This window comes from Lactuca serriola, chromosome 4 (assembly GCF_051521515.1).
Source record: "Lactuca serriola cultivar US96UC23 chromosome 4, Lser_US96UC23_V15, whole genome shotgun sequence".
NCBI classification, from domain to species: Eukaryota; Viridiplantae; Streptophyta; class Magnoliopsida; order Asterales; family Asteraceae; genus Lactuca; species Lactuca serriola.
The window spans coordinates 66,696,936-66,768,079 of record NC_136411.1 but is presented as its reverse complement, the minus strand read 5'-3'; the positions used below and the strand labels follow the sequence as shown (position 1 = coordinate 66,768,079).

The 71,144-nt window shown below is 35.4% G+C and overlaps 7 protein-coding genes, 2 long non-coding RNA genes and 2 pseudogenes across 11 annotated transcripts; 6 read left to right on the top strand and 5 right to left on the bottom strand.

Annotated features, from left to right (window-relative positions):
* The first annotated feature begins 613 nt into the window (after positions 1 to 613).
* LOC145101776 (Mitochondrial transcription termination factor family protein) lies at positions 614 to 2,597 on the top strand. Its single transcript, XM_079039051.1, has one exon. The coding sequence runs from the start codon at positions 918 to 920 to the stop codon at positions 2,445 to 2,447; it is 1,530 nt and encodes a 509-aa protein (XP_078895177.1). The 5' UTR covers positions 614 to 917; the 3' UTR covers positions 2,448 to 2,597.
* Positions 2,598 to 9,424: 6,827 nt separating this feature from the next.
* On the top strand, positions 9,425 to 10,351 carry LOC145098468 (uncharacterized). The gene has a single exon (XM_079036101.1). It carries the CDS (start codon positions 9,425 to 9,427, stop codon positions 10,349 to 10,351), a length of 927 nt encoding a protein of 308 aa, XP_078892227.1.
* A 7,136-nt stretch (positions 10,352 to 17,487) lies between these two features.
* LOC145049177 (5S ribosomal RNA) lies at positions 17,488 to 17,605 on the top strand (annotated as a pseudogene).
* A 207-nt stretch (positions 17,606 to 17,812) lies between these two features.
* Positions 17,813 to 17,930, top strand: LOC145049169 (5S ribosomal RNA; annotated as a pseudogene).
* Positions 17,931 to 24,554: 6,624 nt separating this feature from the next.
* Positions 24,555 to 25,791, top strand: LOC145098467 (uncharacterized). The gene is made up of 3 exons (XM_079036100.1): positions 24,555 to 24,703; positions 24,816 to 24,970; positions 25,145 to 25,791. Exons 1-3 carry the CDS (start codon positions 24,555 to 24,557, stop codon positions 25,789 to 25,791), a joined length of 951 nt encoding a protein of 316 aa, XP_078892226.1.
* Positions 25,792 to 29,246: 3,455 nt separating this feature from the next.
* LOC145101775 (pyrophosphate--fructose 6-phosphate 1-phosphotransferase subunit alpha-like) lies at positions 29,247 to 31,109 on the bottom strand. 2 transcript variants are annotated; one of them, XR_013705811.1, is made up of 4 exons: positions 30,905 to 31,109; positions 30,552 to 30,631; positions 30,196 to 30,319; positions 29,247 to 29,555 (listed from the first exon to the last, which is right to left on the bottom strand). XR_013705811.1 is itself a non-coding variant. In XM_079039050.1 (4 exons), exons 1-4 carry the CDS (start codon positions 30,970 to 30,972, stop codon positions 29,436 to 29,438), a joined length of 381 nt encoding a protein of 126 aa, XP_078895176.1. In that variant the 5' UTR covers positions 30,973 to 31,109; the 3' UTR covers positions 29,247 to 29,435. The 2 variants fall into 2 exon arrangements, 1 of the variants encoding a protein (XP_078895176.1); XM_079039050.1 differs by having other exon boundaries at positions 30,916 to 31,109.
* Positions 31,110 to 33,692: 2,583 nt separating this feature from the next.
* On the bottom strand, positions 33,693 to 37,599 carry CDC48C (cell division cycle 48C). Its single transcript, XM_079039049.1, has 9 exons — positions 36,565 to 37,599; positions 35,600 to 36,363; positions 35,385 to 35,501; positions 35,206 to 35,310; positions 35,024 to 35,089; positions 34,733 to 34,797; positions 34,430 to 34,631; positions 34,121 to 34,285; positions 33,693 to 34,014 (listed from the first exon to the last, which is right to left on the bottom strand). Exons 1-9 carry the CDS (start codon positions 37,538 to 37,540, stop codon positions 33,967 to 33,969), a joined length of 2,508 nt encoding a protein of 835 aa, XP_078895175.1. The 5' UTR covers positions 37,541 to 37,599; the 3' UTR covers positions 33,693 to 33,966.
* A 17,046-nt stretch (positions 37,600 to 54,645) lies between these two features.
* Positions 54,646 to 55,530, bottom strand: LOC145101773 (uncharacterized). The gene is made up of 3 exons (XR_013705810.1): positions 55,344 to 55,530; positions 55,001 to 55,168; positions 54,646 to 54,894 (listed from the first exon to the last, which is right to left on the bottom strand). It is a non-coding gene; the product is annotated as an uncharacterized LOC145101773 (long non-coding RNA).
* Positions 55,531 to 55,589: 59 nt separating this feature from the next.
* LOC145098466 (cell division control protein 48 homolog C-like) lies at positions 55,590 to 57,967 on the bottom strand. The gene is made up of 5 exons (XM_079036099.1): positions 56,426 to 57,967; positions 56,219 to 56,335; positions 56,010 to 56,114; positions 55,829 to 55,897; positions 55,590 to 55,703 (listed from the first exon to the last, which is right to left on the bottom strand). Exons 1-5 carry the CDS (start codon positions 56,570 to 56,572, stop codon positions 55,590 to 55,592), a joined length of 552 nt encoding a protein of 183 aa, XP_078892225.1. The 5' UTR covers positions 56,573 to 57,967.
* A 4,666-nt stretch (positions 57,968 to 62,633) lies between these two features.
* Positions 62,634 to 66,877, top strand: LOC145101768 (conserved oligomeric Golgi complex subunit 4-like). The gene is made up of 2 exons (XM_079039046.1): positions 62,634 to 64,217; positions 66,156 to 66,877. The coding sequence occupies exons 1-2, from the start codon at positions 62,634 to 62,636 to the stop codon at positions 66,783 to 66,785; spliced, it is 2,214 nt and encodes a 737-aa protein (XP_078895172.1). The 3' UTR covers positions 66,786 to 66,877.
* A 1,175-nt stretch (positions 66,878 to 68,052) lies between these two features.
* LOC145101771 (uncharacterized) lies at positions 68,053 to 70,736 on the bottom strand. 2 transcript variants are annotated; one of them, XR_013705808.1, is made up of 4 exons: positions 70,321 to 70,736; positions 69,468 to 70,227; positions 68,523 to 68,924; positions 68,053 to 68,308 (listed from the first exon to the last, which is right to left on the bottom strand). It is a non-coding gene; the product is annotated as an uncharacterized LOC145101771 (long non-coding RNA). The 2 variants fall into 2 exon arrangements; XR_013705807.1 differs by having other exon boundaries at positions 68,523 to 70,227.
* Between the last annotated feature and the right edge of the window lie 408 nt (positions 70,737 to 71,144).

The window sequence follows — 71,144 nt, the reverse complement described above, 5'->3', positions numbered from 1 at the left end:
TAAAAAGAAAAAGAAAAAATAACTTAACGGAGTGATCAATAAGGACATTTTATTAAAAATTTTGAAATTACGGGGACCATCTATGAATGTTTGAACTGAAGGTTCATACTCCCAGACTTATTTGATCTTATCAATTGTTATAATTTTTCTCGAATAAATCATGAATTTTCTAGGATAGAGACTTATTTGATCTTATCAATTGTTATAATTTTTCTCGAATAAATCATGAATTTTCTAGGATAGTATTTTTTAAAACTTAAAAGTCTAAGGGGGTGTTTGGGATTGCTTTTGAGCATCAAAAGTTCTTTTTGTAGAAGGACTTTTAGTGAAAAGACTTTTTACAAAATATGTTATTTAAAAAATGTTTGGATTAAACAAAATAATTTTTGATTAATTTTTATATGTAAAGTCACAAAAAACCAGATTTTTGTGACTTTATAAAACCCCTTCTTTACTCTTTGCAAAAAGACATTTTAAAAAAACTTTTCAATTATCCAAAAATCTTTAGTTTTTTTTTAACTTTTTAAACAAGTTAAGAGCTAAAAGTGAATCTAAAAACAATGACGAACACCCTCTATAAGACTATAACCCTCTATAAGACATTGATGAAGCTAAACTATTTAAAAAAAAAAATGCTGCAACTGAAAATGTGAGGTATTGGCTGAAAATCTGAACTCTTATTTATTGTTCACTTTAGCTGCAGGTTCGCAAACACGATTCACATAACACAGAGTCCCTCTTGCCCGATCGCAGCCATGGCCGAAATCAATCACCCTTGAACCTTTTCTTACCGGTAAGCCTGTATTCATATTTCTGATTAGTCTATTTATAAACCCTAATTTTCACTACCTCGTTTCTACACAAATACTTCGGTTCTTCACCGCCTATAAACCCTAGTTACTCCTTCTCTAGCTGAAATGATCTTTCTTCTTCGAAGAAAACATGCCTTCAAATCATCCCTCACTAATCCAATACACTTCGTATCCAACGAATCAAAAGGTTATATCATTCCACCACTCATGTCCCCTAAACCCTCTCAAAAACCCCAAATTAACAATCCTAGGGTTTTATCATTCAAACCCTTTTCGACACAATCCTCCAAATTCCCCGAATATGAAATGCCAACAGTTACATGGGGCGTTGTGCAAGGCCGAAAGGAAAAACTCGTATCACGAGTAATAATCTCCGATTACTTAAAAAGCATAGGCATAATCCCTGATGAACTAGAGAATCTCGAACTACCTTCCACAATCGAAGTAATGCGTGAACGCGTTGAATTTCTGCAAAAGATAGGGCTAACAATCGACGACTTCAATGAATACCCATTAATGCTCGGTTGCAGTGTCAGAAAAAACATCATTCCAGTACTCGGATACTTAGAAAAAGTCGGAATTCAAAGATCAAGAATGGGTGAATTTGTGAAGAAATACCCACAAGTCTTACACGCTAGTGTAGTTGTGGAGCTTGTGCCTGTAATCAGGTTTCTTCGTGGATTAGATGTAGAAAGACAAGATATTGGGTATGTGTTAATGAAGTACCCTGAGCTTTTAGGGTTCAAATTAGAAGGCACAATGAGTACTTCAGTTGCATATTTAGTAAGTATTGGTGTCAATCCAAGAGACATCGGTCCCATGGTGACACAATATCCATACTTTTTAGGCATGAGAGTTGGAACCATGATCAAACCATTAGTCGAATACCTAATTTCATTAGGTTTACCAAAGAAAGTGTTAGCAAGAATGTTTGAAAAACGCGCGTATATAATCGGGTATGATCTTGAAGAAATGGTCAAACCGAATGTTGACTGTTTGATTAGTTTCGGGGTTCAAAAGGAAAAACTCGCATCAATCATCGCCCAATACCCACAAATTCTTGGCCTCCCTTTAAAAGCAAAGTTATCAACACAACAATATTTTTTCAATTTGAAGCTTAAAATAGACCCCGAAGGTTTTGCACGTGTAATTGAAAGAATGCCTCAAGTAATTAGCCTTGGTCAAAATGTGATGATGAAACCGATTGAGTTTCTTCTTGGACGTGGGATTTTAGCACAAGACGTGGCTAAGATGATTGTGAGATGCCCACAATTGGTTGGTTTGCAAGTTGGATTAATGAAGAATAGTTTTTACTTTTTCAAGAGTGAAATGGAGAGACCATTGAAGGAGTTGGTGGAGTTTCCTGAGTATTTTACTTATGGTTTGGAATCAAGAATTAAGCCGAGGTTTATGAGGTTGAAGCATAAGGGGATTAGGTGTTCTTTGAGTTGGTTTTTGAATTGTAGTGATCAAAGATTTGAAGAAAGATTGTATGGGGATTATGTTGAAATGGAAAGTGAAGGGCCCATGTTTGTTATGGGTGGAAAGTTGGAGTTGCCAGGGAATGAAGTGGTGTGTGATGAGGAAGATGAGAGTGATGATGAGATACTTTATAGACGTACGGTTTCTCTTTAGTACACAAATGACTTAAGGTTTCTTTTGTACGTTTTGATTAAAGTTATCAGTTTTGACAATCCAAGTTTTTAGAATTGCAAGAATTTTGTTTTTGGGTGTTGTACATTGATTGGTGGATCGTTTATCTATCTTGGTGAATCTTGAAACTAAGCTAGTTATTTGTCCATTTTATATTGTTATATATGATAGATGATATTGATAGTAAAAGATCGGTAGATGCTGTGATTTGGCTTTGTATCTTGCTTGAGTTTTGGTTTCGCTTTAGTTTTAGATTTGACTTATGTGATTTTGATTTTGAATTTGTTAGAATGAATTTTGAAGAAGGAAAATTAGGGTTCTTGAAAGAGGGTGAACGGGGTAAAATGATTATATTTGGCATGATTTTAACGGCTGCCCCGTTGTGTTAAACAGTTTAGTGACTAAAAGTGTTAATAAACTACGTTTAAGGGGCTACTATTATAAAAGTGCAAGCTATTGGGCTGAATATATAACGTTTTAGTAAGCACAAGGTCATTTTTTGCAACCTAGATTTGGTGGTGCTAAAAAAATCCCCTTTTTTTTTGCCTAATAAAATAATTCTCTTTTCAATTACTTAATTGACAAAACTGCACAAATGGTCCTGAGGTTAGCTCAAAATTGTCACTTTGGTCAAAAAATGTTTGGACTAGCACCAGAGGTCCAAACTTTTCATTTTATTGTGAGTTTGGTGAATTTGCTTTGAACTTTTTTCAAACGACAAATTTGCCCTTATTAATTTCTTTTTCTATTTCTTTTATAATTTTATTGTACTTGTGATATAAAATTATATCCAAAAAATATACAATCCCATGCTACCCTACCTACATACCTCTAGAAACACTAATATAATTTCTCTCTCTCTCTCTCTCTCTCTCTCTCTCTCTCTCTCTTCATTACCGTCGGACCATCACCTCTTGCCGACAACCGCCGCCGAACCACCACCACTTGACGGACTATTATCTGCCAGACCACCGCTGCTTGTCGTCCTATCCTAGTCACCTATGTTGACGTAGATCAGAATACCTGACGACATAGATCTGAACCATTACCCACTACCGGTCTCTTCCTAGAACGTCGTCGTCGTCGGATAAAGTCTGGATCTCCGGCAAAAACTTCCCAAATATTGAAACCATTTTCACCGGTCTCTTCCTGGAATATCACCGCCATCAGAAAACCATACCAGATATTGAAACCCTTTGTAGATCTTTCGATCTATCTCAATGTGACGATGAGGCTAAGTGATGACAACGCTACCGGAGAAGATGGACGGTGGCAACGACTCAATCTGCAAATCTTGGCGATGTAGACTGAGAAAAAGGGGGGGGGGGGGGGGTCATAGATCTGAAAAAAGGAGAAAGTCGAAGTTAGGGTAGCAAGCTACGTTGCTGCCAGAGACGATCTGCAAACGACCACCACTTTTTCGTCTTCTTCTTTATAGATCTGAGATGGTTTCCGGTGGCATTCCAATGGTGGTCCGATGACTACTCTATTGTTTCAATGGTTGTCGGAGAAGGAGCAACACGGGGTCATCAATATCGTCGGAGAAGGAGCAAGACGAAGCCGATGATGTTCCAAATCTCCGTCTGTGGTGACTCTGATGATGACAACTTGAGAGATGTTTTTGAGACTAGTGGTCAATGGTGGGTTTTCTGATGGTGGTTCCATGTCCGATGGTGGTGGATTGTGGTGGTTGGCGGTTATAGTGGTGATAGATACAGGTGGCCGACGGTGGTGGTGGTAGATAATGGTGGCAACAAGTTTTTGTTCTTAAATGTGTGTGAAAATGTTCTTGAGTGTTTATGAATGTGACAGGGGGGGGGGGTTGGGTATTTTTTTTTAATTCTCTTAAAAATAATTATAAAAATAAAATAGCAAGGGTATATTTTCTTTTTTCTTTTAATCATAAAAGCATTTAATTAAATAAAAAAAAGCTGAAAAAGAAAAAAGTAAGGGTAAAACCGTCCTTATAAAAAACTTCAAAGTAAATAAGACCAAACTCGCAACAAAATAAAAAGTTTCGACTTCTGGTGCTAGTCCAAATTTTTTTGGACCAAAGTAGCAATTTTGAGCTAACCACAGGGACCATTTGTGCAGTTTTGTCTACTTAATTTATAGGATTATTTATTATTAGTTTTATTTTAGTTATTAAATTAATTTAATAAAATTAGATTAATGATATATGTATTTCTCTTTTTAATAAATATCAAGATTTTAAACTTAGATACTAAATTTCTAAATTATGTCGTTTTATCTTAATAAATATATACCTCATTTGGTTTTCACTTGGTAAATATATCATTCCTCATAACATTTATTTACTCTACTATCATTTAATCATCCGTGTTTTCTTTCATCAATTATTATTTATTACTTCAGCCCAGTAAATATTATTGTTTTCCACTATCACGAATGTTCGAAGATAATCAATATTTTTACTTTCATATCAAAATTATTTCTTCAATCTTGAATAAGCAGCTTCAAGTGTTAATCGTGAATCATCTAATTCCAATTTTTAGCTAATAAAATGACATAGTTAATATATATTCAGTTTTCTCATATATATATATATATATATATATATATATATATATATATATATATATATATATATATATATAGGGAAAAGTGAATATATGGCTGTCATGTATGTAATATTAGATATAGAACCATCAAAATTGAATTCATTTTGATTAAAAAACATAATTTTTTTCTTTGTTAGCTTCTTCCTATTACTTTTAAGCTCATATTATTCCTAATTTCATAATTTATCTTCAATATCTATGTATTTCGAATGAGTTGTTTTTATTAGACCTCTAGTAGGCTTTATCGCTTTCTTTGACACCTACCATATATATACTTGCATGGTCCTTTTTAATGTGTTATGAGAAGAAGTTTATTGGGTTTTTAATGAACAATTTTAATTTTTCACTATAATTTTCTATATTAAATTTGAATATGAAGATTTATAGGTAGTTGATAATGTATTTTTATACATGGTTTGTGATGTAAAATAAAATATTTAAACCTCCATAAAAATATGTACAAAGTCTATCATCTACCCTAATAGTGAATATAAGAAAGATGGTAGAGAGATTTGATTGCATTTTGTTAAAACTATGTAGTTATTGATGGTTCTATAAGCCACATATTCCCTAAGCCCATATATATATATATATATATATATATATATATATATATATATATATATATATATATATATATATATATATATATATATATATATATATATATATATATATATATATATATATATATATCTTAAGGCGATATTTTGTTAAAACGTCACGTCACGTCAAATACAAGCTTTGAAACCAATACACATCATGACAAACTTTTTAAAACTTAGATAAATCACCAATTTATTAAAAAGCAATATATTAATAATATTTAAATTTATATTGTTTTTATTATTATTATCAGATTAATTTACATTCTAAATAAATAAATAAAACTTATATAAAATTATATATTTTTTATTTATTCAAGACACAGTTTTTAACAACTATATTTTTAGTGTTGATATATTTAAATGATTTCAACTCATAAGAATGATTTAAATGATTTTAACTTTTATATATATATATATATATATATATATATATATATATATATATAATTTTTTATTTTCAAATAAAAATTAAAATTTTTGTTGGATTCATTATTGAACTTTAAATAACATTATATTATTTTTTTTTAAATTTATATTATAGTCTAACCATAAACTACAATATATTATTGTTGAAGTTTTTAATAAATAAAAATTATAGTTTAAAGTCAACAAATTTATATTTACATCATTAAATATTGTAAACAAGTAGAATGTAAAAACAACATAATATTCAAGCCAGTTTTTATAGTATAACTCAAAATCCGTTTCAAATTAGTCTATAACCGTTTCAGATTAACCTATTTACAACTCAAAAGTGAACATTAATTTGTGTATTTGAAAAAGAAAAAAAAGACTAAACTGCACAAATGGTTCTTGTGGTTTGCTTAAAATCGTCACTTTGGTCCAAAAAGGTTTGGACTAGCACCACAGGTCCAAATTTTTCATTTTGTTGCTAGTTTGGTCCAATTTGCTTTGAACTTTTCCATAATGACCATTTTACCCTTAGTTTTTTATTTATTTAAATATTTTTCTGTTTAAAAGAAAAATAAAAAAAATGTATTTTCTATTTTACTTTTATAATTTTTTGTATAAAGGAATAATATATATATATATATATATATACAATCTCTCTCTCTCTCTCTCTCTCTCTCTCTCTCCCCCCCCCCCCTAAAATCTACAACCCCATCTTGTTTCATTCTCATATAAATACCGATGCATCTTCTTCCATTTTCGTTATCTGCAAAAATTTGAGTTGAAGCTTACATCAAAATACCCAGTTCAATGGCTTACACCCAAAATCAATTGTTCTTCACGACTTTTTTTTACACAAATCAGCACATGTGATCGATTCAGATTGAAAAAAATGAGAAATTGGCCCAAATCCTTTAACATAAAGATCTTTCACGCATACATGGATGATTGATCGAGTGAGTAACGATTGTACTGTAATTGTGCATCGTAGTCGTTTCAAAACAGGGAGGAAAGTTGAAATCATAATCAAAGAAGAAGGTATGGGGATTTTTAATAAGGGAATGGTGTTTTGGGTCTTTTTTATAGGGATTTCCAATGGGTTCAAGAGCCCTAGTTTCTTCCTCTTCCTCTATATGTTATATCAAAGATCATAGATTTGTAGAGGGTTTAATTGTGAGAGAGTATGTATGTTCATACGTTTGATTTTCTACAGGAAGAAGGAAGAAGATGGTTATGTTCGTATGTTCATATGGGATGAAAGAGAGAGGGGTAGGTGGGTGGTGAGGATGGATTTCATATTCAGGGAGAATTGGTGGATTTCAAGGTCCGGTGATGATGATCCTCGCAGAGGTTCAATAACCATCGATCGTGGGGAAGAAACAACCACTGGAGGCGTAGGGAGGAAATAGACGGGAGGTGATAATCGGTGGTGGTTATGGTATTGCCGGAAAAAATGGAGGCGTAGGAGTTCATTTCCACAAATCTTATTTAGGGTTGCTGATAGGAAGGGATGTCGGTGGATCTGTGGGTTTTGATCGGGTAGGGGCAGGAAACACTTACCTTGGTCAGTGGCATCCGATGGTGGTGGTGGCGGCGGAAGGTGGAGCTGGCAGCTTCCGGTTGTAATTTAGATGGGGTTCAAAGTTTTTGGAGGTCAGGGAGGAAGACAAAGGTGTGTCTTTGTTGTTTACGAGAAAGAGAGAGAGAGAGAGAGAGAGAGAGAGAGAGAGAGAGATCGTATATTTTATTTATTTATTTTTATTCCTTTATAAAAAAAATTATAAAAGTAAAATAGAAAATACATTTTTTTTATTTTTCTTTTAAACAAATAAATATTTAAATAAATAAATAACTAAGGGCAAAATGGTCATTATGTAAAAGTTCAAAACAAATTGGACGAAACTAGCAACAAAATGAAAACTTTGGACATGTGGTGCTAGTCCAAAACTTTTTGGACCAAAATGACAATTTTGAGCAAACCACAGGGACCATTTGTGCAATTTAGCCAAAAAAATTATATAATGTAAATGAACAAAACATCAAAAAACAACATTAAATAATATATTTAAACAAAACATCAAAACAAATTGATGCAGGGGCATCTGATCGCAGCCTCTTATTGGCTGATTTTTTTATGTTTTAGTCAATTATTTAATTGATTTGTTTCCTATTTGAATTATGTTAAAATAATAAGAGATTTAGTGGAAGATAATATCTGTTTAGAATATATCTTTAATCTAAATCTTAGGAGTTTTCTAGGAAAGTGGAGCTGTCTTTTTTTTCCATGATTATAAGTTTTTTTTCCTTGTTGCCGATCAGGGCAGTTTTTTTGGAATTGATAATAAAACATCAAAACTTTCATTGTTCTCGTTTTCTTCTACCTTGTGATTTTCTGGCCATTTGATTTGGCTAGCTTTTGGCATCATTTGGTATCAAAGCACAGGTTATCTCTCAAATGGTCGGACGTGGTAGACGTGATCCTCCTCCCCGTAGATACGCCGATAGAGGTAACGAAGGAGAACAACCATATCCACGAGATGTTGAGATTGAAAGGCTATAACAACGAGTTCGGGAATTAGAGATACAACAGGAGGCTCAAAACCAAGATTCTCAATCAGAACATAGCCTTCAAGATGACGAAGAGAGGGACATGAATCCGTTCGGTGGGGGTTTCCATGGAAGGAATGCATTTGAAACTTATCAACGGAATACCCAGAGGCAACGCTATGATGACCCTTTACGAAACTTGGGAATGAAGATAGAGATCCATGAGTTTGATGCGAAAGCACATCCTGACGATTTCATAGATTAGTTGAGCACCGTAGAACGAGTCTTTGATTTAAAGGATATTCCTGATGCCTTAAAAGTAAAACTTGTAGCCATTAAGCTAAGGAAGTTTGCTTCACTTTGGTGGGAACACGTGAAGAAACAACGCCAACAAGAGAAGAAATCAAAAATCGAAACTTGGTCGAAGATGAAGAAGCTATTACAGGGAAAGTTTCTCCCGGTAAATCATCGTCAAGAAGCCTTCTTAGATTATCATAGTTTAGCCCAGAAAACGTCTTTTGTTGAAGATTTCATCGCTGAGTTCAATCGACTCATGATGCGATGTTCTGTTGAGGAAGAAGAGGAACAAATTATTGCATCATTTTTGGGAGCCCTCAAACCTGATATTGATGATATTGTTCACCTTCAACAATAGTGGACGTATGCTGATGTATGTCGTTTGGCCTTAAAGGTTGAAAAACAGTTAAGAAACAGAAGAAAACTTGGAGCTATCAGGTTTGTGTCGTCCTCCCGTTCACCACCGACGCAACAAAGCAAGGCAACCGACTCTAAAATTGACACCCCAACAGGTATGGTAGCCAATCCACCTGCTACACGTGTTCTTCGATGCTTCAAATGTCAAGGTGTGGGTCATATGGCGAGGGAATGTCCAAACAAACAACTAGTCACTTTGGTGGGGGAATCGGATCCTGTTTATAATACTGAAGGGAAGGATGAAAGTGATGGGGAGGAGATCGAGGTGGTGTATGCTGATCATGGCAATGCTTTAGTTACTCAACGTGTCCTAAACGTTGATGTAGAAAAAACAGTAGATGATCATTCTTGGTTGCGCAACAACATTTTTCGCACCAAATGTACATCAAAAGGCAAGGTTTGTAGTGTCATAATCGATGGGGGCAGCTGTGACAACATGGTGGCAACAACAATGGTGGAAAAGTTAGGGCTCAAGGTGGAAAATCATCCAGAACCATACCAGTTAACGTGGCTCAAGAAGGGGAATGTTGTGAAGGTAAATAAACGTTGTTTAGTTCAGTTCTCGATCGGAAAAAAATATGAAGATGAAGTGTGGTGTGAGTTTATTCCCATGGATGTGTGTAACTTGTTATTGGGAAGACCTTGGCATTATGACCGAAAGACCAAACACGATGGTTTTTTGAACATGTATAGTTTCAAGAAGGATAGAGTTAATATAGTGTTGGCACCCCTAGACACCAGGGGTAGTAGTACTGGTAACAACTTGTTTCTCTCCAAAATAGAATTCATTGGGTTAACCAAACTCATCCCTCAACCTACCATTTATGCTTTAGTTGTGACAGAAGAAAATGGTTTTTCCTCACCTGTTTCAAATATGATCCAACCATTACTCGATGAATTTAGGGATGTCTTCCCTGAGGATATTCCACCTGGTCTACCTCTTATAAGGGAGATACAACACTGCATTGATTTCTTACCCAGTTCCACTATTCCAAACAAGCCCGCCTACCATATGAACCCATAAGAGTTTGAGGAGTTACATCGACAAGTCAGCGAGTTACTCGACAAAGGACTAATACGAGAGAGTATGAGTCTGTGTGTCGTACCAACCTTGCTAGTTCCAAAACAGGGGGTACCTTTTGCATGTGTATTGATAGTAGAGTTGTGAATAAAATCACGATTAAATATCGATTCCCTATTCCCCGTTTCGATGATTTAATTGATCAGTTGCATGGTTCGACGATTTTCTCCAAGATTGATTTACGGAGCGGGTACCATCAAATTCGTATGCGACCTGGGGACGAGTGGAAAACCGCCTTTAAGACAAGTGACGGACTGTACGAGTGGTTGGTGATGCCCTTTGGGTTGTCAAATGCACCAAGCACTTTTATGCGGCTGATGAACCATGTTTTTAAACCTTTCATAGGTCAATTTGTTGTTATTTACTTCGATGACATTTTAGTTTACAGCCAAAGTGTCGAGCAACATGTGTCACATCTTCGACAGGTGTTTGCAGTCTTGCGGGAGCAGAAACTATACGCTAACGGGAAGAAGTGACAATTCCAAACTAATGAAGTTATCTTTCTTGGCAACTTAATTTCAGGTGATGGGATTCGGATGGATAATTCAAAGGTTGAAGCTATTACGACCTGGCCCACACCCACTACGATCCATGATATCTGTAGCTTCCATGGGCTAGCCTCCTTCTATCGGCGTTTCATTCGAAATTTTAGTGCCATTATTGCCCTGATAACGGAATGTATGAAGGGCAGGAAGTTTTCTTGAACTAAAGAGGCTAGAAATGCATTTGAAGAATTAAAACAGAAGGTTACACAAGCTCCTGTTTTGGGTTTTCCTAATTTCAGCGAGGTGTTTCAAGTCGAGTGCGACGCTTCGAGTCTTGGTATAGGCGGTGTTCTAAGTCAAAATCAAAAGTCAATTGCTTTTTTCAGTGAGAAGTTCAATGAAACGCGCCGCAAATACTCTACCTATGATAAGGAGTTCTACGCCATTGTTCGTAGTTTGGAATATTGGCGACATTACTTACTCGCTAATGAATTTATTCTCTATTTTGACCATGAGGCCCTCAAATATGTCCAGGGACAGCAGAAACTCAACCCTCGCCATGCCAAATGGGTCGAATTCTTGCAAGCTTATTCCTTCGTTATTCGACATAGGGTTGGGTCTTCAAATACGGTTGCTGATGCTCTAAGTAGACGTCACGTGCTCCTTTCAGAAATGAAATTCCAGGTTTGTGGCTTTGATTCATTCAAGGACTTATACCAGGATGATCCATATTTTAGAACCATCTGGAATAGCTGCCAGGACAAGCCCCTTTGCGACTTCTCAAGACACGATGGTTACCTCTTTAAGGGTGCTCGGTTGTGCGTCCCCTTGAGCTCGTTACGAGACTCAATTATCAATGAAAGTCATGCTGGAGGTCTTGCGGATCACTTTGGCAAGGATAAAACCTTAGACTTAATCCACAGTCGTTTTTTTTGGCCCAAGATGGAGCGTGATGTTGCCCGTATTGTTGGAATAGTGTCTAAGCCCGTAACTATATTTGGTATGTACTTGACCCGGTTGTGCATGGTCCTTTTGGGTTGCCTTCTCCAAAGCAACTTGACAAGGTAATTTAAGAAGAAAGAGAGAGTATTATGATTTATTAATATATTATAAGAATAATATATTAAAGGAGAAATCATATTTATTTAATTAGTATTGGTCATAAATTAATTAGGAATTAATTTGGTGATCAAAAAAGATTAATTGAATAAAGGGGTATAAATTGTCAAATGTATGATAGTTGAGTTTTGGGTTAAGGAAACCTAATGGGCTTAAGGGGGAACGAAATTATGATGGGTAAACATCATATTTTCGTCCAAGGCCTTATTCCAGAAGGTTCCATGGGCTGCTTGGTGGCTAAGCTGTCCATTAGGGTTTAGACTGAAACCCTAGTAACCTGTAAGTATAAATATGACCCCTAGGGCATTGAATTCGGCTACCACTTGATTCTAAGAGATCCCTAGGCCGATTTCTAGCCTCTCTCTTCCTCTCTCATATTGCCTTCTTGCTTGTGGGGTTTGTGAACCATTAGAGGAGTTGCATTTGTGACTCTAAGCTCAAGAGAAGAAGAAAGAGAAGATCTAAGCCAACAATTGAAGAGGTAAACATCTAGATCTGATTATATATGTTATTTTTGTTGTTTATATGCTAGATTAGGGTTTGTAAGTCTTGGAATCAAAGCATGTTCAATAGTGAAACCTAGATCTAAGCATTAGGGTTTGTATGAGCACATAGGAATGTTTCTTATGCATAAAACCCATCAGTGGTATCAGAGATATGATTGGTTTCAGTTGTATGTGATGCTTAACTGCTTTATTTGCTGAAAATCGAGTTTTTGGCCTCTGCCCGACTCAACTCGGCGAGTCAGTATCTGGACTCGGCGAGTTGGCCCCTACTCGGCGAGTCTAGGTCTGACTCGGCGAGTCAGTTCGTCAGGCAGAGAGATTTTCGGGTTTTGGCTGCTGTTTTGACTTGGATTTGATGCTTAATTTGTTTTTAAGTTAAAATCCAAATTTTATCTCAATTAAGTGTTTATCCTTGCCAAAAGAATAGATAATTTCAAATCTTTTAAATATTAGTTGTTTATGTGATAAATATGGATTATTTAAGAATTATTTGGTAATTATCTAATGACTAAAATTAAGATTAGGTCAAATATAGATAATTATGAAATTAATTGGTTAATTTGAATTATTTGTTATTTGATCCCTTGTGTTTTGAAAAGTTCAATACTTGCCCTCAAGTTTTGAAATTTGAATTTATGATTAAAAGTTTAATTTTGAGCAATTTAAATTTCAAACCCTTAGAATTTTACAAGTTTAAAATTCAACCCTATACTATTATATTACAAGCTTAATTAATATATATATATATATATATATATATATATATATATATATATATATATATATATATATATATATATATATAAAACTTAAAATGCTAGTCTTACCGTTAGTAGGCCTCATTCACGAAGCCGGTCTATAAGGTGGGTATAAGGTTGTTGCCTATAAAATGGCGCTTAATGGGTGTACACTCACACCTACCGCTTGCTTGACTGGTGGAGGGTCGTTAGCCGAACGGGTAAGATAGGGCAACCCTCTCCTCATTAAAAGTATAATGTTAATTATAAAGTAACTACATGTTTTACAAATTCCCATTCCTAGTTACTTTAGGGTAAAATGTGAAAATGATGCTAATCCATGGAATTACACTTCGTACCCTTGTCAAACGTTGATCGAGCGCGTGTGGTTAACCGGCACATCAATTTGGGGATGACATTGGTAGCAAAGGGTGACTCGATGTTTGTCATAAATCAATGGAGCGTGTGTGGTTTACCGGCACATTGATTAGGTGATAAAGACATTGAGTGCACGACGTTGATTCGCATGGTTATTCACAAATTTGTTTGCGATCCTCGGCATCCCAGTCGCAAATTTGAAATGCATATTGAGATTTAAACATGTCATTGAAAAGTTCAATGAATCTCAAAGATCTAGGAGTTTTCAATACATTTAAAACCTAAATTGCTTTTTCGTTTTTCATGGTGAGAATTATTGAATCGTCATTCACTTACCTTCAAATTATTTACTTTTAGAGTACAGCATCCCTTTCTAAGTTGTAAATAATGTTGTTGGATCCTAGCCCTAATTTCTCATTTGGGTGTTTAATTAGGGATTCATTTATAATCAGACTTTGTTCCTTTTCTTTTTCAGATGTCTGCAAACAACAACAACAACAACGCTTCTGGGTCATTCTCATTGATGAACTTGTGTCAGAAAGTGACATTTGATGGTTCAAACTTCAACAAGTGGATGAGGTATATTCGCATGATCACACGCTACGAGGACAAAGAATATGTCCTCGATGAAAAGCTTGAGAAGATCATCCCAGATGTTGCTACTCCTGAAGAATTGGCCGCCTTTGAGGCCCATGAGCGTGATGCCACGAAAGTTCACTGCATCATGCTGGCCACCATAAACCTCGAACTCCAAAAGTCCTATGAGGACATGTATCCATATGAAATGCATCAGGATTTGCTGGACAGGTATCACCAGAGCGTGAGGCAAGAGCGCTATGAGATCATTACTAACATGATCACCGCTAGGATGGGGAGTGGAGAATCCCTAACCTCTCATTTGCAGAAAATGAAGACGTATGTTAATCGTCTTCTCAAACTTAATGTTAAGTTTGATGAGGATTTGGCTATCGATATAATCCTCCACTCCTTTCCCTCCTGCTACAATCAGTTTAGGATGACCTACCATATGAACAAAGAGGAGGTCTCCTTGAGCAAGCTCCAAGGACTCTTGAGGACCGCTGAGAGCAACCTCAAAGACAAATCTGTTGCACCGTCCCCTGCTGTGGCCGCTCCTGTGATGGCGATAGGTCAAGGAAAGGGCAAAAAGAGGAAGGCTCCATGTAAGAGTCACCATAAGGGGAAACCCCGTGATGGTTCGTCCTCAAGTGGGACCAAAGCTGGCCCTGCTAAACCCTCTTCCGATCCAAAAGAAGCAGAGTGCTTCTATTGCCACCAAAAGGGCCACTGGAAGCGAAGTTGCCCTCAATATCTGCAGGACATAAGAGATGGGAAGATGTGACATCCCCAAAATCACGGCCAGAAAAGACTGATTTTGTTTATGCTTTATAAAAATCAGAGTACTTCATTTTATAAAAAGGTTGCGGAATTTGTTCCCAGAAAAACATGGTAAATACGTTATTAAAACATTTTCGAAGAAACGTATTTATTTCATTTTAAAATGTTTGGGATGTCATCGTTAATACCGAAACATAAGCATAAACAGAACTTACAATGATTTACACTAGTGATCTACATCTCTTTTAAATCTCTCAGTGTAATGTCACTTCACTTCGTCACCTGTGATATACATAAACTGAGTGGGTCAGGTTGGGAAACCTGGTGAGTACATAGGGTTTTCAACCCACAATAATATAATTATTATGTTCAATCAAACAATCAACCCAATTACCCATCCCCATTATCTTCTTTACTCTTTAAGGATTTAACCTAAGAGTCATCTATCCTGCATTCGTTTATTCTAAAGTCCCTTACTTCCAGGGTTATAGGACTGGCACTAAATCCATAGCCGCCAATTTTCATTCATAAAGCACTAATTCCATAGCTGCTATAGTCTATTCATTGGGTACTAAATCCATAGCTACCAGTCTTTATCTAATAGGTACTAAGTCCATAGCTACCAATGTTCAACAGGTACTAAGTCCATAGCTACCAATTCCTACAGGTACTAAATCCTTAGCTACCAGCATCTAACTATTAGGTACTAAGTCCATAGATACCAATTCCCAACAGGTATTAAATCCATAACTACCAACGTCTAAAAGGTACTAAGTCTATAGCTATCGGTGTTTGTCCCATAGGCACTAAGTCTATAGCTGCCAATGCATACTCACGTCATCTTCTATCTCTCATCATTCATCTACCCATCTCATACCCAACATTTTTGTATATATAAGATACGTATACAATTTAAGTCCTTTAAAACATGTATAAAACGTTCAACCAGCATAGACAGCAAGTATTCAGATAATATGCACACATAGCACGTAGTTTATATAAAATACTTCATATCTATGTGTAAGATGAAAGGGACTATGCACTCACCTGGTAAGGTGGTGACTCGACACTCGGACAGCTCTTCGTTACTTTTTAAAACAATTTTTCCTTGACCAAAACCTACTATTAATACCACTAGAGTTTAGTTTTAACGTTAATCGCGACTAATTAATAGTCTAGCTATTTACTATTATATAAGCGTTAAATAACACTCAATACAACTCATAATAATAGCCCAAATAATTATTTTAAGGTCCTAATAATGTTACTATAATTAAATAAAATCTATATTAAATATAGTATAGGCGTAAATCACTTACAGCGGGTTTTTATTAAAAACCGGGCTTCGCTAGAGCAGCGTTTCCGAGCCGAAAGCTTTTCTTCTCGGAGTCGTCGGGCGCTCCGAGGCTTTCTTCTCGTGATAGGGAGGTTCCCTAGACTTGGGAGGGGTTTAGGGAGGTTAGAGAGAAGTTAGAGAGAGAAAGAAAGGCTTATGGTGTGAAGAAAATATGAGGAGTTCACCCTTGTATTTATAGGAAGTGTATAGTAAAGTAGTCTCCAAGCTTCGTCCGTAACTTTTGCATACGAGCTTCGTTTTTGTCTGTCTTTTTACTATTGAGTTCCTATTAATGAGATCTTCAACTTTCATTTAGACCTCGTTAGCTAATTCTCATTCTATCTCGGATTTACAAAACTGTATCGAATTCGCCATGCTCGAAAAGTAGAGACTAAGCTTCGTCCATAACTTTCGCATACGAGTTCCGTTTTTGTCTGTCTTTTTACCGTTGAGTTCCTATTAATGAGATCTTCAACTCTCATTTAGACCTCGTTGGCTAATTCTCATTCTATCTCAGATTTACAAAACTGTATCGAATTCGCCGCGCTCGAAAAGTAGGGACTAAGCTTCGTCCATATCTTTCGCATACGAGCTCTATTATCGACGTTCTTTATATCCACGCGTTGGTATTTACGAGTACTACAACTTTTATTTAGATCCCGTCGGCTAAAAATCGACCGATCTAAAATTCAGATTTCGGGTTGTGCACTGCTATGCTAAATCTTAGAAAAATCATAACTTCCTCATACGAAGTCAGATTTGGGTGTTCTTTTTATCGATGTTCTTAGTTTAACATATTCTATGACTTTCGTTTAGATCGCTAAGGCTAAATCTCGCTCTATCGTAAACTCACTATTTACGCTTCCCGGTATCGTGTCGGTTCCGTCGCGAAACTTCAACGGGTCATAACTTCTTCGTTATAACTCGGATTTCGGCGTTCTTTATATGTACGAAAACCTTGTAACATACTCTACAACTTGGTTAAGATTATTTATTCTAAATAATCTTTTGTCGAAAAGTCGTTTTCGACCCCTATTGCCTCTAATTTGACTAGCCCGGATTTGCGGACGTTACAATTGAAAGTGGGTTAGATCTGATCCCACATCGGCTGGGAAGGAGAACTAAGCATTCCTTATAAGGGGTGTGGATACCTTCCCTATCACAACGCGTTTTAAATCCGTGAGGGCAGCAGATCCCATAAGAACTCTGCAGTTAAGCGTGCTCGGGCGGGAGTAGTACCAGGATGGGTGACCCCCTGGGAAGTCCTCGTGCCGAGTGGCCCAAAGCGGACAATATTGTGATACGTGCCAGAGGGGGATGTTACAAATGGTATCAGAGCCAGGGCACAGGTCGATGTGTTCGACGGGGACGTCGAACCCTATAATGGGGGGGGGGGGGGGGGTGAAAGTGGATTAGATCTGATCCCACATCGGCTGGGAAAGAGAACTAAGCATTCCTTATAAGGGGTGTTGATACCTTCCCTATCACAACACGTTTTAAATCCGTGAGGGCAGCAGATCCCATAAGAACTCTGCAGTTAAGCGTGCTCGGGCGGGAGTAGTACCAGGATGGGTGACCCCCTGGGAAGTCCTCGTGCCGAGTGGCCCAAAGCGGACAATATTGTGATATGTGCCAGAGTTTATTTGAATGGTGTCTTTTATTTCAATGCATTACCTTGTAATGGGATTTATGAATCTGTGATTGTTGATAATTTAGGAAATAATGTTATGAATATTGATTCGTCTACTAGTCTAGACAAAGCATGCTTGTGGCATTGTCGCCTTGGCCATGTCAACAAGAAACGCATAGCCAAACTCCAAAAGGATGGAGTATTGGAGTCATTCGACCTTAGGGACGATGACACATGTGGGTCTTGTTTACTTGGAAAGATGACCAAGTCGCCCTTTACTGGCACTTGTGAAAGGGGTGAGGGTTTATTGGATCTCATACACACCGATGTATGCGAACCCTTTAGATCCACCATAAGAGATGCTTGTCGCTTCTACGTGACTTTTACAGATGATTATAGTAGATATGGATATATCTACTTAATCAAGCAAAAGTCGGAAACTTTTGAAAAGTTCAAAGAGTTTAAGAATGAAGTGGAGAATCAGCTGGGCAGGAAAATCAAGATGCTTCGGTCAGACCGAGGAGGAGAGTACCTAAGTCTTGAGTTTCACGACTATCTAAAAGAATGCGGAATCGTTTCGCAATTGACACCTCCGAGGACGCCACAATTGAATGGTGTGGCTTAGAGACGTAATCGGACCTTGTTGGACATGGTTCGTTCTATGATGAGTCGGACTTCGTTACCAATAGCTTTCTGGGGGGTATGCCTTAGAGACTGCCGCCCACATACTTAACTTAGTTCCCACCAAGAAGGTTTCCAAGACTCCTCACGAGATGTGGACATGGAAGGCTCCCTCGTTGGCACATATCAAGGTTTGGGGTTGCGAGGCTTTCGTAAGATGAGAGACTCACGACAAGCTAGAACCTCGTAGTGATAAGTGTTATTTCATCGGCTATCCGCAGAAGTCTTTTGGCTACCTTTTCTATAGACCGAGTGACAATGTTGTCTTCGTTGCTAGAAGAGGAGTTTTCCGAGAAAGGGAATTGATAAGCCAAGAAGACAGTGGGAGGCAAATTGAACTTGAAGAGATTCAAGATCAAAATGATGAAGGAACCTCTGACACTGGCATTCAACTTGAGGAGGAAACTCCTGTTGAACCTGTTGACGATTCCTTACCTCTTCGACTTTCCACTAGGGCTAGTGTTCCACCCCAGTTTTATGGCTTTCATATTACTACTGAAGGGGATACATTTATTAGTGATAGTACACTAGTAAATTTGGATGAACCTAGCAGCTATAAGGAAGCCATGGCAGGCCCAGAGTCTGCAAAATGGAAAGAGGCGATGGACAGCGAAATTCAGTCCATGTACGACAACCAAGTTTGGAATTTGGTTGATAATGTACCGGGTCGTAAGACAGTCGGGTGCAAGTGGATCTTCAAGAAGAAGACGGACATGGATGGGAAAGTGCATACTTATAAAGCGCGATTGGTCGCGAAGGGCTTTACTCAAACTCCCGGAGTTGACTATGATGAGACCTTCTCACCAGTTACGAAGATAAAGTCTATTAGGGTGATGCTTGCCATAGCTGCATTTCATGATTATGAAATATGGCAAATGGACGTGAAAACCGCTTTCCTTAATGGAAAGTTGGCTGAGGATGTCTACATGAATCAGCCAAAGGGTTTTGTCGATGCGAAGCATCCAAATAGAGTATGCAAGATTGAGAAATCCATTTATGGATTGAAACAAGCGTCTCGCAGATGGAATCTTTGTTTTGACGAGAAGGTTAAAGAGTTTGGCTTTCTACGAAGCGAAGATGAATCTTGTGTGTATGTCAAAGCCAGTGGGAGTATAGTGAGCTTCCTCGTATTGTATGTCGACGACATACTACTCATTGGAAACGATGTCCCAACCTTTTAGGAGGTCAAGTCCTGGCTTGGGAAATGTTTCGCTATGACGGACCTCGGAGAGGCTGCTTATATTCTGGGAATAAGAATAGTAAGAAACAGGGAAAAGAGACTGATAGGACTCAGTCAGGATACATACTTGGAAAAGGTACTAAAGCGTTTTAGTATGGAAAATTCCAAGAAAGGGGAGTTGCCAATCCAAAGCAATACCAAGCTGAGTAAGACTCAGAGCCCGAGTACAGAGATAGAGATAGCTGATATGAGTTGAGTACCTTATGCTTCCGCAGTAGGCTCTATCATGTACGCTATGACTTGTACTCACCCTGATGTGGCATTCGCTTTGAGCATGGTCAGCAGATATCAAGGGAATCCTAGTAGAGCTCATTGGATTGCAGTTAAGAATATTCTTAAGTACCTTCGGAGGACCAAGGAATGGTTTCTAGTCCTCGGTGGGAGTGATGACTGACTTAAGGGTACGAGGGTACAGTGACGCTAGTTTTCAGATGGATCGGGATAACTTCCGATCGCAGTCGGGCTGGGTCTTTACCCTAAATGGAGGAGCAGTGACTTGGAAAAGTTCCAAGCAAGAGGCTGTAGCTGATTCAACGTGCGAATCAGAGTATATTGCGGCGAGCGAAGCGTCAAAGGAGGCTATATGGTTGAAGAACTTCATTGGAGACCTTGGAGTTGTGCCATCCATAAAAGAGTCGATGGAAATTTTCTGTGATAATGAAGGAGCGGTTGCCTTGACCAAGGAACCGAGAGATCATGGCAGATCTCGACATATTGACAGAAAATACCATTTCATCAGACATCGGGTAGAAGAGGGACTCCACGTTGTGAAGAGGGTATCATTAGAAGAAAACCCAGCAGATCCCCTTACAAAGGGACTGAGTAGGGTCAAACACTTGCAGCACGCTAGGAGCATTGGGCTGAAGGATGATATAAGTTTGGATTAGATAGGAAATGTGTAATAGATAGTTTGTACTTGACATTCGATGAATAAATAAAGTGTGTTATTTATGAGTAAAGCTACTATCTTGTGTTGGTTATTTATCTATTGTTTCCATTTTGCATGTTTTGACTTCCTGAATGATATGATTATTTAAAAGGTCCGCAGTCAATCATATTTTGGAAGTAGATATGAATGAAGACTGTCATGAATTGTTTGTAGATTGTCTAAAAGGTTTTAGACATAGCAAAGGTTTGCTGCAAAGTTCATGAGTGCTTATGAATATGAGTTGAGCATTGGATTAAACCCGAGTTTGTTGTATCACTTAGTGGTGTTTTATCTTAAGTGATCGCAAAGCGATAACATCATGTAGTCTTAAAACTTAGAGATATGGTTGTTGTTTGCTGGTTGGTTGTGCATTGATAATGTGTAAACGCGTCAGTAACTTGATGTCATAAAACTCATTATTGTGTGTGATCTATTAGTAAATAATAGATGTATATGAGTCGAAGTTGATCTGTTCCTTTTATTCTATGAGAATAAAAGTGATATATTGGCCACTTGATGATTTGGTTTGACTTATGTGTCGGGCCCGGTCAGAATGAAGTTGATGTGTTCAACTAAATTCTATGTCAAACAAATCGGAAGTCAAGGAACTACTGCTGGACAATAAGCATTGTCAGCATGATATCCAGAACAGATGATTATACGATCCCTTATCTAAAAGACAAGTTGATCAGAGTTGACAACGAAGTATAAGAGCTACGATTGCTAATCGGATTCTGAAGTCATATGTGAGATATAGTTACTAGACTTATCCAAGTGGGAGACTGTTGGAATAGTGTCTAAGCCCGTAACTATATTTGATATGTACTTGACCCGGTTGTGCATGGTCCTTTTGGGTTGCCTTCTCCAAAGCAACTTGACAAGGTAATTTAAGGAGAAAGAGAGAGTATTATGATTTATTAATATATTATAAGAATAATATATTAAAGGAGAAATCATATTTATTTAATTAGTATTGGTCATAAATTAATTAGGAATTAATTTGGTGATCAAAAGAGATTAATTGAATAAAGGGGTATAAACTGTCAAATGTATGATAGTTGAGTTTTGGGTTAAGGAAACCTAATGGGCTTAAGGGGGAACGAAATTATGATGGGTAACCATCATATTTTCGTCCAAGGCCTTATTCCAGAAGGTTCCATGGGCTGCTTGGTGGCTAAGCTGTCCATTAGGGTTTAGACTGAAACCCTAGTAACCTGTAAGTATAAATATGACCCCTAGGGCATTGAATTCGGCTACCACTTGATTCTAAGAGATCCCTAGGCCGATTTCTAGCCTCTCTCTTCCTCTCTCATATTGCCTTCTTGCTTGTGGGGTTTGTGAACCATTAGAGGAGTTGCATTTGTGACTCTAAGCTCAAGAGAAGAAGAAAGAGAAGATCTAAGCCAACAATTGAAGAGGTAAACATCTAGATCTGATTCTATATGTTATTTTTGTTGTTTATATGCTAGATTAGGGTTTGTAAGTCTTGGAATCAAAGCATGTTCAATAGTGAAACCTAGATCCAAGCATTAGGGTTTGTATGAGCACATAGGAATGTTTCTTATGCATAAAACCCATCACGTATAATTGCTCGATGTCGTGTGTGTCATGTGGCCAAAACCCATCACACTAATGCGGGCCTTTATACACCATTGCATGTTCCCGTTGCCCCGTGGGAGGATGTTAGTTTGGATTTTGTCCTAGGTTTACCTCGAACTCAAAGACAAAAAGATTATGTGATGGTTGTTGTTGACAGATTTTCAAAAGTGACTCATTTTATACCATGTACTAAGACTTATGATGCGAGCCAAATTGCAAGATTGTATTTTTCTGAAATTGTCAAGCTTCATGGAGTTCCAAAGACCATCACCTCGGATCGGGATGTTAAATCCGTGAGTCATTTTTGGCGGACTTTTTGGATAAATATGGGTTCTAAGTTGTAATTCAGTAGCTCTCACCATCCGCAAACGGATGGCCAAACCGAAGTTACAAACCGGAGTTTGGGGAATCTTTTACGGAGTCTTATTGGTGATAACCCCAAGCAATGGAATTAACCCTTGCTCAGGCTGAGTTTGCCTATAACCGTTCCACGAACCGCACTACTAGGTTGAGTTTTGACACTCATTCCCCCAGTTCACCAAGTTAGTGTTGAGGCGGAAAATCAATCACAGCAGATCAAAACTCTCCATCAGAAGGTTCGTGATGAAATCATTAAACATAATACGGTGTATCAAAATCAAGCAAACAAGCATAGGAAACAAGTTGTCTACAAGGAGGGTGATTTGGTTTGGATTCATTTGAGAAAAGAACATTTTCCAGTTGGTCGTTTTGGGAAGTTGAAGCCCCGTGCTGATGGTCCTTTCCGGGTGCTCAAGAAGATTAATGATAATGCCTATAAAATTGAACTGTGGGGTCATTACAACGTGTCGGCTACTTTCAATGTTGCTGATTTATCGCCATTTCGGGAGGGAACAGATGAAGGAGCACACTCAAAGGCGGTTCATTTTCTAGGCAAGGAGGATGATGCAAGGGCATCTGATCGCAGTCTCTTATTGGCAGATTTTTTTATGTTTTCGTCAATTATTTAGTTGATTTGTTTCTTATTTGAATTATGTTAAAATAATAAGAGATTTAGTGGAAGATAATATATGTTTACAGAATATATTTTTAATCTAAATCTTAGGAGTTTTTTAGGAAAGTGGAGCTGTCTTTTTTTTTTCCAGGATTATAAGTTTTTTTCCTTGTTGCCGATCAGGGCAGTTTTTTTGGAATTGATAATAAAACATCGAGACTTTCATTGTTCTCGTTTTCTTCTACCTTGTGATTTTTTGGCCATTTGATTTTGCTAGCTTTTGGCATCACAAATTAAATAAATTTTAAATCAAAAATATAAAGATAAATATGGTTTTGTATAATTTGAATAATTGATTTAAGGAATAAAAATATATTTATGAATAATCTATATTAATTTTATGAATGTAAAGGAAAAATCGATAGTGGGATTAATGGAAGTGAAATAAGAGTAGATGTGAATGAAGTGAAAAGAATTTATGTGGTTTTTTGAAGATATCTCTTTAGATTAGATTCTTTTTGCACAAAGAGTGTTTGTTTTATGAAAATAAAGAAAAAATCGATAGTGGGATTGATGGGAGTGAAATAATAGTTGATGTGAATGAAGTGATTTGGTGGTTTTTTTTTTTAAAGAATTTATGTGGTTTAATTTAGGGGTGTCGTTATTCACACCTAAATTAGGTCAAAACCAGTTTTTAAAGTCAATACCACATTCAAAACCACTTTTACTTTTTCTACGCGTCATCATTAGAACCAAATTTAGAGTAGTTGGTATGGGTCCAAACGAGGTTCGACGTGGGTGATCTGGCATCTCTCGACGCCATCGTAACGGGGGGAACACTGCCCCCTGCTTGTTGCATCTCGTCAAGGTGATTCTCGTTGGCGTGGCGACGGGAAGAAACGGAAGAAAATGACCGTTTGAGTTTGCAACGGTTTGAAAAAAAAGGTTAATTATTAAAAAAAAAACATTTTATCCTATAAATACTCTCATTTTATTAAAATTTTCACACACTTTCTCTTCTCCTCTCTACATACTTTCAATTATCTTCAAAAAAATATATGGATCCTTTCGACTCGTCCGGTGATTCAGATGACGATATTTTCTTTAGGATGATGTATCATTATTACACTACCGACCTGCTACAACCAGACTCAGCCCCGCTACTAACAAGACGTGCGATGTTAAACAGAAATCACGAGGAAGGACACGAACATCTATATCGCGATTACTTTGCGGATAACTGTGTATACGGGGAGAAAGACTTCAAAAGAAGATTTCGTTTGAGTAGGGATGTGTTCTTACGAATCGCTAACGCCTTGGAAATCCGGTATCATTTGTTTACTATATTTTTATACCAAATAAATAAAAATGTACTACATGTTTCTTTAATTTTACAACATATGCAATATATTTTTAAATTGTAGTTAATTTATGTTTAGGTACGAATTTTTTCAATTAAGATATGATGCTAGAGGTAGACGGGGGTTTACAACGTTGCAGAAATGTGTTGCGGCCATTCATTTGATGGCTATGGGGGAGTCACCCGACACCATGGACGACTATATGAGAATGTCCGAAAGAACCGCAAGAGAGAGTTTGTATACATTGTCAAGGGGTGTTGTTTAAACTTTTGGAGACGTGTATTTGCGGAAACCTTCGTTGCATGATTTGCAAGAATTGTATGCGGCGCATGAAGAACGTCATGGGTTTCCCGGAATGATCGGAAGCATTGATTGCACACAATGAAAATGGAAAAATTGTCTGGTAGCTTGGAAAGGGCAATACGCAAGTGCTCATCACGGATCACCTTCATTGGTGTTAGAGGCTGTCGCTTCTCAAGATTTATGGATTTGGCATGTATTTTTTGGGGTTGCGGGTTCCAACAACGATGCCAACGTTCTTGATCAGTCGCCAATATTCGACGATCTTTTGAATGGAAAAGCCCCGGATGCTCCTTTCACGGTGAATGGAAACGAATACAAATATGAGTATTACCTTACAGATGGAATATATTCTCAGTATTCCACATTCGTGAAAGCATTCCGCCACTCGGTTGAAGAACGAGACAATTTTTTTAAGAGAAGACAAGAAGGAGCACGTAAGGATGTGGAACATGCTTTTGGAGTGCTGAAGGCGAAGTGGCATATAGTCGAACATGAAGCACAACCATTGGATTTAGAAACTTTACGATATATCATGTATGCATGTATTATAATGCATAACATGGTAATAGAAGATAAAGGGAGAAATATTGCACACTATATCCCAACAGAGCCCAGACACGTTCAGTTTCAACCGGGAACAACAGATTATTTGCATCGCGTTGTTAACATTCAGGACGCAAATAAACACAGACAACTTCGAGAGGATTTGGCGGATTATATCTTCTATGGTAACAATAACGATAACGAATAGCGTTGTCTTTTTTTTTGAATTTGGATGTTATTTCTTTTTTTATTTTTGGATATTATGTATAATTTAGTTTTTATGTTAATTTTAATCTTTAAAAATTTTAAATTTTTTTTTATAATTTTTAAACATTATGTTTTATTTATTATTTATATTTAAAAAATATTTGTATCAATTTAAAAAAAATCGAAATAAATAAAAAATAAATTATAAAATGGAAAAAAAAGTAACAAAAAAAAAACGAAATAGTAAAAAAAAAAAGAAAAAGAAAAATATTTATTTTCAAAAAGTTGATGTTGCATCTTGTTGCCCATTTATCCACTTGGTGTCATAACACCATTAGCTTAGGTGACATGTGAGGTGACACAACTTGGTGTTGCACCTTGTTGCCCACTCCCAATGCTCTTATAGTCTTTTTGTTTTTACAATTATAGTCCCTCGTGTTTTATATTATTTTCAATTTCAACCTTTTATATTTTTAAATTTAATTATCGTCGTTAACAAGTTTTATGTATTTACGATTCTCTATTTTTCATATTATTTATATTCTAATAAAGCATCGTTATATATATATATATATATATATATATATATATATATATATATATATATATATATATATATTCTAATAAATTTACATATTATTTTTATGTATTTTCATTTAAATTTTTTTAGGTCATGTTTTTTATAGAAAAAAAACCGAATATACCGTTGTTCACGATTTTTCGTCCTCTTTCTATAGAGATTTATATTGATATATAAAAAATGAAATTTTTTTTTTTCGAAAAAAACTCACTTCATTTTGTTAGTTTTTTTTTCAATATTTAATTTTATTTTTATAAAAAAACACTAATTATACCAAAAATATTAATTTTTTGTACTCTATTAATAAACATCAACACCGACTAAAAAGAAAAAAAAAATACCCTTGATCAGTGTAGATTGACACTGTGAAGCTAAATTGTAAATACTTTAATTTTTAACATTCACAATGTGAAAAAACTCGATCAGTTCAGATTCACATTGTGAATCTGACTTGTTATTATGCACACTGTGAATCTGAGAAAGTTCGGAAAAAAAAACCTCGATCATTGTAGCTTCACACTGTGAATCTACATTGTAAATATTTCAATTTTTAATATTCACAATGTGAAAAAGTTCGATCAGTTCATATTCACATTGTGAATCTGACTTACTATTATGCACACTATGAAATTAAAGGTGTGCTTATAAATTTATGATTGTTGAATGTTGATGTCTGAGTTAATTACGTATGTGGAGTAAATTCTAGCTATTTTTGCTTTGTAAAGGTAACAAAAATTATTTATAGATGTTTAAACATATACTACATTGGTGGATTTGTTTTGTAAAGAAGGGATGTGGTAGGTAGTAACTAGTAATGTTTGGTGATGGTGGTGGGTGGTGGTAGGTGTGGTGATTATAATGGGAGGCAAGTAGCGGTGGCAAGTGCGATGATGGGTGGTGGAGACGGGTGATGGTGATTTTAGGTGGTGGTGGTGTATGGTGGGGTGGGTGGTAGTGATGAGTGGTGGAGAAGGGTGGTGGTGATCAGTGGTTGTGACGAGTGGTGCTGATGATTGGTGGGTTGTAGTTGGTGGGTGGTGGTAGTGGCTGGTTTTGGTCATAATGGTGGGTAGTGGGTGAGTGGTAGTGATGGGCAGTTGTTGTGGTGGGTGGTGGTTTTAGTGAGTGGTGGGTGGGGGTGATGGTGGTCGGTGGTGGTTGGTGGTGATGGGTGGTGGTGGCGGGTAGCGGTAAGAGGTGGTGGGTGGTTGTTGGTAGTAGTGACAAGTGGTGGTCATAACGGTGAGTGGGTGGTAGAGGTGGATGGTAGTGGTGGTGATGGTGATGGGTGGGGTTGGTTGTGATGAATAGTGGTGGTGATGGTGGTGTGTGGGGTTTTTGGTGGCTGGTGGTGGTGATGGGTAGTGGTGATGGTGGATGGTGGTTATGGTTGGCGTTGGCGGGTGGTGGTGATGATGTTGGGTGGTGGTTGGGGGTGGTGGAGATGGGTGGCGGTGACGGGTGGTGGTAGTGGATGATATTGTTTGGGTGGTAAGTGATGTTGGTTAGTGAGTTTTTTAATTTTATTCACTTATTTTTATTTATATTAATATTATATGATGATTTTAATTTAAAAAAAATATGGTTCAATTTTGTTCTAAAATGTTCTCTCTCTCTCTCTCTCTCTCTCTCTCTCTCTCTCTCTATATATATATATATATATATATATATATATATATATATATATATATATATATATATAATTTAAAAAGTCGTAAACATATAATTTAAAAATATTTATATAAAACAAAAGTTTGGTGTAATTTGCAACATTTATATAAATGAAAGGACTGACAGATAATATATGCATGATAGCACGAAATCAAAATTAAATTGACTGAACGTCTTTCATTTTAATACGAATTAAAAAAATTAATGTCAAATAAGAATAGGCTATCATTAAATATCATAGGTGTGCCATTAGAATCCCCTAATTTTTAGATACCCCTTTAGATTAGATTCTCTTCTTTTTGCACAAAGAGTGTTTCCAATAGGCGAACATCGATATTTTTATAATTTTTTTCAATTAGTTATTTGAAAAAAAGTAATTATTATTTATACTTGTATAATTATAAAAAATATGATATTATATCTTTTTTTTGTAATTTAATCAAAACGCATAATATAAATCATCAGTGACGTTTGAGTTTATTGACATACTTTACGTCAACTGTTTTTTTTTTTTTTTTTTTTTTTTTTTTTTTTTGGAAAGGAATTTTCCTAACGAGGGTTTCTGGGCCAATTTTCGCGTACCGACTAATCCCTTGCTACAAACATGAAACTTTGCCTCATGTCATGGAGTCACTTCAGGCGAACCTCCATGGCCACAAAGGCTGAGTGTTGCCAGGATTTGAACATTGGTCAATAGGTTATCCACCATGTCTTCTAAATGTCTTACCAAGTCACCACAACCCAATGATCATTTAGCGTGAACAAGTTGATGAAATACCCCCTCTAATAAATGAAGATTTTTTTTTTAGCATTTGTCACTCTCATTCAATTTGCTATATGTTATTTTGAATTATTTTTTTTCCACATGTCATTTTATGAGTTTTTTAAATTTTATTAGATTTTACATAATATTTTAATATAAAAATTTCAATAAATATAATAATAAATAGATATCAATTTCATTAATGAACTTACCTTTTGATTTCAAAATTCATAAAATTAAAACTTATTAGTTTCTTTTATTTATTTAAATTTAAAAGATAAAAAACATTTCCATTATAATAGTTCATTATTTTTTTTTTATTTTCTTATAAATTCAAAGTTATTAAATATTTTGACATCTATATTTAGCTTCTTTTTTTCTAAATTACCCCATATAATACATGGGTCTCACAACTAGTATATAATAATATCCCTCCTTAAAATTATTTAACATTTATGTTTTACTTCTCTAAAGCTCAATATCTTTATCAATATTGTTATGAAAATAAACTACAAAATCAAAGGAATACAATCACGCCCTCTAAAGACACATTGCACTTTCTGTTGCAAAAGTAGTTTTACATTCAACATACAACATCCATTGAAAATTCTAAGAAGAAAAGCATCTTTGTTCAAAGTGACGCATGAAGTTTTTGTGGCATCTGGGACAGAATTCTGGCAAGTGATGACAAACTACACAAGGCTATGTTCAATACCTCATGAGAACAACCCGGTTTAACTATCTTCTTCACCTGTAAATAACAACCACCCTTAATTTCCTTTTATTTATTTATTTTTTGCAGATTGCAGACTTTTGGTCCACATCTTCTTTGTAGATGTCGAAAAAGACTACAAATGTTTTTCCTCTTAAAAATTAACCAGCACCCAAATCTCTTTAAGTTTTTTTGATTCTGTTTTCAATAATTGAACTATTTAACAAATGGTATAACAAGATAAAATGGATTTTCGAAAATTTAGGGAACTTCTTCGTGTGCCCCAAATAAACGCAATAGTTTCCTTTTAGGGATATACCAAATCAATGTAAACATTTCCATTTTTGGAAAAACTCAAATCCAAGATTACCTTTTGATCACTAGTAGTCCTTACAAAATATTTGGTCCACACGATTTATCTATTTTGACACTATCAAGTGATAATATTAGTCTTTGAATGATAATCATGTCATGAACTCTTTTTATCGAGGTAAAACCAATTTCAGTAAGATAATGTTATTAAATAGTAACCAAGTTTCACAGTTAACCCAGTGTAGGTTACTCAACTTTTTTAATAGGTTTAAGCACTCAAGTTTCAACTATAGTTGTGAAAAATTTCAACTTCTAATTCATATGCACTATCAACTTTAGTACATATGAATTGGGGCAATGACATTACCATATCAAGTCTCTCATGAAACTCCTTTATCTTCTCCATGTAGTCCATCTCTGCTACACTCAACAAATTAACCCCTTGATTTATATCATCTGTCAATAGTTTCTCCTTTTCTGCCTTCAGCATGCTGTTTTCAAACATAAATGCTAATGTTAAATGGCATCCATAAATATAAAATGAAGCAGAGTCAAACAAGTTTAATTCAACTTGACACCTTTCCATCAAAAGCAAAATATCATGAAGCAGAAGGCAGCTTAGCATACAAGTAGAGACTAATCAGCATAATTTTTGGTGACATATGAAAACAATCCGATTAAAATGATAAGCTATTAAGTAAAGAGGCATTACAATTTACAAACCTGAGTGCTGGATGATCGTTGACAAGGGATGGATCTAAGACATCACTTTGTTTCTCATCTACCCACAAATGATGAGCATGCTGTGCATATGACATAAATCCAACATCAAAAGTTGATCTTTAATTGCTAAAAGTGCGACAAATTAACCGAAATTTATCAGAAAGTTGTAGAACTATATCAATTTCAAACCCCACAAATCGAAGCATATGAACTAAAAACCTAGACGATAATGAAAACTATCTTGGGAATATAAACAAACAGCTGGTGGGTCTTTAGTAACAATCAAGGAGCAGAACCATTATATAGATTGTAAAGCATATGCAATCGAAATTAGAAACTGAAAGAATGTTTACAGCTATGATACCGGAGTTTCCATCGCCTTGACTTCCTCCAGTGACGACGATGAAATTAGTTTCTGCATCGAATCTTTTTAATCGAACAAAACAACTAGTCTAACAGTTAGGGGATATCGAGTGCGACACAATTTGCATTAGCCGCTTTCTGAATCTCTTTTTAAGTCCTCGCACCGTCATCGGCATGTCGGAATTCGGATTAGGACCTGTATGAGGTGGGGTTTGTCAACAAAGTCTAGAGTAAGTTACATTAGTAGTCCCTATAGTTTGAAAAAATGCAAAAACTCACATACAAAATAGTGAAAAATAAATGCTATAAACGAAAAAAAAAAAAAAAAAAAAAGCAAAACCACGAAAAAGTGATGGAAAAAATGCACATATAAAAAAATGATATATATATATATATATATATATATATATATATATATATATATATATATATAAACATCATAAATGGTCTTTGTGGTTTCCCCAAATCTAAAGTTTAGTCCCCATGGTTTAAAAACATCATAGATAGTCCTTGTGTTTTCAAAACTTTTCACGATTGATCCTTATTGCTGACTCCATTAAGTTTTGAATGTTAAATAAATGGTGTTTTCGTCATTTCACTACCACATGGACCATTTATGATATTTATGATATTTTCTTTTATTTTTTTAAATTAAATATTATTATTTAATATATATAATGTCCCACCTCTCTCTCTGTCAATCCACCTGCACGCCTCCATCTGCTCTAGATCGTCTTCTTTAATTCTTTTTCCAATTCGCTACCTTAAGAAGTAGAAAGAAAAAGGAAGATAGACGCATAGTAAATCGATTCTTTGATTAAGGAAGGTGTATTACCAATCATTTTTTTCTTTATCCACATCAACATCATGAAGTACCATCGATTTCATCTCTTTCATTACTTATGAAATCGAAATCCAACCCAAGCATTCAAGGAAACGAAACCCAACTTCAAGGAAGTGTTTTTTAAAATCGAATGTTACAGTTCTTTTGAAATCGAAACCTACAGGTTATGTGAATCAGAATTAAGGGGTGAGGGTGCTTCGTTTTTTTTCGTGAGGTTGCTGCAAGCTTGATGATTGGTTCAGAATGAATGGTTGATCGATTCAAGCATAAGGAGTATAGAGATGAGGGATTCTTGTTCCTCACTTGTTTTTTCAATTTAAGTTCATGGATAAATCGAGAATCGAGACCCACTAAAACGCACTTGGATCATATCATGTCATTCATCAAAGGTACTTCAAAATCCCCAAATTCTTCCATCCTTATATGTACCATGTACACGAATTCATAGAAAACTCAATCAGTTTTCATTAGCTCGTATAAAAATGCATCTCAGTTGTAGTAATTAGGGTTTTAATTTTGGTTTTGAGGGCATTGAATGAAGCATTCAAGAGAGTAGCGATCTATGGATTGTTGCCAAACATGATATTCTATCTGATGGAAGTTTATCACATAAAAGTTGTAATTTGAACAAGCATACTCTCCGTCTGGTTAGAACTTTCAAATGGTCTCTCTATTTTTGGAGCTTTCATCACTGATTCTTAATTGGGTTCGTTTTAGGTTTCTCTCCACCCTTGTCGTAATTCTTCCGCCTCCTATATTGATTCTGATTTTGGGGAAACATAGTAATGATCTGATTAAGTTGTGAATATGTAACTGGCGAAATTATTGTCTGCTTTGATGGTATTCTTTTCCATTTAGACAATGGAATGAGTGGAGGAAGAAGGAACGATGATGGGCTGATGGAGGGAGAGAGAGAGGGGGGGGGGGGGGGGGGGGGGCTTGCATGTTAAATTTCTTTTTTTTTTTTTTTTGCAGAAAAATAATAAAAAACATCATAAATGGTCCTTATGGTAGCGAAATGACGAAAATGCTCTTTAGTTAACGGACAAAACTTAACGAAGTCAGCAATAAGGACCAATCGTCAAAAGTTTTGAAAGCACATGGACCATAAATGTTGTTTTTAAACACAAATTCAAACACATGAAAAATAAATACAAAAAACATATAAAAAAATGATGTTTTATTTAAATATGCATATATGCATATATACACAAAAAATTATGTTTTATTTTTAATAATATTAAAAATAAAATTTATTAAAAATGATAATCCAATAAATTAAAAAGTAAATAGTTCTATTGATTTGAGGGTAAAATTGTCATTCTAACAAAATTTAACAACCTACTAGTTGTTCAAGTTAACCACATTATGACCAAAAGCAAATAACTATATTACTTTTTCTGAAAAGTGTAAGCATATATATATATATATATATATATACATTAATATCAAAACTGTATGGCCCCACTCCCATACCCCCCATTCCCCTATCCGACCCAACGCCTTAGACATTCCGGTATACATATCACGAGGCCACAAAAAGTTTTGCAGGAAACAAAAAGGAAAGAATATAAGAAAGGTCATTGGACATGCCTTCTCAAACCATACCATTCGGCCGTATGGAGGTGAAACATTATATCATCCTCTGTCTATTCTCTCATCTCTATTTTAGGAACAACCGCAAGCAACCACCATCAGGAATCACCTTGACTGCCGGCAACTACCCACCACCCTAGCTAACCCACAAACTTTCATCTTTCACACATCAATTTTAATCCATCCCTCATAATTTTCACCACCACCGTTGCAAAGAGATGATCGCAGTTAAAACAAATAATTTTTTGGTTAATAACCTTTAAAACATGAGAAAAACGCCACAAAAAATGGGTGTAATGTAGAATCAAGTGGTACATATGTTGTTAAACCCGTAAAAATAAAATAATACTTTAACAACTTATATAAAGAGTATGAATTGTAACATCCTCAAGTATATTTGTAAAGAGTCCAGAAGATATCTAACTCTTCTACACATAACTTACAAATCTAATCACCCACACTACACTGGTCATATCAATCACCGAAATTCAATGGAGTAAAATAAATAATAGATAAAAATTCTATATTTGAAAGAACAAAACTGGATGCCACCCTTTGTTGGCAATAACTCTGAGAAAAAAAAAATGCAACAAAACCATAAACAATCCACAATTAAGATGCGTTGAAGCTCTGTGATAGTAGATGGTAATACTGTTTTTGCTGCAACAAAAAACACAAATATCAGAAGTAGATCTCTCTTTATGTTACAGGCTTCCAAGAGCAAGGTACAACTTTCAATGCATGATTTACAAGCCAAATCATATACCTTATCTGAGACAGAAGGTGAGATTTTTCCCAATGCTTGCTCAAAATGTATGGCTTTAATAGTATGTGGCAAGCCACCTAATGAGCTTTGTGGTTCATCACTAGCTTTTGCAGCTTCGATTTTCTTGAATTTCTCTTCAACTGCAGCCATGGCAGCTTCGTTCATCTGAAATTTTTGACAAAATTTATTTGTTAAGTATTTTTTTTTTTTTTGATAAAAGCTATATGATCATTACTACCTGTTTGTTTCAAACTAAATCGTTAAATGAACCAAAAATATTATAAAATCCACAAGGAAATAGATACGAACCAATGAGGAAAGATCAGCTCCACTTAAATTTGCACAAGCCTCACTTCGACCAATAGCAATCAAGTCCACGTCAGCATCTAGTGGTTTCCTTCTAGAAACAGCTTTTAAGATCAACCCACGTTCATCTGCACTTGGCAGAGGCACATACATAAGTTTCCCAAATCTTCCTGGCCTTAACACTGCTCTATCCATCACCTCGGGCCTACAATCATTTTAAGAAAAAAAAAATCAATAATTATAATCATTTGTCATGAATAAAGTAATTTATTAAAAAAAAAAAAAAAAAAAGATGATGTGTTGCACCTGTTGGTGGCACCAATTACGTAAACGCCCTTGCGTTGGTCAGCACCATCTAGCTCTATCAATAGCTGCAAAAAGAAAAGAGCTTTTATCTCTTCAGGTTACAAAGGTGTTTCTTCTTTTTTACTTAAAGAATTTAATAGAGACAAGACTTCAGGGCAGTTTTTTTTTTCCATTAAGCCTTGTATGGGTAAAGTGACAAAAGGGTAAAATGGTCATTTACTCTCGTTAAGACCATTCTTTCAGTCCAAAAAAAAAGAATCATAATTCATACAATGGACAAAATTTGCTAACCTGATTCAGAAGTCGCTCAACAACCCATCCCCCTTCCTTTCCACGCTTTGTTGTCAGAGCATCTATCTGCAACAAACAAAGCATCAGCATTAATCCCAAAAACTTAGCTATCAAAGCTTAAATCATCCATCTCAGTTTTCAAATCCCAATTTAATCATTAAAAAAGTTTCAAAAAAGAAAACCTCATCAAAGAACAGTATGCATGGAGAACAAGTCCTTGCACGACTAAATATTGTCCTAACTGCCAATTCACTCTCCCCAACATATTTGTTCAAAAGCTCAGGACCCTTCACCATTAAAAAAAATCATTAATTTTAAATGAAATTGTCACGCGAGTAAATTATCATGTAAAAAAAAAAACCTTAATGTGTATGAAATTTGCTCCTGCTTCATTAGCAACAGCTTTGGCAATTAACGTTTTTCCACAACCAGGTGGTCCATATAGCAAAAACCCAGTCTCCAAATCAACTCCATATTCCTGAAAACATAAGTTGTTGTATCAAGTTATGAACAAAAACTATTACTTTTTTTGGAATGAATAAGAGTAATGACATAATTGGCAAAGATTTCATTTACCTCATACTCATCAGGATATTTAATACGTCTAACTATATAACGATCAAACTCCCTTCTCAAAATATCAAGACCTCCAACATCTTCCCATTTAACATTTGGAATGCTAGAAAACCCTTCTCTTCTAGAAGAAGGTTGAACCTGTTTAGCAGCTACCTCAAAATCCAACATTGTTATACAAAGTTTCTCCATTTCCTCATCAGTCCACTCCTTCCTCCACCAATCTTCATTTTCTTCTTCATTTTCTTTAGAAAGCTCCGATTTTCTTCCATCTATGATTCTCTTCATAGCAAGATTACCAGCTTTATTCACCAAAGCTGCCAGATCAGCACCAACAAAACCTGGAGTTGCCCTAGCAATTTTCACAAGATCAAAAGCATCTTCACGTTTCAAATCACGTGTAAGAACTTCAAGAATCTTGATTCTTGCATTTTCATCAGGGACACCTAGACTGATCTCACGGTCGAATCTTCCAGGCCTTCTTAACGCGGGGTCCACAGCGTCGGGTCTGTTGGTGGCACCGATTACTAAGACGTACCCTGGTTTGTTATTGGAAGGTTCTAGATTCTTTGAGGTGTCATCTGGTTTTGTGACTCTGTGGGATTCATCCATGCATGTCATTAATTGTGTCACTATCCTGCGTTCCATTTCTCTTTGGAGATTTTCTCTTTTTGAAGCGATTGCATCGATTTCATCGATGAAAACTATGGAAGGTGCTGTTCTGTATGCTTTTGAAAATAGCTCTCGTATGTTTTCCTCTGATGCACCTGAAATTCTTGCAATAGAATAAGAAATTAAGAAGTATGGATAGTTCTAGTTACCTAAGAAACAACAACGGACTTTCCATTCTCTTTAGCTACTATAATCTCCCAGCAAGAAACCCCTTTCCACAATTGTTTTAACATGATAACAAAACTTTGAAAGCAAGCTTAAAGGTTTAGAATTCAAGTAAAGAAAATAGAGGCTACCTGATATACCAGATACCAACTCAGTGGCTGAAATCTTATAGAATGGAACTCCAGTTTCATTAGCAATGGCGTGAGCTAGTTTAGTCTTTCCACACCCTGGTGGCCCATGTAACAAAATGCCAGCCATCGGCCTAACTCCAAGCCTTCGAGGTAACTCTGGATGGAATAAAGGAACAATCACCTCCATCTTCAATTCATCCAACACAACATCCATACCTCCAAGGTCCTTAAACCTTGGCCCATCTTCTTTCCCATTAGCATCAGCATCTTCGTTTGATGAGTTGTTCGGTTTTCGTGCCTTTGCTTTTAACTTACCACCTCGATCTTCCTTCATCAAATCAACCTTTCTAGTCTCCTTGTTGTTGCTATTCGTAACGACTTCTAACTCAATATTTTGAGGTTTCCCGTCGACTTTTCCATCAAGTTTTGACCCGCTGTACTTGTTTCGGAGCATAGACTTCGTTATATCAAACTCCGGGTCAAATTGCAGGCTATAGACATCATCTTCAGACGAGGAAACGGCACTTCTATCTTCTTCTCCGTCATCCGATTCCGATTCCGAGGATGATGACTCTGATTGCAGCTTAACTCGTCTTTGTGCAACGTGCTTCGTCTCAAGCATCTGAAGTCTCTGCTCTCTACTATCAATTTTCTTTGCTTTCTTGCTTACAGGGCTGCGTAACGATGGAGACGTGCTATCATCTTCATCGTCGTAATTGAATTTAGAATTGTAATCGTCATTCTTTCTGGTTGATTTCTGCTTTCCTTTGCTGTCGTTGGAATCTAGGGTTTGTGTCACCATTCTGGTGAAAGGTTGTATCTTGTGGCGGCCGTATTCGGGAAAATTGGCGCGGAGGCGGTCGACAAGTTCGCCAACAGATGGAGTGGCGTTACCGTAGGTTTCTTGTACCCGGCGGCGTAGGACTCTCTCGAACAGTGACGACTTCACCGGCGGCCTACTTCCTTTCCTCGTCATGGGTAATGCGGCGGCAGCTAACTCCCTGTGATTTCTGCAAATTTGGGCACCAATGTGGTTTTGTTTTTATATATTGGATTTTAATCATGTTATTTCGACCACATAAGTTTTAAAATTTACAATAGAGTCACAAAAACTTGGTATTTTTACTTATTATTATTATTATTTTTTATTTATTTATTTTTTAACAATGGGTTAGTAATTACAAGTTAGTATTACAAAATTATTTAAGAGTTAAAATTTGAGATCTCCAATCTAAGAAGTAAAGCTAGTATACCTTGCTTATTTATGGTTATTTAATTAAAAACCATACATATTAATGGTTAAAATAATAGAGTTACTTATTCAAATATGGTATCAAAGATAATGTTGTATAAAACACACTGTATTAAATGTTGACCGATTAAAAAAATAACATTTGAATGGTTTCATTTAGAAATTATCAAAGAACCCTTAAACAAAACTCATCTTAGGCTTCATTTTTTGCGTTTTTTGGAAAGTCGATGGAAAAGTGTGCAGTTGTACAGTGCTTAACTTTTTTTTGGCTCAATTTTTTTATTATATTATATATGAATCTATATTTATATAAAAATAAAAAACTTATAATAACAATAAAGATCATTTTTTTTCTGGCTCGCCTAAAGCATTTGATGATATTTATAACTAAAGAGGACGTGAAGCAATAGAAAGGTGGAAATTCCATTGCATGTGTTGGTAATTGCTTTATTTTAAACTTTTTTTTTTGTAGAGGAGCTCATATTATAATATAGGGTTTTTGTCATAAAAGTCTCCAATTTTACACAAAATGGTTGGTTATGTCCTAAGTGGGTTTTTTGGTGCGATAAAACCCCAACATACGGGAAAATTGGTTCATTTTTACCCTATAACCTGATTTTACCTTAGTTACCCGGTCACCCTTTAGCTGATTGGGCGAGATTGATGAGTCAAATATTACATGGCAAGCCACGTAAGCGTTGTTGACATTGTTAGGAAAAAAACACTCATGGAAGGAAAATTGGAGACCCTTTAGCTGATTGGGCGAGATTGCGGAGTCAGATATTACATGGCAAGCCACATAAGCGTTGTTGACATTGTTAGGAAAAAACACTTATGGAAGGAAAATTGGAGCGGGGGGTTTTCGAACCCAAGTCTCCTCCTTATAAAATAAAGATCTTCACCACCAAACCATATAGGTTTCTTGAAAAGTTATCCTGAAATATTGTACTTAATAGATGTCATGTAGGTTATTTATTATTTATTATTTATTATTATTATTATTTATTATTTATTATTATTATTATTATTATTATTATTATTATTATTATAAAATCATATTTATTTGTATATATACGTATTTATGTATATTAAAAAAATGTCCAAACCACCATAATCTTCATTCCTTAATTTCTTTTCATACACATAAATAGCTATATATACAAATAAATATGATTATATATATAATACACATAATAATAGTATACATATAAAAACTTTTTTCAAAACATATATAAACATATAAAAAAATATTTATCATATAAAAACATTTTTAATACACATAGATACGGTTTTAAATATATAAATACGTTTTTTAATACATATAATAATAATATAGATATAAAAACTTTTTTCATACATATAAAATCTATTCATACGTATAAAAACATATATAAACATATAAAGTTTTATTTATACATAAAAACATTTTTAATACACATAAATACGTATATATACATATAGTATAAATTCATAAAATAATAATAATACATATTTCTAAATGTACGAATACGATTTTAAATATATAAATACGTTTTTTATACGTTTGAAAATGTATTTTAATAATAATAATAATAATAATAATAATAATGTTAATAATACATATTATTAAATTGTTGCTATGTAATAGACATTAAATAATTTTTATTAGGATATAAAAACCAAAAGTCATCTCAGCCTAGTGGTAGGAGTGTTGCATTCAGAGTTGGAGGGTTGTGGGTTTTGAAACCCACTAGCTCCTTTCTTATGTTTATTTATATTTTTTCTCTTGAGGAAGGAAATCAGCAATGTTGACGTGCTCAAAGTCAACATCTCTTCCCAGTCAACAAATGGGTAACCGATTTTAGAAGGTAAAAACGGTTAGAGGGCAAAACTGAACATATTTTCCGGTAATTGAGGCATTAATGCACTAGCATATCTCTTTATTTTAAGGGCTTCCAAGACCAAGGTACAACTTTCATTGCATGATTTACAAGCCAAGCCAAATCATATCTTGAGACAGAATGAGAGATTTTTCCCAATACAGCAATACTTGCTCAAAATGTCTAGTTTTAATAGTATGTGGCAAGCTTTCTGTTTTATTACGTATAACAGCTAATTCAGTTTCAAAGTCGTTGAATCTCTCCTCAACAGCAACCAAAGCAGCTTCGTGCATCTAAATTTTTGCCAAAACATGACCCCAAGACTAAACGCAAAAAATAGCAATGTACTTTCCAACTTTTTTAGGACTAAATGAATGGAAAAAGCAATGTACTTTGTAAAAACTTTGGGGTAGAAATGTATTTTCATTTATTTGTGTACTATAGCATTGTAGTTTCAATTTTGTTCTAATTTGAATAATGTATTTTAAAAAATTTACCCAATCATAGCAATAAAAATTGCTTTGTATTTGGATGACTTTGCTATACATCAAATAGATCTTCCAAAGCACAACGTTGTAATAGAAATAAATAAATATAGGATGCTAAAATAAACAAATCAATGGAAGCATTGGACTTTCATTCTTCTTATTTCCCTATCATATCTTATGAAAGCATTGTAATATGAATATCTACCCAAATTTTGAAATAGGCAACCTGCTATGTTTTAAATCGCTTACCACATTGCTACAATGGGTTGAACTTTTAAACTACAATTCCCCAGTAAGAAATAACTGAAAAGCACAAATGCATGCTTTAATAACACAAAATAAACATAGAAGACTATAAAAAAAAAAAAAAAAAAAAAAAAAAAAAAAAAAAAAAAAAGAGCTATTCTAAATATTTATGTGAAAGAAAGAGTTACGAACCAATGCGGAAAGATCGGCTCCACTAAAATTCGCACAAGCCTAAATCCGACCAATAGCAATCAAGTCCACATCATCATCTATTGGCTTCTTTCTAGCAAGAGCTTTTAAGATCAACCCATGTTCATCTTGATTTGGCAGAGACACATACATAAGTTTCCCAAATTTTCCAGGTCTTAAGAGTGCTTCATCTATCGCCTTCGACCTAGAAACATATCAACAAGATCAATAGTGATGTACAACAATTTGTCATGAATAAAAGTAAACTATAAAAAGAAAAAAAATGATGTGTCGCATCTGTTGGTGAAACAAATTACATAAACGCCCTAGTCAACACCATCTAGCTCCACAAAAAGCTGCAAAAATAAGAGTTTTTTTTTTTTTTTTTTTTCATTAAGTCCTCTATGGGAGAATGCATGAATGAAACCAAATGACCATTTTACCCTTAAATTTCAACAAACAATTTTCAGAATGTTCATTAGTTTTAACATCCACTACAAGAAATAAAGGCAATAGCGGCGACGCCATTAGCTGCGACACATAATTTGCGTTTTCGTGTCACCGCTAATAGTGGGCGTCGTCGCTAAAGGTTGAAAACCACAATCCGCGTCAAAAATATCTGGTTAATCCTGTTCGTTGATTTGGACGTAATCGAACAATTGAAAACGAAGTTCGCATAACGTATTCGCGGTGACGGTAATGGTGGTTACACTGTCGCCGCTAATGCTTAAAAAAAAAGGTGTTATTTTTTCCCTCGTGAAGTCGTTGTTGCTAAAACCCTAGTGTCACCACTAATACCTCTTCGTCGCCACTAAAAGTCATCGCAGATATACCCTTTCTCTTCCACCCCTTTCTGTAATATGTTTCTTTCATCCTTCTATTGATGACGAGCGAACACCACCGATTACCACCGGCGACACAACCTCTGTCACCGGCGACGACAAGAACGCTATCACCGGCGACGGGTGATTCCCGATTTTTAGAGGTAACTCCTGATTTTTAGAGGTTAGAGGTTATTCCCGATTTTGTTTCTAATTTCTTTTCTATCCACTGACTTTCTAAGTGATTGTCTATTGACTTGGTTGTTTGATTTTGTGTATTAAGTTTTGTTGACCTCAAATTTCAGGTTGTCATAACCACCACCAAAGTTGTCGGATTTTCTTGCCACCACAACACCACCACCATTCTGATTTCGTTCGACCACATGTTCTATTTCATTTCACTAAGTATTCTAATCCAATTCTTCATATTATATGCATTGTGTATGTATGTAATGTGTATGATGTGAGTATATGAAATATAATGCATAAATGTATGCAATGTGTATATATTGGTATGTAATGTATGTATGTATGTATGTATGTATGGAGAAAATGAAAAGAAAAAGTAGGATGCTATAATGAATATGTAATATGTGTAGGATGTACGTTTAAGTGTATTTGTCTATATTATAATGTGTATGATATATGTAAAAAATGTGTGTATAATGAATATATGTATGGAAAAAATTTAAAAAATAGTAGGATGCAATAGTGGAAAAAATGAAAAAGAAAAGTATGATGATGTAATTAATATGCAATATGTATAGGAAGCATGTTTAAGTGTATTTGTATGTATAATGTGTATTTATGTATGTAATGTGTGTATATATGTATCAAGAGGATTTTTGGAAAGTACATTGTTATAATGAAAAAAATGAAAAACATAGTTATGCAATTTGGAAAGTACAATGCTATAGTGGAAAAATATGAATTTTTTGTGTATTTATATGCAACTTGGAAAGTACAATGCTATAATTGAAAAAAAATGAAAGAAAAAAAAGTTTGTGTATTTGTATGCAACTTGGAAAGTACAATGCTATAATGGAAAAAATGAAAAAAAGTTTGTACTTTACAAACTATTTTTTTCCATTATAGCATAGTACTTTCCAAATTACATACAAATACACAAACTTTTTTTTTCATTTTTTTCCATTATAGCATTGAAGTGTAGTAACTTTTATTCATATAGTTTGTCTAACTTTTATTCATGTTGCTTGTCTAACTTTTATTCACATTGTGTTTCTATATTATACATATTCTAATATTAGAGGCTACATATGAGGTTTCTTGGGCGACACTCTTTACCATGATGGCCGATGTTATGGGCTTTGGACATGGAGGTGATGGAGTCGGGGATCCACCTCCTTCGGTAGGCTTTGGTCACAGTCAGCACGAACAGGATGGTAAGGCTTATTATGATATATTTATTAGCTATTTGTATTAATTTATTATAAATTATCGTGACTAACATTTTTAATTGTATTTTTTCATTTGAGCTTCCAAAAAAAGGGGGTTATCTAAAAACATCGAGCTAGGAAAGTTGATACGGGCAAAAAGGGAAAGCCCGTGGATTTGGATTTCGACATGGAGTTCACATATTCCCCTGTCGGGAAACCTGCTAATTGGTTTATGTAACGCCCCATCTCTGGTATGTTGTTCCCGTGGCTTTTATTTAGAATTTTTATAGAGGGACTCGGCGAGTCTATGGCCTGACTCGTCGAGTAGGGTCGAGTTTTCGTGCACGTGTTAGTCAGCGACTCGGCGAGTCCATATTCGGGACTCGGCGAGTCTGCCTGCCAGGAAGAAACCCTAAATCCCCGGGTTGCTCACTATTTAAGCAATGTTATGTGCCCCAAACTCGCCTCCTTCACCCTCAGAGAGCTGTGAGAAATCCTAATCCATCCCTTGATTGATTTAAGTGTTTTGTGTGGATTCTTGAAGGCTTGGAGAAGAAGAAGAAGAAAGGAACAAGGAGAAGAGGTGTAGAGCAAAGATCCAAGGTCAAAATCAGAGTTCATTGAGGTATTTCTCGGAATCCTCCTGTTTTATACTTAAAACCTCCATTAGATCATTTCTAGGGCTAGTTTGGTGTATTTTTCCAACCTTATAGTTGTATGGATGCCATAATAGGTTTAGATATCCCTAGATCTGTTCATTTAGGAGTTGTAGAGCCCAGATCTATTGCCTTTTTGAAGTTGCTTTGCATGAGAACCCTAGATCTAGCCTTTATCATGCTTTTTGAGCCTTATAACCTTCTTGGATGCTTTTGGACACGTAAAGATAGAATCTTTACGTGTTAATCGAACTAAGGAAGCCCAGATCTATAAGTTTTAGACGTTGGATTCAAGCAGAATCGAGTTTAGAGTAGCTGCATGGGTGTGACTCGGCGAGTCGGAGGAACGACTCGGCGAGTCAAGTCGCGAGTCCCGACTTTTTCCCCCTTTTGATTGATGTCGAGTGGGAACCTGTGAGTAGTAGAGTGGACTCAGTGAGTTAGAGGGCAGACTCAGTGATGGAGGGACTCGACGAGTTGTTCATACAACTCGACGAGTCCAAGGCAATCTTCTTAGCTCATGAACAACTCGTCGAGTTGTTCATATGACTCGGCGAGTCGGATGCAGATTGTCTGAGTTCTTGAATCGAGAGGGCACTCGTCGAGTCGATGCCATACTCGACGAGTAGCCGCGAGTAGGGTTGAGAAGTAAGACTAGAGACTCGGCGAGTTGGCGGCCCAACTCGGCGAGTCAAGCCAACTGTAGGTTGACTTTGACCAAGGGTAAAAGAGTCATTTTACCCCAGTGCAGTGATTAGCATTTGATTGAGTGTGTTTATGGATTTGTAGCCGGGGAGATACCGGAGCAGCAACAGTTAGCTTCCACAGCCATACACACAGCAGCCAGTTCACGAGGTGAGTTTCCTTCCGGTAGGAGCGGGTCTACGGCCACAATGCCGGCCCATTTAGTTAGTAGTAGTTCCGGACTTCAATCCGAAGCAGTAGTTCAGTATGCTTGATGTCTATGTGATTCAAGCATGTTTGTGTGTTATATGTTCCAGACTTCAGTCCGATGCAGTATGCAGTATATGTGTCTATGTTAGTTGATATGTGTTATGCTATGCTATGATCAGTCAGTTCCGGACTTCGGTCCGATGCAGGGGACAAGTTCCCAGTCAGTTCCGGACTTCGGTCCGATGCAGTCAGTTCCGGACTCCGGTCCGATGCAGCTAGTTCCGGACTGCGGTCTGATGCAGTGGGCAAGGCCCATTATGTGCTTTATATGTATTGTATGGTATGTGGTAGTTTGGGGGATCTCACTAAGCTTCGTGCTTACAGTTTCAGTTTTGGTTTCAGGTACTTCCGCAAGCAAAGGGAAGAGCTTGGGATGATGGCATCGCACACACCACAACTTCAGTTTTTGTCCTGGGAGTTGATTCAGTTTCTTGTTATGTTTGGATATAGTTGTGATACAGTTTTTCTCACAGTATTTTATCATGGTTTTTGAAACACGCAACGTATGGTTTTATCATGTGATACTTGGTTTCTTAGTTTTGTTATAATAAAATTTGAATTTTTTTGGGTTGTATTTTTGGGGTGTTTCAGTTTACCCATGAAATTGGGAGGTATATGTGGATGAACATCCCTTTCAGCGTATCTGGTCGGGACAATGTTCCCCTGCTTTAAGGAATGCAACAGTTGTGCATCCAAATGTAAGTTGGATAATATTTAAAGTTTAGTTGTGATTGATATTTAATTAACTAACTTTTTTGTATTTATAGAATAAGTTTGATTTGGATAAGGTTAACTTGGATCCCGAACGTTCTTGGTTGTTGCGGAGCATTGATGCGAGTCGTGCAAAAATTTACAGAGGCCGGAAAAGTAAAGCCCATACTTATTTTAAGGATATCAGGGGCCTGTAGATATCCCAATGGCATTAGACAACCCCCCATGGGTATGTCATGTGAAAATTGGGCGCAGGCAGTCGAACATTTTCAAACGCCTGATTTTTTAATGCATTCGTCGTCAAACAAAGAAGTCCGTGCAAAACAATAAGTTGTAAACACAGGGGGTCGAGCTCGTATAACAATGCATGTTTCAAAGAAGTTATGACATATATATATATATATATATATATATATATATATATATATATATATATATATATATATATATATATATATATATATGGGAGGGTTCATGCAAAAATGCAAATAATTTGCGAAAACGCGAAAACAAAAAAAAAAACTCTATGATATTGTGTCACCTCATCATTATATTTTGGAAAATAATTCATCCAAACTTTGAAATACATGATGATATATGAGAAATTGTTTCATATTAGCAAAGTATGATTTTTAACAGTTTATTATGAAAATATGAATTTAAAAATGATTAAGGACGTGAAAAAAAAAATTATTATTAAAACCGTCTTTAAATCTATATTACCATAACAACATCCAATGTGAAATTACTATCTTTACTTTATTGCTAATAAATTTTTTTTTTATAGTATATGTGTTTGATTTTCATAAGATTAAATTTGTTTTCGTGTTTTCGCAAGATATTTATGTTTTCGTATGAACATACTTCTCTCTCTCTCTCTCTCTCTCTCTCTCTCTCTATATATATATATATATATATATATATATATATATATATAAAACTACTTATGTAAAGTATAATAATCTAATTTTTAATGTTAAATAAGGATATCACTCGAATCGAAGCATTTCGTAAGGCTAATACCAATTGTAAAGGGGTATTTAGTAGTCCTGCAGTCGAGCAACAATATGTAAGTGGTTAATTTGTATTTTCATATAAGTGTTTAAATTGCCAAGGGGTATTTTGTAATCAAATTTTTATGATGTTTATCGTTTTTTGAAAATACAGAATGTTTTACTCCAAGAGATCAATCGACAAACCCAAGGTTCTTCTGAAGCAAGCGGTCTAACACCAAGTGATATAAAAAAATGTTTTGAAAGAATATTGGGTGTTCGACGAGGACATATCAGAGCATTGGGCGTAAACCTTCTACGGTTGTGTCTATGTACGTACCATCAGGAACAACTGATGACACAACAACCACCACAATCATAGGTAATTGTTAGCTTAAGTTGAAAAGTATAATGCTATAATGGAAAAACGAACAAAGTAGGATGCTATAATGATATGTTGGTAATTGTTTGTTTAGTATATAGCACAATGCTATAATGGAAAGTAGAATGCTATAATGATATGTTAGTTATGATTTGATATGTTGATATTTTGTATTTTGATCATTTTTGGAAAGTACAATGCTATAATAGAAAAATGAAAAAAAATACAATGTTATAATGAATGTGCAATATTGTGTATCATGTAGTTTGGTTATAGTTTGATACGTTGGTATTGTGTATCATGTAGTTTGGTTATAGTTTGATACGTTGGTATTTTGTAGTTTGATAATTTTTTGGAAAGTACAATGCTATAATGGAAAAAAAAAAAGCACAATGCTATAATGTATATATTGTGTATGATGTATGTTTAAATGTATTTGGAAAGTAGAATTCTATAATGATATGTTGGTTATAGTTTGATATGTTGGTATTTTTTATTTTGGTAATTTTTGGAAAGTACAATGCTATTATGATATGCTGGTAATATATTTCGATTTCTTTATAGTTGGAAATGCTGCAAACAATAATAAAGGACCCGACATGTTCTGCGACACTGGAAGACTGGTTTCGTCACGAAATGATAACGTAAGAAAAGATGGGAGTTATGAGGACGAGTAGCTATTTTTTTAGGATTTTATGAAATGTTTTATTTGAGTTAATATTTTAGATATATTGCACTTAATTTGTTTGGATGAATATTTTGGACTGGTTGTGTATGGACTAATATTTTGGATTAATATTTCGGCAAAATTAAATTTTGTACCAGGTTTTATGTATGTTATAGCAGTTTTTATAATTTTAATGTTAAATTAAAAAAAGGAAATGTTTTAGTAGCGCCACTTAGGTATTAGTGGCGACGGAAAATATTAACGGTGACGATGCATTAGCGGGGACATGTAGTATTAGCAGCGACAGATTAAGTATTTGCGACGAGGCAACAGCGCCGACCCTTTTGTGGCGACAAGTCGTCGTTAATAGCTTTAGCGGCGACAACCGCACTCTTTAATGGCGACCCGTGTCGCCGCTAATGATCATGTTTCTTGTAGTGATCATTCACTTATTTAGATAAATGATTCATGTCTTAATACATTAAGACAAGTATTCAGGCTTAACCCGTTAAGTCATTCTATGATTCTGTCCAAATTAAGCAAAAAAAAAACATGTATAATCTTCCAAATTTAGTGCTTATGCCATCAAGGTCGTTAAGTCATTCTATGATACTCCCAACAACCCTCAACTGCTAACTTTATCCAAACCAACTGATTCGAGAGTCTCCTGACTTCCATCTACGCGCCAACACCGAAAGATTCAGCAGTTATGCTGATGTCTTGAGCTTAGAGAAATCAGACTAGGAACCAAACCTTTCCACAAGGTCTTCCTACTACAAGGTCCCACTATCCCCCACTTGAAATATGCTAGATTCTGACAACTTGATCCCAATGGTATCCAAATACACAGAGAATTTGAACCCACATGACATTCATAAACCCCAATACACATACAATCTGATGACAAAGATAATTAACCCATTCATACAAGAAATTTAATTAACCAAGACCAACTAAGATACTTCCATTTAACTGATCATCCTTGATTACAATTGACCTTTAAAACATAAACACAAAATTACAGATAAATACCAATACGACCCCGATTGCTAAAAAGAAGAACTGCCAACTTAGCTCTCAGTCCCTGGTACTTCGACCGTCCCATGAAGACCGTCGGGCAACAACCAAGCTAAGGGTGTAGGTTCCAGCACCTCATCGAACATAAGAAAAGTACAATTAGCTCTGAAATGGACCTCCTGGTTGCAATGGAAACAAACTCGCATACTCTTCTCGTAGTCTCTACCAAAATGTCCCTCCCCTCCACACCTGCGACATACAAGAGATCTGCACCTCCTTCCAACCAATCCCAAACTCCGACCGGCGGATTTGAACCGCTTCACTACAGACTAGGACTGATCTGAAGCCTGATGCTTCTCCCTTGTCCGGGTTTTTATCTCAATCTCTCGCCTCCTTACGACATCCTGAAGCTCAACGAGAGACTGTAGCGCTGGATGGACACGAATTGCCAAATAACCGTTTTGAGCATGCCTAAATACTGAGTCATCTGAGCTTTCTCAGAAGCAACAAACTCAGGGAAAAACATAGCTCTCTCTGTGAGCATCTTGGTGATCTCCATCATCGACTTAGTCCCCTGTCTTAGATCCAAATACTCTTTGGCCAGTCTCTCCCGCTCTACCAATAAGACATATCTTGAGCGGAACATCTCAGAGAACTGCTCCCATGATACTGCAGCTCATTGCCCTGGGGTGTATGAACTAGTAACCAACCTCCACCAATCCTTCGCTCCATACCGAAGAAGGTTCAGAGCGCACTTGACCTTCTGGTCAGCTGGGCAAGAGCAAGTAAAGAAGCATCCCTTAACATCTGACAGCCACCTCGTGGTGATGATCGAATCCTGAACCCCGTCAAACACCCGGGGCTTCGTATTATCAAAGTCCCGATACTAGAAAGCTCTCCCAACGCCAAACCCGGCCGCAACGACGGCCACGGTAGCCGCCGCAGTAGCATTCTCAGAAAGTGCAGCGTATCGGTCATTGAAGAACTCTATCATAGCGGTCTTGATACACCCAAACAGCTCTGGTATCTGCTCCCGGACAATAGAAACAATCTCCTCACGAATGATCTCCCTAACCCGGTCCTCTATCAAACCTGGCCCATCCTAGCCACCCGCTTCGGCTCCTGATCTTGAACCTCTAAAAGCCGCCATACTGAAATATACCAAGAAAAGATCAGAAATCACAACACGGTGCTCAATACACCAGGCCCTACTCCTATTAGTCACTTAGCAGCCTTGAAATTCCTCCTGAATCTCATACAGATCTTGTGCTTTCAGTAGTACGGGCCCATACTACCTTCCACACCTATTCGTAGTCGATTCAGAATTCATCCCAAGGTCCCAAGTCATTGCACTAGACCACTCCTAGGTGTGCTAACACCGCTTCTTCTACGAGCTACAACTAACTTCCTAGACACTCTTCCTAGGATTATCCTTGCTCTCACATCATCGGTTGCTTTTGTGCATGCTTATTGTACATAATACGAGATCGGATAGACTGTCGAATAATTAACTCTGTCCTAAGTCCACAACCAAACAAGGAATAGGAAGTAAGGCCAAGTCGATCATTCTAAGGCTATACAATCTGACCATACGCAACTAATCAACATACACACAACAATCTCACAATCAAGTAATATAAATCAGGCAAAAGCTTCCTATATCATAAGGCATCACAGGATCAGACATTTCTATCCAACATTTTCTAAAGAACCTTACTCACCAGCATGCTTTTTCTAACAATTCATATATCAACAAAATCAAAACTCTGAAAACATAATAAGTATGGGTATTTTGGAAACCACTCTCCTGTTTGGGCTCTGACTAACTATACATACCGCATCTTCCTAAAAAAGTCAGAGTTGAGTCAAGGCCTAGGTTCCCGATCCCAAGCCAAAAATCAAATAAGAACATGACAAGAGACCGAGCCCATGTCCCTAACCCAACCTTTTTATTATAAATTCTTTTCCAAAAACTCTCGGATCGTAGTTTGAGACTGGATTCACACAATTGTTCCTCCAATTCACTCAAACAAGGGCTTGATACCAACTTGTAATGTCCCATTTTCACAACCGGAAACTTTCATTTTTATTAATGTAAAACTTCCCAAATTATAAATCCATATTAAGAAAACCGTTTATTTCAAATTACATTTATTGAAAATCAGAGTATCATAGAAAACGCGGAATCCTCAATGTTGTTGATGAGTGTGTACAGTCCCGCTTTCGCCTTTCCGCAATCACCGATGATACCTGAAACCATAAACAACTTGCTAAGCATAAATCTTAGTGAGTTTCCCCCAAAATACCCCATACGATAAACGTAAAAGCATGCATCGGGTCCACTCAACCATCGGGTTGGAATGTCCAGAGTTTGTTGGCCTTCCGCTCAACCCAACCGCTCTTCCAGAGCCTCCGCGCCTTCGGCTTACAGCTGGCTCGCACCAGGTATATTGGCCTACAGCACAAAGCAGGACCGCCTCAACCCACTACTACCATATGTCGAAATATAAGCAAACAAGGAACAAGTAGGCACATAATACAGACCAACAACAATCATATAGCTCACCACCACCTATTAGTCCTCTCACCGCATACAGTCCTGCTACCAGCTAACCTCCATGAAATGCGTAGCCATAAGTATCCAGAGGTAAGATAGCCACCCGAACAGATGATCCTACTCTAGAGCCACAACCAAACAAGGAACATGCAAGAAAGCTTAGATCAAGTGTTCTCAGGCTATCCTACGTGACCACAGACAGCCCCTACGGGCACTCCATTAGATAATAACCAACAAGTACAGATAAGCATACATTTCTACAAACCACTATCGCATAGGGCCAATAAGCATAGACTTCTAACATAAACAAGATCTAGAGATATGATGATCAAGTTCAAAACTTTATACTACAAAATGATGCTCCAATATGCCAAGAGTCCATATCCACAAGCTTGAGAGCAACACCAACACTCAATGATCTTCCTTCTCTATCAAGAACACTAAAATGATATTAAAAAGATGCACAAGGCTTCAAACTCTCATACACACTTAGGGTTTTCGAAATGAGGATGGAGGCTGGAGTGGTGAAGGGTTTGGAGGCCATAATGTTCTTTAAATATGGTGCAAACCCTAAAAGTTAGGGTTTGGTCTCTGTGTGTAAACGTCTGGCGTTTGAACGCCGAGCGTTCTATGCCAAATGTCAAGCGTTCTATGTCGAACGTCAGGCTTTTGGACCAAAGACTCATCATCGGGATGTTACACCGACTATATATATATATATATATATATATATATATATATATATATATATATATATATATTATAATTGAAAATGAAAATTATGTAAGAGGAAGTTAATGGTGAAATTTATAAAAATCTTGGAAGTAAATCAAGTTACGAGTTGAATTTTAAGAACTTTGGACGATAATAATGCATATATGATACAAAACGACATAGTATGTTGAGTTTGGGTACCTAAGCTTACAAACCTTTAAGAGTATATTCACTTTCGCATATATATATATATATATATATATATATATAAGGATGGGTTCAGCACATAACCCAAAAACATTGTCTAACCACATAACCACTTACATCACCGTTAGATATATTTAAGGGAAAAAAAAGTTTATGATGGTAAAAAAAATCTTTAATGTTCATACATGAACATATGTTTATAAATGAACATATTATGAATGAACATATGTTCATAAATGAAATATTGAAATTTACAATAGGTTGGTGCGATGGTTATAATAGTTTATGTTCGATTATGAATATATGTTCATAAATAAAGATTGGTAAGCTCAAACTTACAAAAAATGTAGAAGACTCAAATTTACGGTTTATAGTAAACTAATATTTGAATATATTTTTATAAATGAACATAAGTTTATATTAGAATAAGCTCAAATCTATTCTAATAAATGAAGATTAATTTTACTACATGTCAATCTCTCATAAGTTTTGACACTTGTCATTTTGTGGTATTTTTGAAATAAATAATATCCACATGTCAATTTATAGGTTTTTTAATTTTTAAATTAAAAAACAACATAATGCATTATATAAGTAAAATATTAAATGTAATAAATATACTTCTAAATTGCAATAAATATGTTTCTTCCTCTCTTATTTTAAAAGTTAATTTAAAAAAAAAAATACTTAATGTTTACATTTTGATATTTTTTTTAATTAACCCATTTAATAAATGAGTTTCACACCTAGTTTACATAATATATTCGTAAATAAAATAAGCTCAAATTTACAGAACATAAATAAAAAATGTTCATAAAGAGGAAGATACATATTAATATGTTCATGTTCATTTACATTCATAAATGAACATATTTTCATTTTTGAAAAAAGAACACATTCATGTATGAAAATATGTTAATACTAGTAAAAGAGAAGGCAAATTCATATTAATACGAATTTATGTTCATATATGAACATTTATAACCGTATGTTCATAAATGAACATAAATTCATGTAGGTCATATGTGATGCCATATAGGGATGAAAGTGGGTCCAAACCCGGACCGGATGGACCCGGACTCGGAAAACCCGAAACCGGTTAACGGGATTTTATAGAACCGGAAACCGGACCGGTATATAGGAACCGGTTCCGATTCGGTTCCGGGTATGGTTCCGGGTAAAGTGGGTCTAGAACCGGAAAACCCGGAAACATCAAAGTGGGTAGGTTGGAACCGGATAAAGTGGGTTTAGACCCGGAAAACCCGAAAAAACCGGAATTTTTTGGTAATAACTTACTACTTAGTGGGTTGAACTTTGAAAATTTTCATATTGGTATCCCGACTTTGGGGGGCTGTAACTTATTGAATACGAAACCACAATTAACAAAATTAGAGTCTAAAATCATGTATAAACTCTAAAATACACTCTGGAAAAACCCGCATGTCAATCCGAATTTAAACGAATGAGATATACTTGTGTTAATATTTTCACATATACAAAGTACAAAAACAAATAACTGAAAAGTTGAAAATTTTCAGTTTTGATATCCCGACTTCGGAGGACTGTAAATCATTGAATGTTAAACCAAAAATAACAAAATTATAGTCTAAACTCATGCACAAACTGTAAACTAGAAGTTGGAAAAAACCACATGTCAATCCGACTTCAAACGAATTAGATATGCATTTTTAAAACTTTCACCGAATACAAAAAAACTAAAAAACTAAAAACTTCCAACTTTGGTATCTCAACTTTTGAGGACTGTAAGTCAATGAATATAAAACTAAAAATGACAAATTTATAGTCTAGAATCATGTACAAACTCTAAACTACATGTTGGAAAAAAACCGTATATCAATTGGAGTTGAAACGAATAAGATATGCATCTTGTAAACGTTTCACAAAAAGTGGTTACGGTTCCAAAAACCGGTTCCGGATTTTAGACCCGGTTTACCCGGACCCAATGGACCCAAACCCGGATTACCCGGAACCCGGATAAAGCTAATTTTTAAACCCGGAACCAGACCCGGTTCTATATATTCCGATTCTAACGGGTCCGGTTCCGGTTCCGGTCCGGTTTTCCGGTTCTAAATCTCATCCCTAATGCCATATCCTTGATCACCATTACCATCTCCATTCTCCACACATAATCAATTTCATCAATACTTTGTGCCTTCCAGGGGTAAAGTCACTTTTTTCTATGCAAACATCTTAATTTAGTTTCTCACAACATCAATATCTCTGAAAACAAAAATAGAAAATATTGGTAAGATTGAAAGATAAGAAAACATATTGAGAAATAAAGATATAAAGGAAAAGTAGCAGGATGCAATGATGCATACCTGTCATGTGATGCATTAAGTTCAAAAATTTTCTTTCTGAAATTTAGTCCAAGCATATGTTCATATATGAACATATCCTCTTATATAAACATAAGTTCATATTTAGATAGTCTTTTTCTGCAAACCTTAGTTTCACAATAAATTAAACACCCCTCAATCATCTTCCTCTCTTCGTGCACCCTACATCAACCATCATCTCTACACCATCTTCTCATTTGCTTCAGCCATCAACCAAGCCATTATCCTCTTATTTATGAAGCAATCCAGCCACCAATCATTAGGTCATCATATTTATCTCCATAACCACAACCTAAACACAAATAAAAGACCATCACTTTCCATAAAGACCATAATATATATAGATATACATAAACATTGAATACAATATATGATCATTTTGGTATAATTAAATATACAAAGAAAATTCAAATTCCAGAGCTATATACAACTCCAATTGAACCAAATACAAGCCATTATCAGCAAACAAGCTGTCGATTTTGCAATTTTAGCTCTGGGAAAGGAAACATTGATGACCACATTTACATGCACAAAAAATAATATTACTTAAAACAACTTAAATATAAAGACAATAGTTTGAACATCCTCAAAGCAAAAACACCCGAATATTTTATATACCAAGAGATGAAGTTAATTACTGCAACACCATTTAAGCTGTTCTACACAAAATTTACTAATTTAATCACCCAACACGACACCTAGACTTAATATCAATCATCAAAACTAATCGCTAAAATTCTATATCTGAATTCCTAACGAACAAAACTGGATGCCACTCTTTGTTGGCAATAACTCTGAATCTGATAAATATATTCACGATGCTCTAAGCCTCTTTGACAGTTGATGGTAATGCTCTTTTTGCTGCAACAAAAAAACACCCATATTAGAATTAGCAAATCTCTTTATTTTACAGGCTTCGAACACCAAGGTACAACTTTCATTGCACGATTTACAAGCCAAATCATACCTCATCTGAGACAGAAGGGGAGATTTTTCCCAATACTTGCTCAAAATGTCTAGTTTTAATAGTATGTGGCAAGCTATCTGAAGAGCTTTCTGGTTCTGGTTCATTACGTTTAGCAGCTTCAATTTCAATAAATCTCTCCTCAACAGCAACAATAGCAGCTTCGTTCATCTGATTTTTAACAAAACATGACGCCAAGACTAAATACAATGTCCTAATAAGAAATAATTTAAAAGCACAATGCTTTAATAACATAGAAGGGTATAAATAAAAAACAATAATAATTCAGAATCTCTTGCATTTAGCCCAATTTTAAATCCTTATGCAAAAGAAAAGAGATACGAACCAATGCAGAAAGATCGGCTCCACTTAAATTTGCACAAGCCTCACTCCGACCAATAGCAATCAAGTCAACATCATCATCTATTGGCTTCTTTCTAGCAAGAGCTTTCAAGATCAACCCACGTTCATCTTGATTTGGCAATGGAACATACAAAAGTTTCCCAAATCTTCCGGGTCTTAAGAGTGCTTAATCCATCATCTCAGGCCTAGAATCATATCAACAAGATTAATAGTAATGTACAACAATTTATCATGTTATTAAAAAAAAAATAATAATAATAATAAATAACATGTCGCACCTGTTGGTGGCACCAATTACGTAAACACCCTTTCGTTTCTCAGCACCATCTAGCTCTACCAAAAGCTGCAAAAGTAAAAGAGCTTTGATATCTCCAACTTACTAAGGTGCAATTTCTTTTTGACTTAATGGAGTTATGGGGACAACTTTTTTTATTTGTTCGTAACAAATAATAAACAAAATTTGTTAACCTGAGTCAGAACTCGCTCAAGATGCTGAGATCCCCCTACGATTCCACGCTTTATTGTGAGAGCATCTATCTGCAATAATCAAAGCATCATCATTAATCCCGAAAACTTGGCTATCAAGTAAAAATCATCCATCTCAGTTTAATCATAAAACAAACAAGGAATAAATGTGAAAAAGCAAAACCTCATCGAAGAACAGTATGCATGGAGAACATTCCCTTGCACGTTTAAATATTTTCCGAATTGCGGATTCAGTCTCGCCATAATATTTGTTAAGAATCTCAGGACCCTTCACAGTAAAAAGATAAATATCATAAATATTGAAGAAAAACGTGACGCCGATATATAAAATATATCATGTATAAATAATTAGTGAAAAAAAAACAAACAAACCTTAATGTGTATAAAATTTGCTCCTGCTTCATTAGCAACCGCTTTGGCAATCAATGTTTTTCCACAACCAGGAGGTCCATACAGCAAAAACCCCGTCTCCAGATCAACTCCATATTTCTGAAAATATAAGTTGTATGAACAAAAACTGTTGCTTTGATCTTTTGTACTGAATAAGAGCAATTAATGACACAAGTGACAAAGATTTACCTCATACTCATCTTGATATTTTATACGCCTAAATATGTAACGATCAAACTCCCGTCTCAAAGTAGCAACTCCTCCAACATCTTCCCATTTAACATCGGGAATCCTAGAAAACCCTTCTTTTTCATGATCAGGTTGCATGGCAGGCATGGCGGCCGCCCTATTTAGGTTGATCGATCGGCTAGGGCCGGCCGAGAGGGAAGATGGATGAGAGAAGAAAACGGAGAGATATCAGGCGAAGTATCGTTATCCCTCTGATATGAATATGATAAGCAAGTATATACAATGCATACACCTATATTTATAAACGAGGGCGAAAGGGCCGGATTCTTCTTCACCCCAATCTTTTTTTTCCCGCTCAATTCTTTTTCAGTTAAAATCAGCAATCCAATTTTGAAAACCGGTTAAAGTATCCCAATAAATCAGGAAAGTCATGATCTATTGATTTGAGTTCAGTGGATTTTAGGCAATAAATCATGAACTGTAATTTTATAAACAATTAAAAACGAGGCTAGATATCATTCATCTACGTATATAGTATGTTATTATATTATATACATTCATCTACAGTAGAGTTGACTACATTCGATTTTTGGTACCGATTTAAAGATGTTTTTGCTCTACACGTTGATTTCAGGTTTGTAATAATATTCTTCTGTCTTACTGTAATACCCATGGGTTATTATGCCATTTTACTTTGTATTACTTCATAATTATAACATTTTACTATTAAGAAAGCGATTTCTGTTTGTTTTTTAAACTCATGTTTGTGTGTCTTTCTAGAAATCATTAAAAAAAAAAAAGAGTTAGTAATATGTAAAGCATTGTACTATTAAGATTTAAGAATACGATTTTTGTTTCTTTTCTTAAACTCATGTGTGTTTGAATTTATAATTGATTTTTGTGTGTAGAAATAAGAAAAAAATTACTATTCTGATATGTAAATGTAATTTTATAGAATTGTGCTTATTTGACTTTCACAACATCAACATCTTTGTATTTTGATGTGAACAACTCTTACTTTCAGTTGTTTGACCCGGTTTATTAAAAGGGTTGTTTTTCTTTTACTTGAATTGTGTTTTGGTTTAGTTGCTTCAAAATGTTACTCTTTTTATATCGGCCAACTCAACCCTAAATACTTTACCAACTAATTTGGCATGGAATGTATGTGACTTTGATGTGTATTCTTTGGTCATTTGAACATACTTATATGATATTCTGATCCCAGCTGAAACGATTTATTTTGAAATGCTTAAAATTTTGTGTTGTATTTGAAACTTTTGTTGATTTTGATTTCTGAGTGATGCTTTTTTGAATTCAATTATCTGAACAATTTGTATTTTTTTATGAAATTTTTGTGTATATGGACAATTTATGTCATTTCATTTGTGTAAATTACTTACCTTTAATGTATAGTGACCATTTATGTAATTTCATATACATGGACCATTTATATAATTTTTAATGTTAATTTTTGTAAATAAAATTAAGCTGCAATAATTGATTTTTTTGTTTGTATTGATGTAATTTTGTATATAGGGACCATTTTTGTGTGTGTTTGTTTAATTAATTATATTATTCTACTATTCAGTTTTCCTTCTTTAGTACTGATTTTTTTGTTCGTGTTTGTGGAAAAACCAAATGTCACTTCACTGTTATATATATATATATATATATATATATATATATATATATATATATATATATATATATATATATAGACCACTTGACACTTATTTTATTTATCGGAAAATATGACCAAAATGAAAATAAAATTACCAAATTTTGTCTAAAAAACTAAGAAAAAACCAAAAAAAAAAAAAAAAATAGCAACGTACTTTGAAAGAAATGTCAAAACATGTTATTTGGAGATTTTTTAAAAGTAGGTTTGCTATTTTGACAGATTTCTAAAGTTGGTTATTCTATTAAAATAGCAACCTACTTTAAGATTTTGCACATTCACATATTTTTACCATCCTCAAATTTTACATGGTTTTACATGTAGGAAGGAGTTGCCTTAAAAAAATGATTCTTATGGTTGCTCAACTGATAGAGCAAAATGGTTAACTTTCAAGATTATATATTGTTTTTAATATTTTATAATATGATTCGTTGTGATGGAATCAGGTTTGATCAACACCATTAATAAGCTACTCAATGAAGTCATTTTTTTTGTAAAATCTGGAATTTTTTATGTAGTGGTTAAGTTAAAGGAAACATTCCAAGAATTTACAATCTAATTATTATTCGTTTATTGTTTTCTTAGTGTTTTTTTATTTGTATACATAAATTTAATTTTTGTTGTTTATTTATTTTTTTTCATACCAAGTCATTTAGTATATATTATTTGCTATTTTAAGTTGTCAATCCGTGTATTATACAGGTTTAGATGCACAAGTAAATATAAACAAATAAATAAATGCACAATTTTAACCTAACCTAGTAAGATGTTAATATAAACAAATAAATAGATGCACAGGTTGTTATTTCTTGCATTCAATCCAATCTTTAATTTTGTTATAGTATTGTAATTTAACCTAAACTCATTTCTTCTTATTGAATAATTGTTTTTTCAAATTATATTTACTAGTTGTGTACCTTACAAGTTATGTACCTGCACGACACAACTTTGGGGGATGGGGGTAATAAGCTATTTTTAAGTTTTTGTATTGTAAAATTTAATTTTTTTTAACAGTTTATCCATTCTTTTTTTAACAACATAATCGTACCGGTTTCTTTTATTCTCATCATAAAAAAAATTATTTTTCAAGCCATCTGAATGACCTAAATTGAAAACACCATAGCAATTCAGTTTCAAGTTTCGTCGCATCTCATATTTTTTAATAATATTGAATTTCAAATTTATGTCTTAACATTACTATATTTTTTAAAATTTAACCTTTTATTTTTTTTTCTTATAGAAATGAGAAGTAACAAAAAATTGTTTCAACTCTTGTTGTGATTTGATTGCTTTTCAAAGTATAATATGAAAAATAATTTTTTTTCTTATTGTTTCAAGATTGGTTGAGAGACAACAACAACGCCCTTCCATTTATTTTTTAGTGTTTCAAATTTTTTTAAAACACAATATTGTTGCAATAGAAAAAATAAAAGTAAAATATGTAAATGAAATTACTTTGTTTTTTCTGGCATTTATTTTTTTCTTATTCTTTTAAGATTGCTTAAGCCTTGAATAATCTCATCTTAGCATATTCCTTTTCCAACCTCTTTCTTTCTTCCATCTCCTTTGCATTTCCTCTTCATGTCTGACCACAATCTGTAACCTAAACGGATGATAATGGCTAATCAGCATCATGATTATCATTACCATTATTTTGCTGCTCTTTTTCTTCTTCTTTAGTTGTTATATCTTTTCTTTTTGATTTCCCCTCTTTCTTATACTCTTCTTATTATTATACTCCATCAAGTCTACCCGTACATCTTCAACCTTAATATAAGCCTTATGAGAATAAGCCATTGGTTTCCTTCCTTTTCCACTATTATCAACATTAACATTTTGGGAAGTGATGTGGAAAATATAATGACATATTAGTTTAGATGATACCAAATCATAGATGGATTGCATCAAAATCTTTGTTGCAATCCTACCTTCCTTTACCATCGTCCAACCCAATAAGCATCCTGCATATGTAACGTGTAACAAAAATATGGAATCTTTGTTGTAATCTATGTAATCCTACCCTCGTTTTCATGGATATAAAGATCGCCAAAAACAGAGTTGAAACGAAGAAGTTATGGTTGTTTGAAGTTGATGTTGATTTAGGTGAAAACCATCTCCACAGAGGGGGGGACCAGAGCTCACGACGTGGCAGTCGCCATGCGACGACACGACAACCAGTCAAGCCTAAGCCCATGATTTTTAGGGTTTTCAACATATTTAAGCATAAGGTTCCGACTTTTTGGCCATTTTATCAGCTTTTATCACTTCTAGAATCCCTTGGGAGAAACCCTAGCTTCCACCTTCAAGATTTAAGCTTATCCTCTCTCCTCTCTCCTCTTTTGGGTGCTTTTTATGATATTTTGGTGAAGTTAAAGATCAAGAAGACTCTTTTGGTTGCAAGGAATGATGCTTACAGTTTAGATCCATCAAATACATTACATTTCTAAACTATTGTAAGTATAAAGTTCGAATCTTGTTATCTAGTTCCTTATATTTTGTCATTTATAAACTATTGTAAGGAATGATGATTAAACGGAACAACGTAATCGTATTTAGACATGATTTTCAAAAGAATTTGCACAAAAAGTGAATTAGAATCAAATCTATGAGTGAAGAACAAATTTCAAATCAGAATAAAGATTTGAACAAAAAAACTATGATCAAATTGCAAACAAATTTTGCAAAATGTGGAATCTGTCAAAGAATGAAAATAGAAATCTAGAAAACTCGAAGAGCTTCAAACAATTTGGGGATTTGAAGACGACTCATAGAAATATTGCTCTGATACCACTTGTTAGAATAATAGGAACAAATAGATTGTAATTACAATAATGTCATGGAAGATTCAATCTGATTAGATTAACACAAGAGCGTTTATAAGATCAATGATTTCATTAGAGAGTAAAAGACAAGTTAAGTACAAATGACGTAAGAACCTATCTCTCATAATATACTCTCTTTATCTAATTAACCCTCCTTGTTGTGATATGTCGTCAGGACGTCGGGTCTTCTGTGTAGGTTCCAGATCGGAAATCTGGAGGTGGTGTCGTCAGTGGGTTTCCGACGAGATACCTGAGCATACATCACAACAAAGACGCTAGCCTTGCCCCAGGGACTGTGCCTGGGAGCAAGCTCTGACGATCAATTTAGTCCAGATGGTAGAGAAGAGATGGTTCTTCCTGGCCGGAAAGAACCATCTTGGTGTTGTGGGGATGTGATAAGCCATGGCGGATGTGTAAAGGTTGAGAGAGAAAGGAGGGACCCTCTAGGGTTTTTCTAGGAGAGAGAAGATGATAGTGTTAGGTAAGGGTTAGGGGATCTATTTACGGTCCCTTCTCTTGGAGGATAAGGGACCTTTTTATACCTATGATCGGGGGAACAAATCCCAACAGAATCTTTTACCTTTTCAGGAGTAACAGGGGAAGACAGTCTCTGATTGGTAGATCGTGCTCCGCGAGTAGTTTTTTGCCATTGGTGCAGGGCTTTCCAGGAGCGACGTTCTGAGCGTTACACCTGTCGCTCTAAGAGGCGGCTGGTACTATTTTGTCTCAACACTAGCTTTGGTGCTTGGGCGCCAAGGAATGAATGTGGGATCGCGAGAGCGAGGGTGAGAGCCTGGCGTTCTATTTACAGGGGACCATTAGGTCAGAAGGGCAGTTATGTCTTTTCCTCTTGGAATCAGGCCAAAGGGAGATTAGGTCAGGCGTTGGGCCCATCCAGTTCAGGCCCAACTAGCAAGGAGTTGGGTCAGGCCTCCAAGGGTCGTCGAGCGCCCGGAGGTCGTCAGTCGAGGCTGTCGCCCCTGAGGTCTGGACCATGCTAAATGGGTCATGCCTTAACACTCCTATATATACAGCGTGACAGAATAGCAGTTAGGCTCTGACCAATGGGGTTAGGATACCTAAGTCAACACCCTAAACTGCGAATCTAAGTAATAAACAAAATATCTGAAATACAAATAACTATCTCGCATACGAAACAACAAAGACTAAATGATATAATGACTTGTGAAACCTTTCGCATACAGACTCGATACAATCTATTACAAGTTGCGAGACCTAATACATCACACACATGAATACTTTGAATAATTGAATCTGTCTTTTCTTGCGTGTGATGTTGTTGGAATCTAGGGTTTGTTTCCCCTTTATAGAAAAAGTTTGGAGCTTGTGGCGCATGTAGTCAGGAAAATTGGCACGGTGACGGTCGACAAGTTGGTCGACCGGTGAAGTGGCATTACCGTAGGTTTCTTGTACGACAGCATAGGACTTTGTCAAACAGCGACGACTTCACATGCAACTTACCTGCTTCCGCCAGAGGATGACGAGCATGTAGGAAGCAGTTGTGATGTCGTCTTTCTTTTTTATGAATTTTTTAGGTTTAAGAGGTTATTATATCAATTATGGAAGGGTAGTTTTGTCTTTTTACTAGAAAAGGAATAATGAATATTTGGGTTTTAGGATGTCTTCCCACGGCGATATCTGATCTGCAAATTTCCGGTGTAGGAAGAAATCGGATCAGCGGTTCACTATGGCGTCGTCTCCGTCGTTGACGGAAGAGGAAGAAACCTTCAACTCTTCTTCTTCAGTTAAATTTGGGACCTCTGAAGCCCTTGAACACGTCCAGCAGCTCACCGACGTTGGAGCGATGACTCGCCTTCTCCATGAGTGCATTGCTTACCAGCGAGGCCTTGATCTCCAACTCGAGAACATCCTCTCGCTCCGACCTGATCTTGACAAGCATCTTTCTTTCCTCCAGAAATCCGCCGACGTTCTAGAAATTGTCAAAGCTGAATCAGATCACATGCTCTCGAACGTCGATTCCACTTGTGTTCTCGCTGATCAGGTATCCGGGAAGGTCCGCGAACTCGACCTTGCACAATCTCGCGTCAATGAAACCCTCCACCGCATCGACGCCATCGTAGAGAGGTCCAATTGCATTGATGGCGTTCAGAAGGCCTTGGAGAATGAAGACTTTGAGTCGGCTGCTAATTACGTCCAAACATTTCTTCAAATCGACGCCAAATACAAGGATTCCGGTTCAGATCAGAGGGAGCAGCTCTTTGCTTCCAAGAAACAACTCGAATCAATTGTTAGGCGAAGACTATCTGCGGCTGTCGACCAGAGAGACCACCAAACTGTCCTCCGTTTCATCAGACTTTATTCCCCCCTTTCTCTAGAGGAAGAGGGATTGCAGGTCTACGTTAGTTACTTAAAGAAGGTGATATCCTTGAGATCTAAACTTGAATTCGAGCAGTTAGTGGAACTCATGGGGCAGAATCAGAGCCAGGTAAATTTCGTTGCCTGTTTGACCAATTTATTTAAAGACATTGTTCTAGCAATCGAAGAGAATGAAGATATATTGAGAAGTCTGTGTGGAGAAGATGGCATTGTCTATGCAATCTGCGAGCTCCAAGAAGAGTGTGATTCCAGGGGTTCTTTGATCTTAAAGAAGTACATGGAATTTCGTAAGCTTTCCAAATTGACATCTGAAATCAATTCTTACAAGAACGATTTGCTATCTGCTGGGGAGGAAGGGCCAGACCCCAGGGAAATTGAGTTATATCTGGAAGAAATATTGTCACTCACACAACTAGGTGAGGACTACACAGAGTACATGGTTTCAAAGATAAAGGGCCTAAGTCAAGTTGATCCAGAACTGACACCAAGAGCCACCAAAGCTTTCAGGAGTGGGAATTTTAGCAAAGTTATTCAAGACATAACTAGTTATTATGTGATCTTGGAGGGATTCTTCATGGTTGAAAATGTCAGGAAGGCTATTAAGATTGATGAGCATGTAATGGACAGCCTCACAACTTCCATGGTTGATGATGTGTTCTATGTTCTTCAGAGTTGCTGTCGCAGGTCCATATCCACATCCAATATTAATTCTGTTATTGCAGTTTTGAGCAGTGCTGTAAGTTTGCTGGGTGGTGAGTATAATGATGCTCTGCAGCAGAAAATGAGAGAGCCTAACCTTGGAGGAAAGCTGTTTTTGGGTGGTGTTGGAGTGCAGAAAACAGGAATTGATATTTCTACTGCCTTGAATAACATGGATGTGAGCAGTGAGTATGCCCTGAAATTAAGACATGAAATTGAAGAGCAATGTGCTGAGGTATGTATTAATCATCTAAACCTACATTTCCACCACTATTTTGTTTGTTTCATTATACTTGTCTTGAAGAAATATAGGTTGGATTCGTTCCCTATGAAAAACCCTGTCAGCCACTAAAGTAACCAGTAACAACATTGCAAATAACTCCCTTGTGTTCATGTTTATGCACCTGTTAGTCCAAATGTTTCCCTTTGCACATCAAGAAATATGTTAAAACCAGCTTATTTTCCTAAAAATGTGATCATGTAATAATATTAGAATATTCTCATGAACAATCATTCTTATTGTTACCTGGTTATGAGATAATGAAGAAGTCTTAGCTATATGCCTATATATGCAGTCATTTAAGTTTTAGTGAACCAACATCCCAGAAGCTATCATATCAGCTAACATAGAAAAATTAGCAGAATAGCAATGGTTCATCTTTCAATATCCTAACAACAAAATACTATGTTAATTTCATCCAAAATGACTATGCCAAAGAACAAAATGTTACCAATGCACAACTTTGGGAATGCCAACATACTATCTAAATACTTCAGGAGCTGGGAGGGAACAAGTAAGCTGACTATATAGTACAATTAACGAACACTTCAATCTTGTCTTTATCTTCAACCAATATATTAGTTGCCTTAAAAGACAAATAAGCTAACTATGTAGTACAGTCAAAGAACAAGTAGGGTAGCTATGTAGTACAGTTAAAGAACAAGTAAACTAAAAGTATAGTACAGTTAAAAGAACACATCAATCTTGTCTTTATCATCAACTAATGTGTTAGTGGCCTTGAAAAGAACAAGTAGGCGATAAGCCAACTATGTAGTACAATTAAAGACCAAGTAGGGTAGCTATGTAGTACATTTAAAAGAACAAGTAGGCTAGCTGTGTAGTACAATTCAAGAACACATTAATCATTTCTTAATCAACTTATGGAAAGAATATAACTACTCGTGCAGTTGTTTATCTTCAAAATCAGTTTAAAAGTTGATCAAATTACCAAAAGTGGAGGTGAAAATATTGGTAAATTATACCAATTTCAATTGATGAGAAAGACAATGGTGTGCAATCAGTATACAATGCAAAAAAAATGCTATCAACTGTTAACACATAAAAAGCATCAATTACAAGAGATAGAGTTGCAAAAAGGAAAAAAAAAAATATCACCATTACCACTAAATTTTGGGGCACAGTTGCAAAAAATGAAAGATGTAGTTCACTTATGAACCTTAATCTTTGAACTGATATAACTGGTATAATTATTCAGATAAAACCAAGATTGGTATGTTTTCTATCTTTTTGGTCAATTAATTGTTAATTTGCTACATGGTTTGCCTACCTGAGACAAGATTGTTGACATCACAATTGTGCATTGCCAATATATTATGCATGGGAATGGCTATTTTGCTACATCTTTAGATAATAAACTTAACCTATTTTGTTTTGGGGATATAGAATGATGACGATTGCTATCTGGCTGGATTTTTATAGGGTTAATTTCAAGAAATAGCAATGTACTTCCATTGATTTGCTTACTATAGCATCCTACTTTACTTACTTCCACTTACATCATTGTACTTTGAAAAAATACCCTATTTTTAGCAATGTCATCTAAATACAAAGCAAGTTTCACTGCTATATAAGAAAATGACTAATATCATAACGCTATAAACGAGTAGATTTTCCAAAGTACAATGCCTTAATAAGAAAAAAAATTGAACATACAATGTTGTAGAAGAAAGAAATGAAAGTAGGATGCTAAAATACACAATTATATAAAAGTACATTACTATTTCCTCCATTAACCCTTTCTTTAGTTGATTTGACTCTGATAGTTTTTGAGATGTTGGATTCATTACAATTTTGTTTTGGGGATTTGTAAGTATGTTGCTATAATGTGTAAAGAAATGTAAGTACACTGTCTACATTGGTTTTCTTAATCAGGTATTCCCCACACCAGGTGACAGAGAAAGAATCAAGTCATGTCTATCCGAATTAGGAGAAATGAGCAACGGCTTCAAAAAAACCCTAAATTCCAGTCTAGAACACCTTGTAGGCACTGTGACCCACCGAATCCGTCCAGTCCTAGACACCGTAGCAACCGTATCCTACGAGCTCTCCGAATCAGAATACGCGGAAAACGAGGTAAACGACCCGTGGGTCCAACGCCTCCTTCACACAGTCGAAACCAACACATCGTGGCTCCAACCACTAATGACTGCCAACAACTATGACTCTTTTGTTCATTTGGTAATCGACTTTATTGTAAAAAGACTGGAACTTATCATGATGCAAAAAAGATTCAGTCAGCTTGGTGGTTTGCAACTTGATCGGGACGTGCGGGCCCTCGTGAGTCATTTCTCGGGGATGACTCAGAGGACTGTGAGGGATAAGTTTGCGAGGTTGACACAAATGGCTACGATTTTGAATTTGGAGAAGGTGTCGGAGATTTTGGACTTTTGGGGGGAGAATTCGGGGCCTATGACTTGGAGGTTGACTCCCGCTGAGGTTAGGAGGGTTTTGGGGATGAGAGTTGATTTTAAACCCGAGGCTATTGCTGCTTTAAAGTTGTGATGTGTGATTTGAATCAATTTGTAATCCGTAATGTTCTTTGTATCTTGTATTTTGTTAAAAAGTAAAGCGGGCTATCTTTCTATTGCTTCTTAGTTATCCTACAAATTAAATGCAAGAAATAGAAATATACATATCTTGATTTGTTTATTAGGGGTGGGTTTTAACGGAACCAAATTCTACACCCAAACTCACCCGTTGATGAAATTCATCCGACATACATGATTTGAAAGGGGCCATGACTTTTGTAGTCATTGATATTTTGATCAAATGGCCGAGATTTGATTTGAATTATGTGGTTTGGCCTTATAATTTGTTTTTTTTTTAACCTATTTCTGGTTTGGCTATGTCTTCCGATCAAAGCACAATATTTGGAAAAATCTAACGGTTTATAGCAAATATCATCCAAGAAGAATGCAATTTTCACTAATATAATTGAATAAATTTTCCAAAAAGAAAGTATAATGTTGTGATTGAGTTGATTTTTTAAAAGTATGATGCGTTGATATTATAAAGATAATGAAAGTACAATCTTTTAATAGAAAATTAAGTAGGATGTTATAATCCATAAATGAATGGAAGTACATTGTTATTTCTTGTATTAAACCCTTGTGATATGTGCTTGCATGTTTGCCATAGCTGTAAGGAGGTGAGGGCATTAAACTTCTTGCCTCCGATGAGTTTGTCATTTACTTGGCTGCAAGACTCTTTCATATTACCAACCAAATCAGATAGATTTGGTGCTTGATTTTGGCTATTCTAATCTTGTTTAGCATGTGTTCTGTTTTGGTATTTAATTTTGTTTACACACATACATTCTGATCTTTCACATGCACTCAAAACATTTTTTATTTTTGTTAGTGATGGCGTATATTAATTCACTAGGTTATAAACGGTTACAAAATAAAATGAATTTTGATGGATAAAATCCGTATAATACCGTAAAAGTACATTTCTAATATTCATAACTGAACATATAATTTATAATATTCGTAATTGAAAATACATATAATACCGATGGCTAAGTAGTTGAGTGTAACAATTAAACAAATCATACATGTTAAAATGTTTGTGTAAAATGACCAAAATACCCTTCAGGTGTAGTATGCGATATAATCCAAGTACCTTATGCTGCTAACGAACTCCCACTATGATCAAATTTTGTATAGACTAAACCATGGTATGGAGAAAATGTTGATTTAATAACTTTAACATCTAAGTCGTTAAGTTAAATCATTTTGATCATACTAAATTACTTCGACATCACACATTCATCTTAACTATGATAATTCATGCTTTCTATAACACGGCCACCATCAGCTCAAGTACAGACTTTACTTTATCATCATTTACTTGCAAAGATGTGACTACAAAACTTAGCTAGCAATACAACAAAAATTTAAGCAAATCTACAGAATCTTGGACCATAACATATGGTGAAACTTACACAAATCTACTTTCATATGCACCATCTTTTTGATAGAATTCCTTTTGCCAATCTCCACCATTTGCAATAGCCATATGAGCTGTTGAATAATATAAAGACAATAACCAAACAAATAATCAGAAAACAAAAAAACATCATAAAATATTCCAACACAAACAATCAACAAGCTTCCTAACGAGATAACTGAAAATCATTGAAGATGTCCTTCAAGATGATGAAAAAATCTTAGATTTATCCTAGATTAAGGGTTAATTTGCTGCAAAAGTAGGCTACTGATGTATAAGAGAACCTACCTTGTTCAATATGCTTTCCAAGAGATACAACTTCATTCTCTTCTAACCAACGCCAGGATTTAGATAACATTTAATGGAGAAAAAAAGAGAACTGTTTGTTAAATTGATAACAGTTCTTTTCAACATTTATTCTGCAATTAGCTAATATATTTTATGGAATAAGATTGATGTCAAAATTTCCGTCCCTGTTTGTTCAAATATGTTAATGCAAATCGATTTATGCGTGAAGGCCTCAAAATGTAACTTAATCTTAGTTATATGAATTCACAGCATCACGCAAATTATTACCCTGTTTGTATCTGGCTGATGACCTCTTATACTCTGTATATATACTTTCTAACATAGTTTAGGGTCTGAATACATACACACTCCATCCTTCCACTTTAAAGTTTGAGCCTTTTTCTATTAATTCAAAAAGAAACACCCAAAAGTTAGTATTCACCCATTCTAAATTGTTAGTAATCAATGACACATGAGTGTGAGTCTTAGCAAAATGGAGTTAGAGAAACGGGTTTCTAAACAATGTCACCATTTTTATCATCCCTAGTTAGCATCCTTATGTTACAGAGGCTATACTATGACAGCACCAAGGCAATGGGCCTTCTCATCTCGTGTGTTGAGGTAAAAAACCAACTAAAAAAAGCTCAAAGTCAACTCAAAATAAACCTAATTTGACTTAATTTAAGATGAGAGATTGACTGACATTATAGAAAACAATTTTATACAAAATGAACAAAACAGATCATGTTTGAAAGTTTTTGGTGTAAGCTGAAATTGAAACCAAGCAAAATAGGTATGCCTTCATATTTGAAAAAACTGAAAGATGGGGTGTTTAGCAATCAAATGAGTCATTTTGCAAGGCAGGATATAAGTCCATTATCCATGGAATTCTAAACCAAAAAAAAAAAAAAAAACGTCCTTTGGATTTTAACAGAGAATTTATACCTAAAATAAAGAAATTTCCTCACAGTATTTTGCTGCTTGATCTTCTGGAAGATCAACAAGATTCTGTTCCAATGCACAACTGAAAGGAATAATTGTCTCACCCTATACACTTGAACCGTAGTACAAAAAGAACTAAAAGTTAAATCACCAACAAACATGTTACCTATTGGCCAAAGAACAGAATCACATAAAATTTGAATTAGTAAACCAAAGAGAATCCAATGCATCTTTAAGCAAAGAATTCTATCAAAAAAACAAATTAACATACACAAGGGCTCAGAATTGTTTTTTTTTTTTCAAAAAGAATATGAAAGGATGATATAGATTACCTTGTTCATCGGTGTGTTGAGAAGGGGAGGTATCAGGTGTTAGATAAATGAGTTCATCAGCAATTAGTGGAGGGTAAAGGAGAATACAACCGATTTTGTTATGCTTCCATACAAAAATTCTCATTTATTTTAAGAATATCATGAAGATGTCTCTTGGAAAGAAATTAGGTTAAATCAAAGTTTGTCCTTAACTTTTGCCCAAGAACTCAAACAACGAAGGAGCAAACTTTAATGTAAAAAGACCTTGTAAATCAGAAACATAAAACAGAAAAAATAAAATTGAATACCATGAATTAAGAACCTTAATAAGAAGAAATCGTGAACCATAAATTCTCAAAGTGAATCCACCATCGTTAACATCCGTACATGTTAAACCAATTGATGAGACCAGAATCATAAGACGACAATATAACCGAACCATCGCCTACCTCCTGCAATAAGGGAACGTGGAGAAGAAATCGGAATTTGAAAAAGATGGAGATAGAGCTGCGATAAGGTAGCGATAATGAAGGAAAAACTGTAACCTTGCGATCTGTTTGTTTCAACGACGATTTGATGTTATCTCCTATCGGGACCAAACTTCTTCAAATTACTTAGATACCTGCACCAATAAATCAATTCAAATTAGGAGCAACAGAAGACAGAAGAAAAATTCTCAGGTGTTCGTGAGAGAGAAAGGAAGAAGATATGTATGTGATTTCTTGCGATTTCGTCCCTGATTTTTCACGATCATGCATACTGGGATTAAGTTTCATCGCATAGATAATTTGAGCGTAAATAATGAAGTGAATAGGTTAAACCGATGAGCGAATATGATTGTTTGATTTGATTTCGTCCCTGATTTTTCACGATCATGTATATACTGGGATTAAGTTTCATCGCATAGATAATTTGAGCGTAAATAATGGAGTGAATAGGTTAAACCGATGAGCGAATATGATTGTTTGATTTGATTTCGTCCCTGATTTTTCACGATCATGTATATACTGGGATTAAGTTTCATCGCATAGATAATTTGAGCGTAAATAATGGAGTGAATAGGTTAAACCGATGAGCGAATATGATTGTTTGATTTGATTTCGTCCCTGATTTTTCACGATCATGTATACTGGGATTAAGTTTCATCGCATAGATAATTTGAGCGTAAATAATGGAGTGAATAGGTTAAACCGATGAGCGAATATGATTGTTTGATTTGATTTCGTCCTTGATTTTTCACGATCATGTATACTGGGATTAAGTTTCATCGCATAGATAATTTGAGCGTAAATAATGGAGTGAATAGGTTAAACCGATGAGCGAATATGATTGTTTGATTTGATTTCGTCCTTGATTTTTCACGATCATG

Excerpts from the sequence above, each read along its gene's own strand:
- LOC145101776 (XM_079039051.1), top strand. The coding sequence starts at position 918 with ATGATCTTTCTTCTTCGAAGAAAACATGCCTTCAAATCATCCCTCACT.
- LOC145098468 (XM_079036101.1), top strand. The coding sequence starts at position 9,425 with ATGGTAGCCAATCCACCTGCTACACGTGTTCTTCGATGCTTCAAATGT.
- LOC145098467 (XM_079036100.1), top strand. The coding sequence starts at position 24,555 with ATGTTAAACAGAAATCACGAGGAAGGACACGAACATCTATATCGCGAT. Across the intron at positions 24,704-24,815 it reads GCTAACGCCTTGGAAATCCG|GTACGAATTTTTTCAATTAA; the intron begins GTATCATTTGTT and ends ATTTATGTTTAG. Across the intron at positions 24,971-25,144 it reads CGAAAGAACCGCAAGAGAGA|CTTGGAAAGGGCAATACGCA; the intron begins GTTTGTATACAT and ends ATTGTCTGGTAG.
- LOC145101775 (XM_079039050.1), bottom strand. The coding sequence starts at position 30,972 with ATGCAGAAACTAATTTCATCGTCGTCACTGGAGGAAGTCAAGGCGATG. Across the intron at positions 30,632-30,915 it reads TCAAGGCGATGGAAACTCCG|CATGCTCATCATTTGTGGGT; the intron begins GTATCATAGCTG and ends TCATATGCACAG. Across the intron at positions 30,320-30,551 it reads AACGATCATCCAGCACTCAG|CATGCTGAAGGCAGAAAAGG; the intron begins GTTTGTAAATTG and ends GTTTGAAAACAG.
- CDC48C (XM_079039049.1), bottom strand. The coding sequence starts at position 37,540 with ATGACGAGGAAAGGAAGTAGGCCGCCGGTGAAGTCGTCACTGTTCGAG. Across the intron at positions 36,364-36,564 it reads GTTGGTATCTGGTATATCAG|GTGCATCAGAGGAAAACATA; the intron begins GTAGCCTCTATT and ends CAAGAATTTCAG. Across the intron at positions 34,015-34,120 it reads CACCTTCTGTCTCAGATAAG|CAAAAACAGTATTACCATCT; the intron begins GTATATGATTTG and ends TTTTTGTTGCAG.
- LOC145098466 (XM_079036099.1), bottom strand. The coding sequence starts at position 56,572 with ATGCCTGCCATGCAACCTGATCATGAAAAAGAAGGGTTTTCTAGGATT. Across the intron at positions 56,115-56,218 it reads CAAATTTTATACACATTAAG|GGTCCTGAGATTCTTAACAA; the intron begins GTTTGTTTGTTT and ends TTTACTGTGAAG. Across the intron at positions 55,898-56,009 it reads GCATACTGTTCTTCGATGAG|ATAGATGCTCTCACAATAAA; the intron begins GTTTTGCTTTTT and ends TGATTATTGCAG.
- LOC145101768 (XM_079039046.1), top strand. The coding sequence starts at position 62,634 with ATGGCGTCGTCTCCGTCGTTGACGGAAGAGGAAGAAACCTTCAACTCT. Across the intron at positions 64,218-66,155 it reads TTGAAGAGCAATGTGCTGAG|GTATTCCCCACACCAGGTGA; the intron begins GTATGTATTAAT and ends TTTCTTAATCAG.